At 44.6% G+C, this 66,106-nt stretch overlaps 1 protein-coding gene across 1 annotated transcript; it reads right to left on the bottom strand.

Moving 5' to 3' along the window:
- Positions 1 to 5,400: 5,400 nt before the first annotated feature.
- On the bottom strand, positions 5,401 to 9,999 carry LOC146333551 (extracellular calcium-sensing receptor-like). Its single transcript, XM_084825652.1, has 4 exons — positions 9,838 to 9,999; positions 7,415 to 8,272; positions 6,556 to 6,785; positions 5,401 to 5,458 (listed from the first exon to the last, which is right to left on the bottom strand). The coding sequence occupies exons 1-4, from the start codon at positions 9,997 to 9,999 to the stop codon at positions 5,401 to 5,403; spliced, it is 1,308 nt and encodes a 435-aa protein (XP_084681778.1).
- Positions 10,000 to 66,106: the final 56,107 nt, after the last annotated feature.

The raw sequence follows: 66,106 nt of genomic DNA, 5'->3' as shown, positions 1-66,106 counted from the left end.
AAACCCCACAGGTGGGATTGTTTTTCCCAACAGATAGTAGATCTAACAAATTCTTCAGCCGTCTGAAGTTTATGACTGATTTTTAGCTCCTAAAGACTGTCAAACTTTGCGCAGGAACAAATGACAAAATGGCCCTGTCTGGCTTTTAAACTTTGATGCATAATTCCCCCTTTTCTTCCTTTAGATACATTTGAGGGGAGTTGTCACTGACTGGTTGAGTGAGCGATCAACTGATTAGTTCGGTTCCGTGATTCTTTTCCTTATGAGATTATCTCTGCTGTTGAGCTGGGGCCTCAAAAGAATAACATAACATTTGGGGGCAAAGATGCCACCCAGAAGGCCAGCACCAGAGGCCAAGATGGAGAAGACCTCGACGGCCACCATGGACTTTGCCTTGGTGCTTAGGTAGGTTGGGACAAAGGAGACCCAAATACTGCAAAAGACCAGCATGCTGAAGGTGATGAACTTGGCTTCGTTAAAGCTGTCAGGCAATTTCCTTGCTAGGAAAGCCACCGTGAAGCTGATGAACACCAGGAGACCCATGTAGCCCAAGACAGTGTAAAACATGGTGGCTGAGCCTTCATTACATTCCATGACGATCTCTCCAGCCAGGGAATGGAAGTCCAGGTTTGGGAATGGGGGGGAGGTCAGCAGCCAGGCAGCACAGATAACAGCTTGGACGAGGGGACAGGCCAGGACAACGGAGTTTGCCAGTTGTCTTTCCAACAGTTTTCTTGCCATGTTTCCTGGCTTGGTGGCCATGAAGGCCAGAACCACCGTGACAGTTTTTGCCAAGATGGAAGAAATGGCAACGGAGAAGACGATGCCAAAAGCAACTTGTCGGAGAAGACAGGTGAGCTTCCTGGGCTGACCGATGAAGAGGAAGGAGCAGAGGAAGCAGAGCAGGAGCGAGACAAGGAGGACGTAGGTGAGGAATCTGTTGTTGGCTCTGACGATTGGCGTATCACGGTATTTAATGAAGGTTGCAAGTATTAGAGAGGTGATAAGCGAGAGGAAAAGAGCAATAGATACTAAAATAAACCCTAAAATGCCTTGATAGGAAAGGAAGTTGATGATCTTGGGGATACACCGGTTGCGGTTCTTGTTTGGTTGTTGATCCTCTGGGCATGGGGCACAGCGAGCTGCATCTGGAATGAACAACCACAGTTTATGTATCCGACACATGGCAGAAAGCTTCCTCTGAGGTGGTCAGTTCATCTCACTCCCAAGGAGATGGAATGATCCATTCTCCACATGCACTCTACATCTTGTTTGTGATCGGAGGACTTGGCATTGCTGGGAGGAGTTCGACATGACAGGCAGTTTGACAGAAAGTAAGCTTTGGGAGAGATGTGTTTTAGGAGCTGAATGTCATGTCCCTGCCAGGGGATTCCTCCTCAGAGCAGGACCCAGAGCCCACAGGAATCGCTGAGCCTCTACCTGGCCCATGCAGGCAAGACTCAACAAGATGTTCCTGTTTAGATCAGCCCATTATTTGGTACCATGAGGGCCTGGATACATACTTCGTTGTTAGGAGAAGGTCCATCGCTGAGTGACAGTGCACATGGTTTGCATGCAGGCAGTCCCAGTTTGATCCCTGCATCTTCCAGGCAGGGCTGGGAGAGAGCTGTGCCGGAAAATCTGGAGATAAGTGGTCTGAAATCCTGAAGAGCTGCTACCAGTCAGTGTAAGTAATATGCAGATGAATGAACCATTGTCTATTTTGGTATATAAGGTAGCTTCCTAGGTGCCAAAAGCTTTACAGGGTTTTTGCTCGTAATTGTTGTTGTTCAGTCGTGTCCCAATCTTCGTGACCCCATGGACCAGAGCACGCCAGGCCTTCCTGTCCTGCGCTCTCTCCCGGAGCGTGCTCAAGTTCATATTCATTGCATCGGTGATGCTATCTAGCCATCTCATCCTCTGCCACCCCCTTCTCCTTTTGCCTTCAGTCTTTCCCAGCATCAGGGTCTTTTCCAGAGAGCTTTCTCTTCGCATTAGGTGGCCAAAATATTTGAGCTTCAGCTTCAGTCTTTGTCCTTCCAATGAGCACTCAGGGTTGATTTCCTTTAGGATGGACTGATTTGACCTCCTTGCAGTCCAGGGGACTCGTAAGAGTCTTCTCCAGCACCACAGTTCGAAAGCATCAATTCTTCGGCGCTCAGCCTTCCTTATAGTCCAGCTCTCACAGCTATACATTACTACTGGGAAAACCATAGCTTTGATTAGATGGACCTTTGTGGGCAAGGTGATGTCTCTGCTTCTTACTATGCTGTCTAGGTTTGCCATAGCTTTCCTCCCAAGGAGCAAGCGTCTTTTAATTTCAGGGCTACAGTCACCGTCTGCGGTGATCTTGGAGCCCAAGAAAGTAAAATCTGTCACTGCTTCCATTTCTTCCCCTTCTATATGCCAGGAAGTGATGGGGCCAGATGCCATGATCTTCGTTTTTTTGATGTTGAGTTTCAAACCAGCTTTTGCACTCTCCTCTTTCACCCTCAACAAGAGGCTCTTTATATCCTCTTCTCTTTCTGCCATTAGGGTGGTATCGTCTGCATATCGGAGGTTGTTGATAATTCTCCTGGCAATCTTAATTCCGACCTGTGATTCATCCAACCTGGCGTTTCTCATGATGTTCTCTGCATATAAGTTAAATAAGCAGGGTGACAATATGCTGCCTTGTCGTACTCCTTTCCCAATTTTGAACCAATCGGTTGTTCCATGTCCAGTTCTTACTGTTGCTTCTTGACCCTCGTACAGGTTTCTCAGGAGACAAGTAAGGTGGTCTGGTACTCCCATCACTTTAAGAATTTGCCACAGTTTGTTGTGATCCACACAATCAAAGGCTTTAGCATAGTCAATGAAGCAGAAATAGACATTTTTCTGGAATTCTCTTGCTTTCTCCATGATCCAGCGAACGTTGGCGATTTGATCTCTAGTTCCTCTGCCTCTTCGAAACCCAGCTTGTACTTCCGGTAGTTCTCGGTTCGCATACTGCTGAAGCCTAGCTTGTAGGATGTTGAGCATCACCTTGCTGGCATGTGAAAGGAGCGCAATTGTGTGGTAGCTTGAACACTCTTTGGCGTTGCCCTTCTTTGCAATTGGAATGTAAACTGACCTTTTCCAGTCTTGTGGCCACTGTTGAGTGTTCCAGATTTGTTGGCATATTGAGTGCAGCACTTTAACAGCATCATCTTTTAGGATTTTAAAGAGCTCGGCTGGAATACTGTCATCTCCGCTAGCTTTGTTGTTACTAATGCTTCCTAAGGCCCACTTGACTTCACCCTCGAGGATGTTCGGCTCAAGTTCAGTGACCACACTATCATGGCTATCAGGGACATTCAGATCTTTCCTGTATAGTTCTTCTGTGTATTCTTTCCACCTCTTCTTAGTCTCATCTGCTTCTGTTAGGTCCCTGCCTTCTTTGTCCTTTATCATGCCCGTCTTTGCACAAAACGTTCCCTTGAGATCTCCAATTTTCTTGAAGAGATCTCTAGTCTTTCCCATTCTGTTGTTTTCCTCGATTTCTTTGCATTGTTCATTTAAGAAGGCCTTCTTGTCTCTCCTTGCTATTCTCTGGAACTCTGCATTCAGTTGGATATATCTTCCCCTTTCTCCCTTGCTTTTCACTTCCTTTCTTTCCTCAGCTACTTGTAAAGCCTCCTCAGACAGCCACTTGGCTTTCTTGCATTTCTTTTTCTTTGGGATGGATTGAGTTGCTGCCTCCTGAACAATGTTACGGACCACTGTCCATAGTTCCTCAGGCACTCTGTCTATCAGGTCTAATCCCTGAAATCTATTCCTCACCTCCACTGTATATTCATAAGGGATATGATTTAGGTCATACCTGAATGGTTTAGTGGTTTTCCCTACGTTCTTCAATTTAAGCTGAAATTTTGCAACAAGAAGCTCATGATCTGAGCCACAGTCAGCTCCAGGTCTTGTTTTGACTGACTGTATAGAACTTCTCCATCTTTGACTGCAAAGGACATAATCAATCTGATGTCGATATTGACCATCTGGTGATGTCCATGTGTAGAGTCGTCTCTTGTGCTGTTGGAAAAGAGTGTTTGCTATGATCAGTGTGTTCTCTTGGCAAAACTCTATTAGCTTTTGTCCTGCTTTATTTTGTACACCCAGGCCATGCCTGCCTGTTATCCCAGTGATTTCTTGATTTCCTACTTTAGCATTCCAATCCCCTATGATGAAGAGGACATCTTTTTTTGGTGTTAGTTCTAGAAGGTGTTGTAGGTCTTCATAGATCCGATCAACCTCAGCTTCTTCGGCCTCAGTGGTTGGGGCATAGACTTGAAATACTGTGATGTTGAATGGTTTGCCTTGGATTCGTACTGAGATCATTCTATCGTTTTTAAGATTGTACCCCAGTACTGCTTTTCCCACCCTTTTTTTGACTATGAGTGCTACTCCATTTCTTCTCAGGGATTCTTGCCCACAGTAGTAGATATGATGGTCACCTGACTTAAATTCGCCCATGCCTGTCCATTTTAGTTCACTCATTCCCAAGATGTCAATGTTCAATCTTGCCATCTCATGTTTGACCACCTCCAGCTTACCTTGATTCATTGATCTGACATTCCAGGTTCCTAAACAATATTGTTCTTTACACCATCGGATTTTCTTTTCACCACCAGACACATCCACAGCTGAGTGTCCTTTCGGCTTTGGCCCAGCCGTTTCACTCTTTCTGGCGCTAATTTGAAATCCCCTCTGCTCTTCCCCAGTAGTATATTGGACACCTTCCGACCTGAGGGGCTCATCTTCCGGCGTCATATCTTTTAGCCTTGTGATACGTTCCATGGGGTTTTCTTGGCAAGAATACTGGAGTGGGTTGCCATTTCCTTCTCCGGTGGACCACATTTTGTCAGAACTCTCTGCCATGACCTGTCCGTCTTGGGTGGCCCTGCACGGCATAGCTTATGGCTTCACTGAGTTACGCAAGCCCCTTCGCCACAACAAGGCAGTGATCCATGAAGGGGTTGCTCATAATTATTGATCATTATTTGCTCCATGTTATTGTTGTTGGTTAAAGAGAACCAGAAAACACCTACACATTTGGCCAGCAAAGAAACTTAAAAGACTAGCAAAGCAGATTATAGATATATCTGTTTTATCTTCCCATCACCACCACAAATACACTCCCTGCCCCCCAACATCCACCCACAGCGACCCTGCCTTGCATACTTTGACAAGTTTCAGGGTTCTTGTGCAGCATCTTGCCTGTCTGGTTAGAAATGGTCCCTTCTGGACAAGAAATACAGTCATAGCAGCAAGTGTCCTTCCCCTCTGGAACTTTTCTACTGTGCCCTGGCAGGCAACGCTCCACACACCGAGAAAAAGGCAGCTTCTGAAATGGAATAGAAATGGATAGGGAGAAATATTGGAGGTTTAGTGCTTGACGGGAATGTCCATTGCGCAGACGTGAGCACTGATTGGCAGGGATTCCCTACAGGGTTTGGTTAGAGAGAGTTCGTAAGGGAACAGATTTCCAGAGCTACTGTTCTGAGTGCTACTGATCAAAAGTCATTGGGCACCTGTTCCGTCTTTGCCTCCTTCATGGATATTTTAGGTGCTCCTAGGCAAGGCTTTTATTGTGCAATGGCCCTGCCTCAGGCTGGGAAATTTAGCGGGGTGCTCCCAAATATTGTTGTATTCCATTTGCTTCCTTCCTTGGTTTCCTTGCCACTCCTTCCATTTTTTTCCTAAGAACATAAGAAGTGGATCAGAAGAAGCTGGATCAGACCAAGGGTCAATCTAGTCCAGCATTCTTTTCACACAACGGCCAACCAGCTGCCTAATGGAAACCCACAAGCAGGACAGGAGTGCAAGAGCACCCTCCCATCCACGTTCCTCAGCAACTGGTGTATGTGATACTGGAGATAGCACAGAGCCGTCAAGACTAATAGCCATTGATAGCCTTCACCTCCAGGAATTTCATCACCTTTTGAAGTCATCCAAATTGGTGGCCATCACGTCTTGTGGTAGCAAATTCCATTGTGTAAATATACTCGGTGTGAAGAAGGATTTCCTTTTATCTGTCCTGAATCTCCTATCAATCATCTTCATGGGATGACCCCACTGACAGACCCGAAATGTCTCCCTATCTATATTCTCCACACCAAGCATAATTCTGTAGTCCTCTCTTGTCTCCACTTAGTCGCCTTTTTTCGAAGCTAAACAATCCCAGACATTGTAACCTTTCCTCATGGGCGAGTTGCTCCAGCCCCTTGACCAGAACTGCACACAGTATTTTAAGCGAGGTCACGCTTTTTCTGGCCACCAAACAATCTGTAAAGGAGGGGAAAATGGAACAGCTACCTGATGTCTCTTGATTACTAGCACTAAAAAAAAAACCTGTCTAGAAGCACCCTTTGTACCAGGGAGACAGAAGAAGCAGTGGGGAAACACAGGAATGTTACAAATGGAAGATGTCATGGTAACATCCCCCCTAAAATTGCATGAACGAGGCAGGGTGATTGCACAGAAATGACCTTGCCTGGAAACACCCTTTGTCGCATTCAGCCATAACCCTGGAATCTATACCTCGTCCACACCTTGTTAGCCCACACGATGGCATCAGGATTAATGCTGAAATCTTCACCTCCAGGCGCTTCTGCATCCATCCACCCAACTTTCCTTTGAGCCACTGAATTATTTGAGAAGATGACCCAGTTAAGGATGTCAAATTTGGCAGATTTCATCCCATTCTCTAAAAAAGAGAGTTCATCCCCAGCGCTGTTATTGAAGCGGATGTTCCTCAAGGAGGCAAGGACCTGAAATAAAAGGATGTGAAAAAAGAGATGAGTGGAACTTAAAATATAACCAACCAATGGAAACTATAATCCTTCTGTACGTCAGAGATGGAGAGAAGGGAGGGACAGGTACATTAAGTTCTAAGGTTTGACAACTAGAGATGCTTCCAGACGAAAATTTATCCTGCAGTCCTGCAATTGTAACTATACTGGGGGTAGAGATGTCCTTGTCTTTCATTGGTAACCTTCCCCTGGTTTCCCTCTGTCTCTCCATCATTTTTCTTATCACAGAAAATCCATTAAAGAGGGAGTTGCTTCACTAGGAACTATCCCACTGAAGCCTCTGAAAAGGAGCAAAGCAATACCTAGTTGCCAACAACTGTGCATTCCAGGACTTCTAATACACACAAGCAATTCTCTTGCATTAATAAATGGAGAAGCAAATCTCTTCTTTTTTAAGATGAGCTACCTGTTTCTAGGAAAGGGGGAACTAGTGCAAAGATTGGCTGGATGGTGATAGAAGAAGCCACTGGAAAATAAATATCCGCTCTTGAATTCTAATATTGCCCAAAGCAAAAAAGAAAGAAAGTGACATTTGAATGGCTGAATAATGTGTCAGAGAGAGAGGTGGATCTGGGGTTGGACGTTACCTGCCAGGGCTTCACCTTCAGATGTACTGGGCTCTTTCTGTCCCACATGACGACACGTTTTGATACCAGTGTGTACATGGCATGTAATGCGTGTGCCACAGAATAGACAGCATTGTAGACGCTGTAGCTGTTGCCAGTTAATCTTGCCTCAACGACCGAGGCCGGCAGGATCTCTAGCTTCTCCTCCCCAGTACAGACTCTCCTGCCATCCAAGGAGGTGAGACCTGGTTTCAAAACCTCACAGTCAAACAAAACTTCCCACCAATCTGGGAGAAAGATATCTCCCTTGGGCTGATATGGATCTAAAGCCCAAATATAATCTTTGAATCCTGGCACTTCACTTGTGTGCACTGTGAAGGACAAAGCGCCATGGAAAGATGATAGTTTCCACCAGTCGTAGCTGTATCCAATGGCAGCAAATTCCCACTGAGTAGTCAGGATCCAAACTTTCCCCGATGAAGTGTTCGTTTGCTTTTCATACAAGGAGAATGGCAGTACTAAGTCTTGCATGGCTTTGGAGTCCCCAGAGACAATAACCACCTGGGCGTCACTCTCCAAAACAATCAAAATGAAATCTATTTCTTCCCTTACAAGCTCATTGAATAGTGAGATGTAAGATGTGATCATTTTTGCAAAATGCACACAGATGTCATTCTGGGCAAGGACTGCTTTCAGACTCAGTATGAAATTTTCACTGCCCTTGTTCGCCAGAGCAATGATCCCAATCCAGTTCCACTGGAAATGCTGGAGCAGCCTGACTAAGCCCATGTTTTGTGTGTGATACCTCGGATCAATCTGGTAGAAGGCAGGAAAAAGGGTTGTATCACTCAGAATGGAGTCGAAGGACTGGTAACCTAGCTGAAAGAGCAGAGGTGGATTTAGAGGCTAGATAGATAGATTTTATTTTCATCAGCCAAAGGTGGATGGAGTTTTAAGAACAAATGGAAGTGAAAAATAGTTGACTACCAGCAGTCTTATATCTTATCCATACATAAAGCATGGCCTGTAACCGTACTGCATCTATATGTATACTGTAATCTATATTCAAACATTCCATCTTTTCCGCACAGTGCATCAGGTTTCCTGATCCTCCCAGCATGCACGCTCAGGCAATCTGACACTGGACATGCAAATCAGTGCAATTTCTTTATTGCAGGGAATCCCATGGCAAAAGCTTAATGGTTACACTCTTCAGAAGTCATATAGCTGATGGTCAGTAGCTGTAGGCTCTATGTAATTCCAGAACAATCCAAAGCTAAACACTACTACCGTGACTGAGATCCTCAAAATTGTTTCTCCGTTGCCATCTCCACGGTTCTGAACACGAGGGGAGGGACTCAGGATCCCCAGACAATCCTTTCACGCGACTCCAACCCAGGACATGGAAATGGAATGATTCTTGGAATGAACCCATCAGGGAATCTGGGGATAACTTCTTCAAAGGCCTAACAACCCACACCCATATAGAATCCAACTTTGAATCTTCTGTTGATAACTCTAGGCTTCATGGTCAAGGCCCATCAAGATCAAGGGATGGGCTTACCCACATACACAAGGAGTTCCAGGCCACCGCTTTCGCATTGGCAACTCCACACTGCATGAGTCCTGGCAGAGGAAAGTCCAAAAGTCTTAGATTAAACCCAGTCTGCCGTACACTGAGCTGACTACAAACCAGACAAAGAATCCACAGCAACGGGAGTTCAAGTCTTTGAAAAGCCTCACAATACTTTTCATGGCAAGTCCTTAGCAATCCAACGTTCCAGTCCATGGGCAGAGTGCCCCCAAAAGCCCAGATGATGATGGATACAAACAGAGAAGGCTTTGGGCAATGAAGATGAGATGTTTCTAGCAAAGGTTCTTTGCCTTTGCATTAGCTTACAAGGGCAGGCGTGACTGTAGGACACCCCCTCCAGATCCCTGGACAGACAAGGGCCTTTAGCCTTTCAGCAAAGCCCCTGTCTAAACAGGGCGGCCCTGCTCAGCCCTCCAGCAGTGAGGCTTCAACCTGGGCGACCCTTCTGCAAACCCTGCCTCACTTCGGTCTGGTTCTCACAGACAACTTCCAGCCGCCCTGCCTGCCAAGGCCAGACCAGCAGGTGGACAGGGAGTTGGGTGACTCCCCCTGGCTCTGCCCTGGGAACACTGAGAGAGATCAGCTCACACAGACTCTGACATTCCGGAAACTGAATAGGCCCAAGCCCTTCCAGGCTCCTTCTAATCAAATCCTGGCTATAACCTACAAGGCTCACTGCAGTACTGAAGCTGGGCCCTGACACAGTGATGCAGAAAGAGAAGTGAATGAAGCTGTGACTGAAAAATTTGTAAGCAAGAGAAAGCAAAAGACCACCCATCCTTAGCTTTACAGCAAACTAGAGTGCGTTCTTGCAGATTTTTCATCTTCCCCCAATACATATCCATCCTACCTGGGGAATCTTGAAGTTGCCCAGGAGAGATGCCATCTGGTTTGAGATTCTGGAGTCGAGACCCCCAACTATAGCTAGCAGGGTCTCCTGCTTGTCACATTTATAGTTAGGAAACATTCTCCCCCGCGTGGAGAGCAGAGACAGGCTGACATCTTGGGCCATACTTGCATAGCTGCTGTCTTCATAGATGCGGAAGCCCAGCGTGACGTTGGGAAGAAGCTCTGGATCCTTGTTGAGCTCCGTGATGGCGAACGCCAAGGCCAGGATATGCTGGTAGTTCTTGGGAATGGGTCTGCAATGAGAGATTCAAGTTTTGGGCAAGATCCTAAAGGAATGGCAGAATTGTGGCTTGTGATGATGTCTGTTTTATTCAACACCCTCCTGCCCCCTTTCACACAGCCCAAATGGAGATGACTGAATCTGCCACATTTCAGACATGGCTCAGTAGTATTTGTGCTAGGCACTGGTAAAATTTGCTTTTTTCAAGGACATCTCTCAAAGCAAAGAGTTATACTTTTCAGCACTTCCACAAAGGGGTATGAATAGTTGGGCACCTGGCAGCCCCTGTGGAGGTGACGGAACCTGCCAAATTTCAGACAGTTTGGTCCAGTAGATTTCGTGCTAGCAGTGCATAACTTTTCCTTTTTGCAGAAACTAGAAGAAATGGTAAAAAAAAAAACCTGTCAGCCACACAGTGGATTAGAGATCCTAATCAGAAGGTGTTTCAGGTGACAATTAGGAGGTCACTATCCCTAATCTCTGGTGTAGGTTTTCTTTTTGAAGAGCAAAGTACTTTCCTGAACCTGCCACTGACCTGAGGCTCTCATTAAGGGAAGAAGGAAAAGTTAAACATCTCTTTGGCTGCAAATGGCAAGACACATTACCTGGGAAAGTCACACTGCTGAACCCAGTGGGGCTTATTTATTAACTGCACTGCTGCACTTTCTCTACTCCATATAATTTGGTAAACCTCCTCCCTTATTTGCCTTTCTTGTCAATTAAATAGCCCAAACACTGGCGCCTTTCATAGAGGAGCTGTTCCAGCTCCGTCATCATTTTGGCAGCTCTTTTCCTCAGGAAGGGTAAGATGAAGCAAACCTCTAAAAATGCACATAGCCTAGCCTGATCATATTCTTCTTATGGCCATTTGATGTACACAAGAGAAACCCAGCGACAGGCAAAGTGTCTTGGGAAATCAGCGAAAGTGATGATGCTTCATATTATGTGCCTTGCCCTACAGTACATATTGGACGGTGTATTAGTGTATGGCTTTGGCAACACACTGCTTGCTTGTGCACAATAATGGGTTTGGTGCACTCTCAGCACACACACACACACACACACACAACCAAAAGAAAAGCAGATACAGAAAGAAAGAAAAAACTACCTACAAGCTAGGGGGTGGGGGAAGGGAAATAACACTAAAGCCTAACAGAAGAGAAAAGAGGTTCAGTTTGTTCTTGTGTTTTTTGTATTCTTTGTGTTTTTAATAAGAATATAGAGTTAAAAAATGCAAGGAGAAGGAACAGTAATTGAGAAGGGCGGGGAGCCAAAGAACAAAGAGTACAAAGCAAAGAATCTGGCTGCTGGGTTAAAAGTTCGGCCTTCTGAGCCCCTAGAGATGTCACTTTCCAAGGCTCAGTTCCCCCCCTCCCTACTCCCCCTCCCCTCACAAGTTGTCACATTTGCTCAAACAGGCTGTCTGAGCTTCAGAATTGTCTGAAGCAATCTGAAGTGCTATGGATCTCTCCAGCCTTCTTTGGACCATTCTGGACCGGCTTCGGATTCGGACCAAAGCGGTCTGAATCACCCCAATTTGCTTCAGAATTCTGGATTTGGGCTGAAGCAGTGCACAGCCCTAACTTAAATCCATAAGCCATTGAATTCATTAATCAAAGCAACAGTTTAAAGTGCAATGCTATATCTTGTGAATTCAGACATAAGGTCCTTTAACTTGCATTCTACTTCATCTTCACAAATTCAAGGTGTCAGGTGAAACAAATACAAATGAGTGACATTGTGTGTGTGTGTGTGTGTGTGTGCCATATAGTTGACATGTCTCTCACACACACATGCATAAACAAAGCAGAGGTGGAAAGCGATTTTGCACAGAAAAAAATCAACACTTATAAATCAAGAGCATCAGAGATCCAAACTGGTGGTCCTGGGACGACACTTCAAGTCAGCGTTAGAAAAGGGGAGGGCATGATCCAAGCAAAGGTATACACTTTACACCCTGTAATTTAAACACAGAGATTTAATAGGGTGTTGTGGTTGGAGCAGGAGAGAGGGAAGCTGTGAGCCTCAAGATATTGTGAGACCTCATCTCTCGTTGTCCCTCATCATTGGCCATTCCTCGGACTGATGGGAGTTGGACTCCAACAAGATCTGGAGGGTGCCATGTTTGGGAAGGAAGGCTGTGGTAGATTCTTCAAAGTCACCCTGCCGCTCTCTGGGAAACATGTCAACACTGAAGCTCAGCTAGCCAAGATTGGTTGGAGATCTTATGGTCAAACCAAAGACCTTCTTCCCACAGTGCAGAGTGAAAATGCAGAATCTGCAACTAGAACATATAGAATCTTACAGATCGAAGGGACCATGGAGGTCATTTAGACCGCCACAATGCTCAGCGCAAGAATCTTGCAACCACAGCATCTCTGACCAACAGCTCTCTACCCTCTGAAAGACCTCCAGTGAAGGAGAGTCCACCACCACTTGCTGTGGCGGTTAAACCATCAAACAGCTCTTATCATTAGGACATTTCTCCTAATGTGGAAAGCGGCTTCCTTGCAATTTCCGCCCACCTCTTTGAGTCCCTGCCCTCTGAAGCAACAGAGAACTAGTCTCTTCCAACTTCTGCATGACAGCCCTTCGTGCAGCAATGATAGCCACACAAATATAGACAGCTTTAAATGGGGATTAGATTAGACAGATTCATGGAGGATAAGGCTATGAATGGTTACGCTCTCTCTCTCTCTCTCTCTCTCTCTCACACACACACACACACACACAGAGTTATATGGTTATATAGTACTTCCAGTATCAGAGGCAGTATACTGGGGAACATGAGCAGGAGGATGGTATTGTCCATTTTGTGGGCTTCCCATTGGGGCATCAGGCTGGCCACTGTTGGAACAGGATGCTTGACTAGAGAAGCGTTTCCTCCGATCCAGCAGGGCTGCTCTTACATCTCTATTCTACTCCAAGGTAGTCCCCTGAAACAAAACCAGCAAGAAACACTCACTGAGAAATAGAGTCCCATTCGATGGGGGATTCTTTTAAGGGAAGGGATATGAACAAGGCAAAGGAGAGAGGCAGGTTCCCACCAAACATGAGGTCTCCCGGCTGGTAATATTCGTCCTGGACTCGGAAAGGTCTGGTCATGATGCAGTTGGGCCTCAGCGCCAACTGCAGGGACTGAGGCAGAAGCCCAAGGAACACCAGCAGCCTAATCATCGGCAATGCAAGGGGGCCTTTCTTCGTAGACCACCAACCAAACAGAGCTTGGCATGAGACCCTGTCCAGCCTAGTGCACAGCTTCTATCTGTGGGGTTATGTCTGAAGCATAAGCATTCAGACAGTATCTTAACCCAACTCTGAAGGGACCAGGATGTATTTACCGCATCTGGCATACATGTTTTTGTCCTGAATTTCTTTGTTATTGTCTTCAGGGTTGGCCTCGGAAATCCACAGGGGTACCGCAAGGATTACTGTTCTTTTTCTTTTGAAAGGAATAATTATTCCAGGGGAAATAAATAATCCCATCCCTTCAGTGCTGGACTCTCTTGGCAGGAGGAAAACACATTTGCAAGGAAGCACCTGGGTCATTCTTGGCTTGGCTGTTGAGCAGGTGGGGTCAAAGAATTTCAGAGTATGAACAAGATACCTTGGAGGTCATCTAGTCCACCCCTCTGCTCCCTGCAGGACAAATTGCAACTACCGCAATCCTGGCAGATGGCTGTCCAGCCCCTCCTTGAGGAGCTCTGGTGACAGAGATCCCCACCCCACCCCTCTTGGTCTTTGCTCCCACTGTCCAGCTGCTCTTCTCATGAAGATATCTCTCTTCAGGTTCAGCTCAAACCTCCCCTCCTGGAATGCAGGCCCTCTAGTCCTTTGCCCTCTAGGGCAGCCGAGACCATGCCTTCGCCCTCTACTTGACAAACCTCCCAGGATTTGCAGAAGTCCAACGGGTGTTCCTCCCTCCCCTTAGTTTCTCTTCTGCACATTCAGTATCCCAGGGTCCCTCAACCTTTCCTCCTATGACTTGTTTTTCACACCTCTGACGATCTTCACTGCCCTCCTCTGCAGCGTGAAGAGCCCACCAAGAGAATGAACACCCACTCACCCGAGAGTTAACGCGATTGGACTCAGCGGGGCCTACTTCTGAATAGGGATGCTGTGGATCACACTGCATGACACCTACGATGGAAGGAATGGTGTTTGGGGGTTTCTGAAGCTATGATACAGGTGTACCAAGGAGCACAGAACCACGCTGCAGTTTCTTGCAATTAAAAATTGCTAAGTGGCAGAAGAGAAAACAATAAAACCGGAACAAATACAAACAAAACAGAACCAACTGGAAACCTCAAACAAGGCCAGAAAGGAATACAGCAAATGACAGGAATAATTTTTTTATTTTAGTCCAACATGTTTTGGGTTGAAAATGTGTTGAACTACAACCAAAATAATTCCTCTCATTGGCGCCATTGCTATTCGGAGTCCCCCCCCCCCCCATTTTCCTGAGTTGGGAATAGCTATCAAACCACTATATTGTTTGAGAAGCAGTCAAATTCCCAATTTTTATTTGGAAACAAAATAGGCATACATTCCAATTCTTACCTTCACAAGGAAAAAAGGAGAACCAGAAGAACATTTCAAAGTTATTTATTTATTTATTTATTTATTTATTTATTTCATTTGTATACTGCCCAACCAGGCCTGAAGCCCAATTGAAATGGATCTAGATAATCCATTTCATTCAAGAGCGCCTGGAGCTGTCCTGCAACCGCCCACTCAACCGTCTTGCCCAGGAAGGGGATGTTGGCCACTGGCCTATACTTGTTAACGTCCTCCGGGACCGGGTTAGGCTTTTTCAGGAGTGGCCTGATTACCGCCTCTTTTAAAGAGGCCGGCACCACTCCCTCTCTCAAGGAGGAGTGTACAACCTCCTGGACCCAGCCGGACATCCCCTCCTGGTTTGACGTAACAAGCCATGAAGGGCAAGGGTCGAGCACACAGGTGCTCAACCGGTCTTGGCCAAGCACCTCGTCCGCATCCTCGGGCCTCAATAACTGAAACTCGTCCAATAAAACTGGGCCAGATGGTGCTCTGGACGCCTCTACCAATGGAACTGCATTAATCGTGGTGTCCCATTCCTGACGAATCTGAGCAACTTTATCTTCCAAATGCCATGCAAACTCGTCACTGTGTGCTACTGAGGGTTTCACAGTCTCCCTCCCTGGCCCAGAATGGAACAGGCTGGACGACACTGAGAAGATGCACCCCTCCCCTGACCCCCTGAGTTACTCAGTGGACTTCCCAGCACATATTAAAAATGTCAAAATATACAAGAGAGAGCAACAGCTAAGAAGGAGCAAGTGAAGATCTGCATTTGCCCCTTCTTCTTGTCCTGTGGAGCTGCTGCCCTCGGCTGCTGCTGTTTGCTGCTATTAGCTGTTTGCACGTATCTCTGGGAAGGCGGCAGGGCGGGTCTTGCACGTGGTCCTCAGCGCGTCCCCAAGTGCGATGCTAAGTGTGCACATAGCGCCGCACTTTGAGCAATGCCGAGGCACGTGCAGAAGCGCTTACTGTGGCAGCCCCAGCTCTTAAATAGCTGCAGTGTGGAAAAGTGGCTGGTCAGATGACGCCAGTAGCCGGTGGGAGACGCCTCAGCAAGCTGGCTTTGATAGGGGCCCCCACCCCAAACGTACTGGATTTCACAGGATTTATTTCCCTAATTTCAGCCTTTCCATTGGTAAGCTGGAGTTCTGAGGTGTTTTTAAAAACCTCCCAGCTGTCTTGTATTATTATTCTTTATTATTTGTGTTAAAGAAATATTTCTAAACCACCCTTCATCTGAATCACGTAATATCTTGACCTGGTGCCGAAAAGATTGTAATGGTGGCAGATGGGATTCTTTGGGGAGGTTATTCCAAAGTCATGGCGCACCAGAGAAAAGACCCTCACCCTAGCAGAAAGGTAACTCTTAGCAGATACACAAAAATGTATCAACCCCTTTTCCTTGCAAAAGGAAAAGTCACAGTGCTTAGCCTCAAAAATGTCTGTGATATGGAATAATGATGGTAGTTGGGAAGCACCTTGGCAAAATGTCGATTAAATTTGGCTGAAACAAATTAGAGTGAAGAAAATGTGTGTGGGGGTTTTAACCACCCATTCCCTCTGCCCGCTCCTACCCTACCTACCTCCAGTTTTCTCTTACCTTCTGATAAATCGAACTGTTACTCTGCGTAAGGGGAGAGGGTTTGTTTCTAGCTAGAGGAGAAGACATTGGGTGAAAGCAGGCATCTGTATGGTCACTGCATCTGCCTCATGTTCTGTTTTTGATTGCCATAGCATAAATTGGTGTTCAACATAAAGTGGAATGGAAGATGTGTTCAACTGTGGAACAAGATTGTTTGAATGGCCTTCCAATGCTTAACGTTACCTGTGACATTGCAAGAAAACTAATTTTCCCCAGAATAATTGGTGAATTTGCACAGCAAAACGCATAAAAATGAACATGTGTTACAAATTATTGCATGGTATAGTCCCCTGGACTGCAAGGAGGTCAAATCAGTCAGTCCTGAAGGAAACCAACCCTGACTGCTCATTGGAAGGACAGAGACTGAAGCTGAAGCTCAAATATTTTGACCACCTGATGCGAAGAGAAAAGTCACTGGAAAAGACCCTGATGCTGGGAAAGACTGAAGGCAAAAGGAGAAGGGGGCGGCAGAGGATGAGAGGGCTAGATAGCATCACCGATGCAATGAATATGGACTTGAGCACGCTCCGGGAGAGAGCGCAGGTCAGGAAGGCCTGGCGTGCCATGGTCCATGGGGTCACGAAGAGTCGGACACGACTGAACAACAACAATTTTTTCTGTTAAATGTGTTAATTTTTTCACTAACATTTAAAAATGTACCACAACTTTGTAATCCGGTTTTGGCATTTCCTCATTTTTTAATAACCTGGGAGCATTAAAAAAAATTGACATCACCCAGGCTTCTCTCGCCTTCTGAAATCGCCTCTTAGAGGTGCTAAACGGGAAAGCTAGCCAGCCTGAGAGAACACTTCTGGAGGGAGAGCTGGAAGCCAGAGCTGGTGGCTGTGGAGAGCAGGAGGCCGGGCTGTGAGGGGCTGATACCTCAGGCAGGCTGCAGAACCCAGGACTAGGGGATTCAGTCAGAGATCTGACCAGAAGGTGCTTCAGCAAGTGTCCTCATCCCAGAAGCCAGAGGCAACATCTGAAGGCCCAGGAAGACAGTTGCCCATTCCTGGTTGCGAGAGATTGGCTGGGGTGCAGTTGAGGGAAACTGTATCTGGGGTTGGGGGAGCTATTGAGAGCTTATTAGCAGGGAAGACTCATTCATTAGGATAACCAACGACTGACTATATTTAAGCATTTGCATCCTATTATTTGAACAACATCCTATTCCCTTCTGTACAAAACATCCCTTAATAAACTACATAGTTTAATAGTGCAAACTATCTCTAGTGCCGGTGCCCATCTCATGCCTAAGCCTCCTATACCTAGCTACAGGGAGGCTTTAAAATGTTCCAAGAGAATTGGTGGCAGCCCAAAAGGGTCTACTTGGGGAACTCTGACATCTTGTGTCAAGGAGTTCCTTAGTTCTTGAAATATAAACATTGCTAAACGTCAGAAACCCCACAGGTGGGATTGTTTCCCCCAACGAATTCTTCAATAGTCTAAAATTTATGACAGAGTTTTGCCTCCTAATTTCTGTCAAAATCTACACAAGAACAGATGGCAAAATGGCCCTGACTGGCTTTTAAACTTTGCTGCAAAATTCCCCCTTTTCTTCCTTTAGATACATTTGAGGGGAGTTGTCACTGACTGGTTGAGTGAGCGATCAACTGATTAGTTTGGTTCCGTGATTCTTTTCCTTATGAGATTATCTCTGCTGTTGAGCTGGGGCCTCAAAAGAATAACATAACATTTGGGGGCAAAGATGCCACCCAGAAGGCCAGCACCAGAGGCCAAGATGGAGAAGACCTCGACGGCCACCATGGACTTTGCCTTGGTGCTTAGGTAGGTTGGGACAAAGGAGACCCAAATACTGCAAAAGACCAGCATGCTGAAGGTGATGAACTTGGCTTCGTTAAAGCTGTCAGGCAATTTCCTTGCTAGGAAAGCCACCGTGAAGCTGATGAACACCAGGAGACCCATGTAGCCCAAGACAGTGTAAAACATGGTGGCTGAGCCTTCATTACATTCCACTATGATCTCTCCAGCCAGGGAATGGAAGTCCAGGTTTGGGAATGGGGGGGAGGTCAGCAGCCAGGCAGCACAGATAACAGCTTGGATGAGGGGACAGGCCAGGACAAGAGAGTTTGCCAGTTGTCTTTCCAACAGTTTTCTTGCCATGTTTCCTGGCTTGGTGGCCATGAAGGCCAGAACCACCGTGACAGTTTTTGCCAAGATGGAAGAAATGGCAACAGAGAAGACGATGCCAAAAGCAACTTGTCGGAGAAGACAGGTGAGCTTCCTGGGCTGACCGATGAAGAGGAAGGAGCAGAGGAAGCAGAGCAGGAGCGAGACAAGGAGGACGTAGGTGAGGAATCTGTTGTTGGCTCTGACGATTGGCGTATGGCGGTGTTTAATGAAGGTTGCCAGTACCAGAGATGTGATCAGAGAGAGGAAAAGGGCAAGAGATACTAAAATAAACCCTAAAACATCTTGATAGGAAAGGAAGTTGATGTTCTTGGGGATACACTGGTCGTGGTTCTTGTTTGGTCGTTGATCCCCTGGGCACGGAGCACAGCGAGCTGCATCTGGAATGAACAACCACAGTTTATGTATCCATATGGCAGAAACCTTTCTTTGAGGTGGCCAGTTCATTTCACTCCCAAGGAGATGGAATGATCCATTCTCCACATGCACTTACCATCTTCTTTGTGATCTGAGGACTTGGCATTACTGGAAGGAATTCTACATGAGAGTCAGTTTGATAGAAAGTAAGCTTTGGGGGAGATTTGCTTTAGAAGCTGAATGTCATGCCAGTGGATTCCTCCTCAGAGCAGGAACTGAATCCCCCAGGAACTGGTGAGCCACTACCTGGCCCATGCAGGAAGACTGAGCATGATGCTCTGGTTTAGATCAGCCCATTATTTGGTACCATGAGGACTAGATACATACATACTTCATGGTGAGGGGAAGGTGCATCACTCAGTGGCAGAGCATAGGGTGTGCATATAGATATATCAATTCAGTCTTCCCATCACCACCACAAATACACCCCCCCCCCAACATCCACCCACAGCAACCCTGCCTTGCATACATTGACAAGTTTCAGGATTCTTGTGCAGCATCTTGCCTGTCTGGTTAGAAATGGTCCCTTCTGGACAAGAAATACAGTCATAGCAGCAAGTGTCCTTCCCCTCCGGAACTTTTCTACTGTGCCCTGGCAGGCAACGCTCCACACACCGAGAAAAAGGCAGCTTCTGAAATGGAATAGAAATGGATAGGGAGAAATATTGGAGGTTTAGTGCTTGACCGGAATGTCCATTGCGCAGACGTGAGCACTGATTGGCAGGGATTCCCTACAGGGTTTGGTTAGAGAGAGTTCGTAAGGGAACAGATTTCCAGAGCTACTGTTCTGAGTGCTACTGATCAAAAGTCATTGGGCAGCTGTTCCGTCTTTGCCTCCTTCATGGATATTTTAGGTGCTTCTAGGCAAGGCTTTTATTGTGCAATGGCCCTGCCTCAGGCTGGGAAATTTAGCGGCGTGTTCCCAGATATTGTTGTATTCCATTTGCTACCTTCCTTGGTTTCCTTGCCACTCCTTCCATTTTTTTCCTAAGAACATAAGAAGTGGATCAGAAGAAGCTGGATCAGACCAAGGGTCTATCTAGTCCAGCATTCTGTTAACACAGTGGCCAACCAGCTGGCCAAAGGAAACCTACAAGCAGAACAGGAGTGCAAGAGCACCCTCCCACCCACGTGCCTCAGCAACTGGTGTACATGATACTGGAGGTAGCACAGAGCCATCAGGACTAATAGCCATTGATAGTCTTCACCTCCAGGAATTTGTCTAACCACCTTTTGAAGTCATCCAAATTGGTGGTCATCACCACGTCTTGTGGTAGCGAATGTCTCCCTATCCACATTTTACACACCATGCATAATTCTGTAGTACTCTGCCTTGTTTCCCCTTACTTGCCTTTTTTCTAAGCTAAATAGTCCCAGACATCGTAACCTTTCTTCCATAGGGGAGTTACTCCATGCCTTGACCAGAACTGTGCATAGTATTTTGAATGTGGTCATGCTTTTTCTGACCACCAAAAATCTGTTAAGGAGGGAAAGATGGAATAGCTACCTGATGTCTCTTGATTGGTAGCACTAAGAACCTCCCGTCTAGAAGCACCCTTTGTGGTAAAAAGACTGAAGAAGCAGAGGGGAAACACAGGAAATGGAATGTTATAAATGGAAGATGTCATGATAACAACCCCCCTAAAATGACATGAAGGAGGCAGGACAATTGCACAGAAATCACCTCGTCTGGAAACACCCTTTGTTACGTTCAACCATAACCTTGGAATCTATACCTTGTCCACACCTTGTTAGTCCACATGATGGCATCAGGATTAATGTTGAAATCTTTGCCCCCAGGTGCTTCTGCATCAATCCATCCGACTTTCCTTTGAGCCACTGAACTATTTGAGAAGATGACCCAGTTAAGGATGTCAAATTTGGCAGTTTTCATTCCATTCTCTAAAAAAGAGATTTCCTCCCGAGCGCTGTTATTGAAGCGGATATTCCTCAAGGAGGCAAGGACCTGAAATAAAAGGATGTGAAAAAAGAGATGAGTAGAACTTAAAATATAACCAACCAAGGGAAACTATAATTCTTCCATGTTTTTGATATGGAGAGAAGGGAGGGACAGGCATGTTAAGTTCTAAGGTTTGACAACTAAAGATGCTTCCAGACGAAAATTTCTCCTACAGTCCTACAGTTGTAACTATACTGGGGGGTACAGATGTCATTGTCTTTCATTGGTGACTTTCCCCTGGTTTCCCTCTGTCTCTCCATCATTTTTCTGACCACAGAAGATCCGTTAAGGAGGGAACAGCTGCACTAGGAACTATCCACCTGAAGCCTCTGAATAGGAGCAAAGCAGTAGCTAGTTGCTGACAACCGAGTCCAGGACTCTAATACACACAAGCAATTATCTTCTGTTAATAAATGGAGAAGCAAATCTCTTCCCTTTTTTAAGATTAGCTAAATCGGAAAACTAGTGCAAAGATTGGCTGGATTGTGAGAGAAGGAGAAGCCATTGGAAAATATACATCCGCTCTTGTATTCTAATAGAGCCAGTGTGGCGTAGTGGCTAGAGTGTTGGACTGGGAGCCAGGAGATCCGGGTTCTAGTCCCCACTCGGCCATGGAAGCTCACTGGGTGACTTTGGGCCAGTCACACACTCTCAGCCCAACCCACCTCACAGGGTTGTTGTTGTGAGGATAAAAGGGAGAGGAGGAGGATAATGTAAGCTGCCTTGGGTTCCTTGCAAGAGGAAAAAAGGCAGGATATAAATGCAATAAATAAATAAATAAATATTCTAATATTGCTCAAAGCAAATAAAAATAAAGAACAAAAGTGAAATTTCAGTGGCTGAATAACATGTCAGAGGTAGATCTGGGGTTGGACGTTACCTGCCAGGGCTTCACCTTCAGATGTACTGGGCTCTTTCTGTCCCACATCATGACACTTTTTGATTCCAATGTGTACATGGCATGTAATGCATGTGCCACAGAATAGACGGCGTTGTAGATGCTGTAGCTGCTGCCAGTCATGCTTGCTTCAAACACCGAGGCCGGCAGGATCTCTAGCTTCTCCTCCCCGGTACAGAGTCTCCTGCCATCCGAGGAGGCGAGACCTGGTTTCAAAACCTCACAGTCAAACACAACTTCCCACCAGTCTGGGAGAAAGGTGTCTCCCCTGGGCTGGTATGGATCTAAAGCCCAAAGATAATCTTTGAACCCTGGCACATCACTTGTGTGAACTGTGAAAGACAAAGCACCATGGAAAGATGTTAGTTTCCACCAGTCATAGCGGTATCCGATTGCAGCAAATTCCCACTGAGTAGTCAGGATCCAAATCTTCCCTGAAGAAGTGTTGGTCTGCTTTTCATACAAGGAGAATGGCAGTATTAAGCCTTGCATAGCTTTGGAATCCCCAGAGACAATCACCACCTGGGCGTCACTCTCCAAAACAGTCAAAATAAAATCTATTTCTTCACTTAAAATCTCATTGAATAGTGAGATGTAAGACGTGATCATTTTTGCAAAATGCACACAGATGTCATTCTGGGCAAGAACTGCTTTCAGACTCTGGATGAAATTTTCACTGCCCTCATTCAACAGTCCAATGATCCCAATCCAGTTCCACTGGAAATGCAGGAGTAGCCGGACTAAGCCCATGTTTTGTGTGTGATGCTTCGGATCGATCTGGTAGAAGGCGGGAAAAAGGGTTGTGTCACTCAGAACAGAGTCGAAGGACTGGTAACCTAACTGAAAGAGCAGAGGTGGATTTAGAGGGATGATGGATAGATAGATAGATAGATAGATAGATAGATTTTCATCAACCAAAGGTGGATGGAGTTTTAAGAACAAATGGTGAAGAAAGGGAGCCCACTTCAAAAATGTTGTTATAGAGGCAATACAATTTGGGGGCTAAAAAAGTAGTAAATGTTTTATACCATTCAATTGGGAATCCATCCGGTCCGGGTGATTTCCCAGTATTTATTTTCACTATTGCATTTATAATTTCCTCTAAATGCAGAGGAGCTAAAAGGAGCTGTTGTTGTGAAGCATCTAAACACAGAAGATGAATCTGAGAAAAAAAAAAGTGTCCATATCTAGTACTGGTATCTTATTACCGGTACTATACAAATCAGAATAAAACTTTAAAAATTGTTAATTTTTGTCTGTAGGAGAGGTATATACTTTGCCACTCTCATCTTTAATAGCTGAAATAACATTTTGATGTTGGTGCTGTTTAAGACGATATGCAAGAATCCTACTAGGATGTTCACCATTTTCCCAATATTTTTGTCATAGACAAGTCAGAGCAAATTCTGCCTGTTGTGTATTCAACTCATAGTATTCTGTAGCTCTTGCTAAAGTTGTGCTGTGGGGGAAGTGGCAAAATGAGTTATGAGAGATTTCAGCTTCTTATTTAAGTGTGTCTGTTGAGTTTTTTAAAGCTTTTTTGGATAGGAAGCATAAGAGATAATTTGACCCCTTATAAAAGCTTTACTCCCATTCAATGGCGCATGAACCTGCTGTACCCTCATTAGTACTGGAATACTCTGCTAGTTCAGCTAACATCTGGGTTTTAAACTTCTCATCATTAAGAAGTGAAATATTAAAATGCCAAAGACCAGAGGCCCTGGGAGTATCAGGAAATTGCAGTTCCAAACATACTAGGGTATGATTTGACACTACCAATGTATCAATGTTGCAGTCTTTGATTTGACATACTAAAGTTGTAGAAATCAAAAAAATAGTCTAATCTAAAGGAATTATGGTGAACTGGTGAAATAAAAGTATGCACTCTGTCAGCAGGATGTAAAATTCTCCAAGGATCAATTATACCATATTCTGTCATATAACCCTGAAGTGCCAGTCTCACCGCAGATTGAGTCTTGGGAGAAGGTATACTCCTATCTAACAAAGGATCTAAGACCTCGTTAAAGTCCCCACCCACAATCAAATAATCTTAGGTGATATCAACCAGTTTAGCAAAATCATGAAACATAGCCGGAGAATCAATATTGGCCCATATACGTTGATCATAACAATTTAATTTGCCCATATACCTTCCTGCCAAGATCAAAAAACACCCCTCTATATCAAACATCACCTGTTGAACTGAGATAGAAAGTTGTTGTTAAGTGATGCTTATATTACTGTGATTCATAAGCCAGGCAAGGAATCTATTGTGCAAACTATTGACCTATGACATTAATTAATGTGGATATAAAAATATTAAAAGCAAACTTGGCCGATAGATTACAACAGGTCATGGCCATATTGGTTAGACCAGACCAGGTGGGATTTATTAAAAATAGACAGGGGTCTGATCATCTTAGATTAGTTGTTGCTGTGGTTGCTTTAAACTCTAAAAGAACTGATCAGGCGGCCATCATTTCCTTGGTTTCAGAAAAGGCCTCCGACAAAATTCATTGGAAATTAATTTTTTACTGCATTGACTAATGTTGGTTTTCCTATAGAATTTTTGAAATGGGTTAAAATTTTATACTCAGCTCCTCGAGCGAGAGTAATGACCAATGTTTTATTCTCAGCTTTTCTTTTCTTTTTACTAGGCCAGGGCACCAGACAAGGTTGCCCACTTTCCCCATTGATATTCAATTTATGTTTGGAACCCCTGGCATGTGCTATTAGACAAAATAATAGCATTCATGGATTTGTCCGTTTTGGATTAGAATTTAAAATTAGTCTTTATGCTGACGGTCTTTTGTTGTTTATCTCAAGACTCCAGTCATTGATTTGAGGTTTGATGAAATTGATTAATACCTTTGGTGAATTTTCTGGCTATTCAGTTAATTGGTCAAAGTTGGAAATAATGCAGATTGGACATAGGATATCCTCTAGTGTATTAGCCAATTGGCAATTTCAACGGTGCCCAGAGTTTATTACTTATTTGGGAATAATTATTCCTAGAGATATATATCAAGTGATTAGTTTAAATTTAAAGAAGTTGATTAATGATATTTCATGAGATATAGATAGATGGGCATCTTTAAAGCTGAGTTTATGGGATAAGGTGAATACACTTAAGATGAATACCATACCCCAAATTATTTCTGTTATACATGGGATCCCTATACTTATACCTGGCAAATATTTCCAAAAACTCAATGTTTTGTTTTGTAAATTCTTTTGGGGTTCCTCTCCACCAAGAATATCTTTAAAAAGGATGCAACTTCCAATTAATGAAGGCAGGTTCAGTTTTCCTGATCCATCTACGTACCATCAGGCCTATTTGCTGACTTCTACTAAATTTTGGTCTTTTCCACTCAGATTTTCCTCTGTGGTCAGTATTGGAATCTTCTTGTCTGGAGCCTCTCTTTAAATGGATGGCATTAGGTTCTTGGCATATTAAGGTAGACAGAGCTCCTCCCACAATTTTGGCAGTTAGGGAAGTTTGGCGTATAATGTCATGTTGGTTACAGTATAAACGATTCATGCTTATAAACATTTATTATCATTGAATAAATATGACACAAGTGGTTTACAGCAGGAATGGAACAGGGAATTGGAACGTTCTATTTTGCTTAATCAATGGACTGCCATTTGGCATCTGTATTGGACATTTCAATGGCTCTTTGGTTATGCCTTATTCAGCAAAAGCTTTTGTGTCGGGTCTATTGGATGCCACAACATCTTTTTAGTAATGGTTTGTCAAATTCAGCTAATTGTTGGAGGTGTAATGCAGTCAATGCTTCTTTTATTCAGATGTTGTGGAAATGCCCAGTGGCCACCTCCTTTTGGGAGGAAGTTATTGTACAGATAAATTCTGTATTGGAAAGCTCTCTAATAGTTACTGATGTAAATGTTCTTTTAAACTACTTACCTGTTTCTTGGAATGTAACACATGGTCAGTGTATGGATTTTTCGCGCCCTTTTGGTTGCTAAAAGACTGATATTACAATATTGGAAGGATAAAAGCTTACTGCCTATAACTCATTGGACTGAAGACTTAACAACTCTAGCAACATTTGAAAGAGTGGTATATAGGCGTAACTTGCAAATGGACTTATTATGCGGATATTTGTTCCGCTTTTACTGAAGTGTATGTGTCACCTATATTTCCCCCTCCCTTTTTTTTCCATGAATATTGTAATATTAGAAACTGAGGATTTTGGAACATGTTGTATTCTTATTTTTATTTTATTCTTTTTTTAGGTTTTGTAATGTTTTCAGTTTGCTTTGTTTTGTAAAAATTCACAATAAAAGATTAATTTTAGAAAAAGAACAAACAGAAATGAAAAATAGTTGACTAGAAGCAGTCTTATATCCTATCCATACATAAAGCATTGCCTGTAACATGACTGCATTGTATCTTTATTCAAACATTCCATCTTTTCTGCGCAGTGATGCAGAAAGAGCACTGAACAAAGCTCTGACTGAAAAATTTGTAAGCAAGAGAAAGCAAAAGACCATCCATCCTTAGTTTTACAGCAAACTAGAGTGCCTTCTTGCAGATTTTGCATCTTCCCCCAGTACATATCCATCCTACCTGGGGAATCTTGAAGTTGCCCAGGAGAGATGCCATCTGGTTTGAGATTCTGGAGTCGAGACCCCCAACCACAGCAAGCAGGGTCTCCCACCCATCACATTTATAGTTAGGAAACATTCTCCCCCGCGTGGAGAGCAGAGACAGGCTGACGTCTTGGGCTGTACTTGCGTAGCTGCTGTCTTCATAGATGCGGAAGCCCAGCGTGACGTTGGGAAGAAGCTCTGGATCCTTGTTGAGCTCTGTGACGGCGAACGCCAAGGCCAGGATATGCTGGTAGTTCTTGGGGATAGGTCTGCAAAGACAGATTCAAGTTTTGGGCAGGATCCTAAAGGAATGGCAGAATAGTGGCTTGTGATGATGTCTGTCTTATTCAACACCTTCCTGCCCCCTTTCACACAACCCAAATGGAGATGACTGAAACTGCCACATTTCAGACATTGTCTAGTAGTATTTGTGCTAGGAACAGGTAAAATTTGCTTTCTTCAAGGACATCTCTCAAAGCAAAGAGTTATGCTTTTCAGCACTTCCAAGTTCCACAAAAGGGTATGAATAATTGGGCACCTGGCAGCCCCTGTGGAGGTGACCGAACCCGCCAAATTTCAGACAGTTTGGTCTAGTAGTTTTTGTGCTATGCATAAAATTTTATTTTCGCAAAATCTAGAAGAAATGGTAAAAACCTGTCAGCCACACAGTGGATTAGAGATCCTAATCAGAAGGTGTTTCAGGTGACAATTAGGAGGTCACTATCCCTAATCTCTGGTGTAGGTTTTCTTTTTGAAGAGCAAAGTACTTTCCTGAATCTGCCACTGACCTGAGGCTCTCATTAAGGGAAGAAGGAAAAGTTAAACATCTCTTTGGCTGCAAATGGCAAGACGCATTACCTGGGAAAGTCACACTGCTGAACGCAGTGGGGCTTATTTATTAACTGCACTGCTGCACTTTCTCTACTCCATATAATTTTATAAACCTCCCCCCTTATTTGCCTTTCTTCTCAATTAAATAGCCCAAACACTGGAGTCTTTCATAGAGGAGCTGTTCCAGCTCCGTCATCATTTTGGCAGCTCTTTTCCTCAGGAAGGGTAAGATGAAGCAAACCTCTAAAAAATGCACATAGCCTAGCCTGATCATATTCTTCTTATGGCCATTTGATGTACACAAGAGAAATCCAGCGACAGGCAAAGTGTCTTGGGAAATCAGTGAAAGTGATGATGCTTCATATTATGTGCCTTGCCCTACAGTACATATTGGACAGTGTATTAGTGTATGGATTTGGCCACACACTGCTTGCTTGTGCACAATAATGTGTTTGGTGCACTCACAGCACACACACACAAACACACACACACACAACCAAAAGAAAAGCAGATGCAGAAAGAAAGAAAAAACTACCTACAACCTAGGGGGTGGGGGAAGGGAAATAACACTAAAGCCTAACAGAAACGTATTGGGGTTTTTTCTATATTCTTTGTGTTTTTAATAAGAATATAGAGTTGAAAAAATGCAAGGGGAAGGAATAGTAATTGAGAAGGGTGGGGAGCCAAAGAACAAAGAGTACAAAGAAAAGAAACCAACTGCTGGGTTAAAAGTTCGGCCCTCTGAGCCCCTAGAGATGTCACTTTCCAAGGCTCAGTTCCCCCCTCCCAAATCCTCCTACCTCCTTCTCTCACAAGTTGTTACATTTGTTCAGACAGGCTGTATGGGTTTCAGAATTGTCTAAGGCAATCCAAAGTGCTTTGGGCTCTCCATCTTTCTTCGGACTACTTTGGACGACTCTGGACCCACTTCGGATTCGGACCAAAGCAGTCTGAATCACCCTGATTGGCTTCAGAATTCAGGATTCGGACTGAAGCAGTGCACAGCCCTAATTTAAATCCATAAACCCTTGAATTCATTAATCAAAGCAACAGTTTAAAGTGCAATCCTGCATCTCATGAATTCAGACATAAGGTCCTTTAACTTGCATTCTACTTCATCTTCACAAATTCAAGGTGTCAGGTAAAACAAACACAAAAGAGTTGCATTACATATGTGTGTGTGCCATGTAGATGATGTCTCTCTCGCACATGAATGGATAAACATAGAATGTGTATAAGTAGAAGTGCAAATGGATTTTGCACAGAATAAAATCAACTCTGATAAATCAGGATCATCACAGAACAATGCTGTGTTCAATGCTCAATGTCCTGAGATGACACTTCAAGTAAAACTTAGAGAAGGAGTGGCCATGATCCAAGTAAAGATACACACTTTACACCCCATAATTTAAACACAGAGATTTAATGGGGTGTCATGGTTGGAGCATAACAGAGGGAAGCTGTGACTGTCAAGATGTTGCAGGACTATAACTCTCATCATCCCTTACCATTGGCGATTCCTCCTTGGACTGAGTTGGAGTTGGACTTCAACAAGATCTGGAGGGAGCCAGGTTGGGGAAGGAAGGCTGTGGTAGATTCTTCAAAGTCGCCCTGCCGCTCTTCAGGAAACATGTCAACACATGAGGCTCAGCTAGCCAAGATTGGTGGAAGATCTTATGGTCAAACCAAAGACCTCCTTCCCACAGTGCAGTGAAACTGCAGAATTTGCAATGACCAGATGTAGAATCATAGAGCTGGAAGGGACCATGGTGGTCATCCAGACACCACAATGCTCATGGAATTTGCAGCCACAGCATCTCTGACTGACAGCTCTCTACTCTTTGAAAAACCTCCAGCGAAGGAGAGTCCACCATCACTTGCTGAGGCGGTCAACCATCAAATAGCTCTTATCATTAGGACGTTTCTCCTGATGTTTAGCTGAAATCTGCTTTCCTGCAATTTCCACCCATTGCTTCTAGTCCCTGCCCTCTGGAGCAACAGAGAATTAGTCTGTTCCATCTTCTGCATGACAGCCCTTTGTGTAGCAATGACAGCCACACAAATTTAGGCAGCTTTAAATGGGGATTAGATTAGACAGATTCATGGAGGAGAAGGCTATGAATGGTTGCTCTCTCTCTCTCTCTCTCACACACACACACACACACACACACTCACACACACACACACACACACACAAAGTTATATGGTTATACAGTACTTCCAGTATCAGAGGCAGTATACTGGGGAACATGAGCAGGAGGTTGCTATTGTCCATTTTGTGGGCTTCCCATTGGGGCATCAGGCTGGCTGCTTTCGGAACAGGATGCTAGACTAGAGAAGCGTTTGCTCTGATCCAGCAGGGCTGCTCTTACATCTCTATTCTGCTCCAAGGTAGTCCCCTGAAACAAAACCAGCAAGAAACACTCACTGAGAAATAGAGTCCCATTCGATGGGGGATTCCTTTAAAGGAATTGATACGAACAAGGCAAAGGAGAGAGGCAAGTTCCCACCAAACATGAGGTCTCCCGGCCGGTAATATTCATCCTGGACTCGGAAAGGTCTGGTCATGATGCAGTTGGGCCTCAGCGCCATCTGCAGGGACTGAGGCAGAAGCCCAAGGAACACCAGCAGCCTAATCATCGGCAATGCAAGGGGGCCTTTCTTCGTAGACCACCAACCAAACAGAGTTTGGCATGAGACCCTGTCCAGCCTAGTGCACAGCTTCTATCTGTGGGGTTATGTCTGAAGCATAAGCATTCAGACAGTATCTTAACCCAACTCTGAAGGGACCAGGATGTATTTACCGCATCTGGCATACATGTTTTTGTCCTGAATTTCTTTGTTTTTGTCTTCAGGGATGGCCTTGGAAATCCACAGGGGTACCGCAAGAATTACTGTTCTTTTTCTTTTGAAAGGAATAATTGTTCCAGGGGAGATAAATAATCCCATCCCTTCAGTGCTGGACTGTCTTGGCAGGAGGAAAACATATTTGCAAGGAAGCACCTGGATCATTCTTAGCTTGGCTGTTGAGCACATGGGGTCAAAGAATTTCAGAGTTTGAACAAGTTACCTTTGAGGTCATCTAGTCCACCCCTCTGCTCCCTGCAGGACAAATTGCAACTACAGCATTCCTGGCAGATGGCTGTCCAGCCCCTCCTTGAGGAGCTCTGGTGAAAGAGATCCCCACCCCACCCCTCTTGGTCTTTGCTCCCCCTGTCCAGCTGCTCTTCTCATGAAGATATCTCTCTTCAGGTTCAGCTCAAACCTCCCCTCCTGGAATGCAGGCCCTCTAGTCCTTCGCCCTCTAGGGCAGCCGAGACCATGCCTTCGCCCTCTACTTGACAAACCTCCCAGGATTTGCAGAAGTCCAACGGGTGTTCCTCCCTCCCCTTAGTTTCTCTTCTGCACATTCAGTATCCCAGGGTCCCTCAACCTTTCCTCCTATGACTTGTTTTTCACACCTCTGACGATCTTCACTGCCCTCCTCTGCAGCGTGAAGAGCCCACCAAGAGAATGAACACCCACTCACCCGAGAGTTAACGCTACTGGACTCAGCGGGGCTTACTTCTGAATAGGGATGCTGTGGATCACACTGCATGACACCTACGATGGAAGGAATGGTGTTTGGGGGTTTCTGAAGCTATGATACAGGTGTACCAAGGAGCACAGAGCCATGCTGCAGTTTCTTGCAATTAAAAATTGCTAAGTGGCAGAAGAGAAAACAGTAAACAAAAGAGAAAACAAAACCAATTGGAAACCTCAAACAAGGCCAGAAAGGAATACAGCAAATTACAGGAATTATTTTTTATTTTAGTCCAACATGTTTTCGGTCCAAACTGTGTTGAAACACAATTTCAAAAATTCTCTTATTGACCCCATTGCTATTCGGAGTTCCCCACCCCCCGCCATTGTTCCTGGAGTGGGGGATAGCTGTCAAACCAGTTGGAAAACATAATAGAGATACATTCCATTTTTACCTTCACATGGAAAAAAAGTAGAACCAGAAGAATATTTCAAAGTATAGAATTTCACAATATTTATTTCCCTAATTTCAAACTCTACATTGGTAAACTGGAGTTTTGAGATTTTTTTAAGCCTTAAATGTCTTGCGAAGGTGATATATTATTTATTTTAAAGAAATATTTCTAAACCACCCTTCAACTGAATCACATCAAACCTTAACCTGGTGCCGAAATGATAGTAATTGTGGCAGTTGTCCTTCTTTGGGGAAGGTGTTCCAAAGCCACAGTGTACCATAGAAAAGACCCTCACCGTAGTAGAAAGATAACACTTACCAGATAAATAATGTACCAAAACCTTTCTCCATTCAAAATGAAAAGTTACCATACTTAGCCTTAAAAAATATCTGTTGTATGGAATGGTGATGGTATTATGGAAACATCTTGGAAATATGTCAGTTAAATTTGATTGAAACAAATTAGAGTGAAAAAAAATTGTTTTTTAATCCATTCCTTTTGCCCACCCTTATCCTACCTATCTCCATGTTTCTCTTGCTCTCTAATCAATTAAACTGCTACTCTGCATAAGGGGAAATGGTTTGGTTCCAAATAAAGGAGAAGATATTGAGTGAGACCAAGTATCTTTATCGTCACTGTATCTAGGTCATGATTTATTATTGTTTACCACAGCAATAATTGGCGTTCAACATAAAGTGAAATGGAAGACGTGTCCCACCCACAGGCTCAGATGCTGCGGCGCCATGACATTATCAGATATCACAGTTTACAGATACAGAAGTACCTCTTTGGTTATCTAAAATTTATGACAGAGTTTTGCCATGTAATTTCTTTCAAAATCTACACAAGAACAGGTGACAAAATGGCCCTGACTGGCTTTTAAACTTTGATGCATAATTCCCCCTTTTCTTCCTTTAGATACATTTGAGGGGAGTTGTCACTGACTGGTTGAGTGAGCGATCAACTGATTAGTTCGGTTCCGTGATTCTTTTCCTTATGAGATTATCTCTGCTGTTGAGCTGGGGCCTCAAAAGAATAACATAACATTTGGGGGCAAAGATGCCACCCAGAAGGCCAGCACCAGAGGCCAAGATGGAGAAGACCTCGACGGCCACCATGGACTTTGCCTTGGTGCTTAGGTAGGCTGGGACAAAGGAGACCCAAATACTGCAAAAGACCAGCATGCTGAAGGTGATGAACTTGGCTTCGTTAAAGCTGTCAGGCAATTTCCTTGCTAGGAAAGCCACCGTGAAGCTGATGAACACCAGGAGACCCATGTAGCCCAAGACAGTGTAAAACATGGTGGCTGAGCCTTCATTACATTCCACTATGATCTCTCCAGCCAGGGAATGGAAGTCCAGGTTTGGGAATGGGGGGGAGGTCAGCAGCCAGGCAGCACAGATAACAGCTTGGATGAGGGGACAGGCCAGGACAACGGAGTTTGCCAGTTGTCTTTCCAACAGTTTTCTTGCCATGTTTCCTGGCTTGGTGGCCATGAAGGCCAGAACCACCGTGACAGTTTTTGCCAAGATGGAAGAAATGGCAACAGAGAAGACGATGCCAAAAGCAACTTGTCGGAGAAGACAGGTGAGCTTCCTGGGCTGACCGATGAAGAGGAAGGAGCAGAGGAAGCAGAGCAGGAGCGAGACAAGGAGGACGTAGGTGAGGAATCTGTTGTTGGCTCTGACGATTGGCGTATGGCGGTGTTTAATGAAGGTTGCCAGTACCAGAGATGTGATCAGAGAGAAGAAAAGGGCAAGAGAAGTTAAAATAAACCCTAAAACATCTTGATAGGAAAGGAAGTTGATGATCTTGGGGATACACTGGTCATGGTTCTTATTTGGTCGTTGATCCTCTGGGCACGGGGCACAGCAAGCTGCATCTGGAATGAACAACCACAGTTTATGTATCCGACACATGGCAGAAACCTTCCTTTGAAGTGGTCAGTTCATCTCACTCCCAAGGAGATGGAATGATCCATTCTCCCCATGCACTCTACATCTTGTTTGTGATCTGAGGACTTGGCATTGTTGGGAGGAGTTCAGCATGAGAGTCAGCTTGACAGAAAGCAAGCTTTGGGAGAGATGTGTTTTAGGAGCTGAATGTCATGTCCCTGCCAGGGGGTTCCTCCTCAGAGCAGGACTCGGAGCCCCCAGGAACTGCTGAGCAACTACCTGGCCTGTGCAGGCAAGACTGAGCAAGATGCTCCTGTCTAGATTAACACATGATTTGGTACCATGAGGACTAGATACATACTTAATTGCTAGAGGAAGGTCCATTGCTCTGTGGCAGAACACATGGTTTGCATGCAGGCAGTCCCAGTTTGATCCCTGCATCTTCCAGGTAAGGCTGGGAGAGAGCCCAGCCTGAAAATCTGGAGAGAAGTGGCCTGAAATCCTGTAGAGCCACTACAAGTCAGTGTAAGTAATATGCAGTTCAATGGACCAGTGGTCTAGTTTGTTATATAAGGCAGTTTCCTTGATGCCAAAAGCTTTGAAGGATTTTTGCTCATAATTATTAATCATTATTTGCTTCATATTATTCTTCTTGGTTAACAAGAACCAGAAAATACCTATACGTTTTGGCAGCAAATAAATTTCAGAGACTAGCAAAGCAGAATATAGATATATCTGTTGAATCTTCCCATGACCACCACAAATATACTCCCCACCCCCATCCACCCACAACAACCCTACCTTGCATACGTTGACAGGTCTGGGATTCTTCTACAACAACTTGCCTGTTCGGTTAGAAATTGTCCCTTCTGGACAAGAAATACATTGGTAGCAGCAAGCATCCTTCCCCTCCACAACTTTTCTACTGTGCCCTGGGAGGCAACGCTTCACACACCGAGAAAAAGGCAGCATCTGAAATGAAATAGGTTTAGCCTTGAGACAAACATTGGAGGTTCACTGGTTGACTCGAATGTCTGCTGAGCAGACGTGAGCACTGATCAGCAGGGATTCCTTGTAGGGTTTGGTCAGAGAGGGTTTAGAGCAGACCTCCAGAGCTACTGTTCTGAGTGTACTGATCAGAAGTCAGTGGGCAGCTGTTCCATCTTTGCCTCCTTCAGGGATATTTTAGGTGCTTCCAGGCAAGGTTTTTATTGTGCAATGGCCCTGCCTCAGGAAGGAAAATTTAGCCAGGTGTTCCCAAACATTGTTTTCTTCCATTTGCTACCTTCCTCTGTTTCTCTGCCACTTCTTCCAATTTTTTCCTAAGAACATAAGAGCCCTGCTAGATCAGACCAAAGGTCCATCTAGTTCAGCATTCTGTTCACACAGTGGCCAACCAGCTTCCCAATGGAAACCCATAAGCAGGAGAGGACTGCGACAGCACCCGCCCATCCATATTCCTCAGCAACTGGTGTACATAGGCATTCTGCCTCTGATACTGGAGGTAGCATAGAACGATCAGGACTAATAGCCATTGATAGCCTTCTCCTCCTCCAGGAATTTGTCCAATCCCCTTTCAAGCCATCCAAAGTGGGGGCCATCACTACATCTTGTACTAGCGAATCCCATTGTTTAACTATACACTGTGTGAAGAATTTCCTTTTATCTGTCCTGAATCTCCCACCAATCAGCTTCAACAGATGACCCCACTGGGTTCTAGTATTATGAGAGAGAGAGAAAAAAATGTCTCCCTATACGCTTTCTCCAGTCCATCCATAATTCTGTAGTTCTCTGCGATTGCATGGAAATAGCCTCCTCTGGAAACACCCATTGTTTCATTCAACGTTAACCCTGGCATCTGTTCCTCATCCACACCTTGTTAGCCCACACAATGGCATCGGGATTAATCTGGAAATCTTTGCCTGCAGGAGCATCTCCATCCATCCACCCGACTTTCCTTTTAGCCATTGAGTTATTGGGGAAGATGACCCAGTTAAGGATGTCAAATTTGGCAGACTTCATCCCGTTCTCTACAAAAGAGATTTCATCCCTAGCGTTGTTATTGAAGTGGATATTCCTCAAAGAAGCATGGATCTGAAATAAAAGGATGTGGAAAAAGAGATGAGTGGTACTTAAAATTTCACCAACCAATGGAAACTATAAATTTTCTATATATCTGAGATGGAGCAAAGGACAGGAACATTAAGGGCTCCATGCATGGGGGATGAAATCCACAACAATCCTGGTGCTTCCCTCATCGTTTTCATTGTGAGATTGGGTCACGCTCTTTTATACAGGTATCTTGCCATGTTCCATTGTTTACCTTTTCACGGGGGGTGGGAAGCCACTCAGAAAGACCGCTTGTTTTCCACTATGATACATGTACTGGGGCCATAGAGAAAATTCCTCCCTGGTTCCTGCCCCGTCCCCAGTCTCTCCCATTGGACATTACTGGTTGTTGACTCATGAGTGACATGTGGAGAATCCCCTCTTTCCCCCCTCCCCACTGCACCAGTTTTCCAGAGAGTCATTAGATTCCTGTCATGTGCTCAAGATCTCTGCCATTTATTCCCTCCCCCTCACTCAAGCCTTCATTGGCTTCTTGAAAGCAAGGAGCTGTGACGGCTTGAACGGAGGCAGGAGTCGGTTGGTGGGTGACTCCTAACTCCGCTGCCTGACTCAAGGCTTCATGGGCTTCTCACAAGCCAGGAGCCCATGAAGGCTTGAATGGATTCAGGAGCCACCCTCCAACTGTGCTTCCAGCTCTCCTTGCAAGGAAGGGAGAGAGTGCCATTCGCAAGTGTTTCCTGCTCTCGCGCCTGTCATATCAGTAAGGAAGGAGGCCACACGGGCTTGACAGCTGGTGCTTCCCACCTGTTCTTCCCTCCTCGCCAAGAGGATCCCCACTCAGTATCTCTCAGGCACGACATGCCCCACAGCCACTGAGACACAGCAGTTTCTTCACGCTATTGGAGAATTTCATGGGGAGGTCATGGCGCTCTTGTTCTGTGGGCTGGAAAAAATACCACTTCTTTTGTATTTGGGAAAACATGGGATAGGCTGTGGGAAATGGCATGAGACACCCTGGAGGGTAACAATGTCATCAAAAGGGCTCTCAAACTTCTGTGAGTGAGCAATCTCAATAGCAGGATAAAAGCTCCATTTGAAGGAGCCCTAAGGTTTGACAACTAAAGGTGCTTCCAGATGAAGCATTTATCCTGCAGCCCTGCAGTTGCAATTATACCAGGGTTACAGGTGTCATTGTCTTCCATTGGTAACACTCCCCTGGTTTCCCTCTGTCTCTCCATCATTTTTCTTACCACAGAAGATCCATTAAGGAGGGAACAGATGCACTAGGAACTAATCCACCTGAAGTCTCTGAATAAGAGCGAAGCAATAGCTGGTTGACAACAACCGTGCAGTCCAGGACTTCTAATACACACAAGCAATTCTCTTGTATTAATAAATGGAGAAGCAAATCTCTCTTTTTTAAAGATTAGCTACCTGTATCTAGGAAATGGAGAACCAGTGCAAAGATTGAGTGGATGGTGAGAGAAGGAGAAGCCATTGGAAAACAAATATATGCTCGTGTATTCTATTACTGCCCAAAGCAGATAAAAATAATTAAAAAAGAAGTAAAATTTGAATGGCTGAATAACATCTCATAGAGAGAGGTGGATCTGGGGTTGGACATTACCTGCCAGGGCTTCACCTTCAGATGTACTGGGCTCTTTCTGTCCCACATCACGACACGTTTTGATAGCAATGTGTACATGGCATGTAATGCGTGTGCCACGGAATAGACGGCATTGTAGATGCTGTAGCTGTTGCCAGTCAATCTCGCTTCAAAGACTGAGGCTGGCAGGACCTCTAGCTTCTCCTCCCCAGTACAGACTCTCCTGCCATCCGAGGAGGTGAGACCTGGTTTCAAAACCTCACAGTCAAACACAACTTCCCACCAATCTTGGAGAAAGGTGTCTCCCCTGGGCTGATATGGATCTAAAGCCCAAAGATAATCTTTGAACCCTGGCATGTCACTTGTGTGCACTGTGAAGGACAAAGCGCCATGGAAAGATTTTAGTTTCCACCAGTCATAGCGGTATCCGATTGCAGCAAATTCCCACTGAGTAGTCAGGATCCAAACCTTCCCTGAAGAAGTGTTGGTCTGCTCTTCATACAAGGAGAATGGCACTAGTAAGTCTTGCATGGCTTTAGAATCCCCAGAGACAATTACCACGTGTGCGTCACTCTCCAATACAGTCAAAATTAAATCAACCTTATCACTTGAAAGCTCATTGAATATTGAGATGTAAAACATGATCATTTTTGCAAAATGCACACAGATGTCATTCTGGGCGAGGACTGCTTTCAGACTCTGGATGAAATTTTCACTGTCCTCATTCGCCAGAGCAATGATCCCAATCCAGTTCCACTGGAAATGCAGGAGTAGCTGGACTAAGCCCGTGTTTTGTGTGTGATACTTCGGATCAATCTGGTAGAAGGCAGGAAAAAGGGTTGTATCACTCAGAATGGAGTCGAAGGACTGGTAACCTAGCTGAAAGAGCAGAGGTGGATTTAGATAAATGGAAGATTAGTTAGATAGATGATACATAGATGGATGGATGGATGGATGGATGGATGGAGAGAGAGAGAGGATAGATTTTATTTGCATCAGACAAAGGTGGATCAAGTTTTAAGAACAAATGGAAGGAAAAAATAGTCGACTAGCAGCAGTACTATCTATACATAACGTATGGCCTGTAACTTTATGCATTGTATCTATATTCAAACATTCCATCTTTTCTACACATTTATGCAGAGAGAGGACTGAATGAAGCTGTGACTGAAAAATGTGTAAGCAAGAGAAAGCAAAGGACCAATTCATCTATCCCTAGCTATACAGCCTTCTTGGGGATTTTGCAACCTATCTTCCTGCAATACACATTCTTCCTACCTGGGGAATCTTGAAGTTGCCCAAGAGAGACGCCATCTGGCTTGAAATTCTGGAGTCGAGACCCCCAACCACAGCGAGCAGAATCTCCTGCCTGTCGCATTTATAGTTAGGAAACATTCTCTCCCGCGTGGAGAGCAGAGACAGGCTCACGTCTTGGACCATACTTGCGTAGATGCTGTCTTCATAGATGCGGAAGCCCAGCGTGACGTTGGGAAGGAGTTCTGGATCCTTGTTGAGCTCTGTGATGGCGAACGCCAAGGCCAGGATTTGCTGGTAGTTCTTGGGGATGGGTCTGCAATGAAAGATTCAAGTTCTGGACAAGATCTGAAAGGAATGGCAGAGGGGTGGATCGTGATGATGTCTGTCTTATTCAACACCCACCTGCCCCCTTTCACACAGACAAAACCCTCTAGGATTTAGATTAAAAAACCACTGAATACATTAATCAAAGAGCATTCAAAGTGCAATCCTGTATCTCATGAATTCAGACATAAGGTCCTTTAACTTTGTTGTTGTTGTTCAGTCGTTAAGTCATGTCAGAATCTTTGTGACCCCATGGACCATAGCACGCCAGGCCTTCCTGTCCTCCGCTCTCTCCCGGAGCGTGCTCAAGTCCATATTCATTGCATCGGTGATGCTATCCAGCCATCTCACCCTCTGCCGTCCCCTTCTCCTTTTGCCTTCAATCTTTCCTAGCATAAGGGTCTTTTCCAGAGAGTTTTCTTTTCACATTAGGTGGCCAAAATATTTGAACTTCAGCTTCAGTATCTGTCCTTCCAATGAGCACTCAGGATTTGATTTCCTTTAGGATGGACTGACTGGACCTCATTGCAGTCCAGGGCACTCGTAAGAGTCTTCTCCAGCACCACAGTTCGAAAGCATCAATTCTTCGGCGCTCAGCCTTCCTTATAGTCCAGCTCTCACAGCCATACTTTACTACTGGGAAAACCATAGCTTTGACTATACGGACCTTTGTCGGCAAGGTGATGTCTCTGCTTCTTACTATGCTGTCTAGGTTTGCCATAGCTTTCCTCCCAAGGAGCAAGCGTCTTTTAATTTCAGGGCTACAGTCACTGCCTGTGGTGATCTTGGAGCCCAAGAAAATAAAATCTGTCACTACATCCATTACTTCCCCTTCTATATGCCAGGAAGTGATGGGGCCAGATGCCATGATCTTCATTTTTTTAATATTGAGTTTCAAACCAGCTTTTGCACTCTCCACTTTCACACTCAACAAGAGGCTCTTTAGATCCTCTTCGCTTTCTGCCATTAGGGTGGCATCGTCTGCATATCGGAGGTTGTTGAGAATTCTCCCAGCAATCTTAATTCCAACCTGTGATTCATCCAACCCAGCGTTTCTCATGATGTACTCTGCATATAAGTTAAATAAGCAGGGCAACAATATACAGCCTTGTCATACTCCTTTCCCAATTTTGGCATATTCAATGAAGGCTTTAGCGTAGTCAATGAAGCAGAAATAGACGTTTTTCTGGAATTCTCTTGTTTTCTCCATGATCCAGCGAATGTTGGCGATTTCATCTCTAGTTCCTCTGCCTCTCTGAAACCCAGCTTGTACTTCCAGTAGTTCTTGGTTCACATACTGCTGAAGCCGAGCTTGCTTGTAGGATGTTGAGCATAACCTTGCTGGCATGTGAAATGAGCGCAACTGTACGGTAGTTTGAACACTCTTTGGCATTGCCCTTCTTTGGAATTGGAATGTAAAGTGACCTTTTCCAGTCTTGTGGCCACTGCTGAGTGTTCCAAATTTGTGGCATATTGAGTGCAGCACTTTAACAGCATCATCTTTTAGGATTTTAAAGAGCTCAGCTGGAATACTGTCATCTCCGCTAGCTTTGTTGTTAGTAATGCTTCCTAAGGCCCACTTGACTTCACTCTCTAGGATGTCCAGCTCAAGTTCAGTGACCGCACTATCATGGCTATCAGGGACATTCAGATCTTTCCTGTATAGTTCTTCTGTGTATTCTTTCCACCTCTTCTTAATCTCATCTGCTTCTGTTAGGTCCCTGCCTTCTTTGTCCTTTATCTTGCCCGTCTTTGCACAAAACATTCCCTTGAGATCTCCGATTTTCTTGAAGAGATCTCTAGTCTTTCCCATTCTATTGTTTTCCTCGATGTCTTTGCATTGTTCATTTAAGAAGGCCTTCTTGCCTCTCCTTGCTATTCTCTGGAACTCTGCATTCAGTTGGATATATCTTCCCTGTTCTCCCTTGCTTTTCGCTTCCCTTCTTTCTTCAGCTACTTGTAAAGCCTCATCAGACAGCCACTTGGCTTTCTTGCATTTCTTTTTCTTTGGGATGGATTTCGTTGCTGCCTCCTGAACAATGTTACGGACCGCCGTCCATAGTTCCTCAGGCACTCTGTCTATCAGGTCTAATCCCTGAAATCTATTCCTCACCTCCACTGTATATTCATAGGGATATGATTTAGGTCATACCTGAATGGTTTAGTGGTTTTCCCTACGTTCTTCAATTTAAGCTGAAATTTTGCAACGAGAAGCTCATGATCTGAGCCACAGTCAGCTCCAGGTCTTGTTTTGACTGACTGTATAGAGCTTCTCCATCTTTGGCTGCAAAGGACATAATCAATCTGATTTCGATATTGACCATCTGGTGATGTCCATCGTAGAGTCGCCTCTTGTGCTGTTGGAAAAGAGTGTTTGCTATGATCAGTGTGTTCTCTTGGCAAAACTCTATTAGCCTTTGTCCTGCTTCATTTTGTACACCAAGGCCATGCTTGCCTGTTATCCCGGTTATTTCTGGACTTCCTACTTTAGCATTCCAATCCCCTATGATGAAAAGGACATCTTCTTTTGGTGTTAGTTCTAGAAGGTATTGTAGGTCTTCATAGAACTGATCAACCTCAGCTTCTTCGGCCTCAGTGGTTGGGGCATAGACTTGAATTACTTTGATGTTGAATGGTTTGCCTTGGATTCGTACTGAGATCACTCTATCGTTTTTGAGATTGTACCCCAGTACTGCTTTTCCCACCCTTTTTTTGACTATGACTGCTACTCCATTTCTTCTAAGGGATTCTTGCCCACAGTAGTAGATATAAGGGTCACCTGAATTAAATTCACCAATGCTTGTCCATTTTAGTTCGCTGATTCCCAAGATGTCGATGTTCAATCTTGCCATCTCATGTTTGACCACCTCCAGCTTACCTTGATTCATTGATCTGACATTCCAGGTTCCTAAACAATATTGTTCTTTATAGCATCGGACTTCCTTTTTACCACCAGACACATCCACAGCTGAGTGTCCTTTCGGCTTCGGCCCAGCCGCTTCACTCTTTCTAGCGCTACTTGGAAATACCCTCTGCTCTTCCCCAGTAGCATATTGGACACCTTCCGACCTGAGGGGCTCATCTTCCGGCGTCATATCTTGTAGCCTTCTGATACGTTCCATGGGGTTTTCTTGGCAAGAATACTGGAGTGGGTTGCCATTTCCTTCTCCAGTGGACCACATTTTGTCAGGACTCTCAGCCATGACCTATCCGTCTTGGGTGGCCCTGCACGGCATAGCTTATGGCTTCACTGCGTTATGCAAGCCCCTTTGCCACAACAAGGCAGTGACCCATGAAGGGTCCTTTAACTTGCATGCTACTTAATCTTAGCAAATTCAAGGTGTCATGTGAAACAAATACAAAGAGTTACATTGTGTGTGTGTGTGTGTGTGTGGGCCATGTAGATGACATCTCTCTCACAAACACACACATAAACACACAACTATTTTGAATGAGTAGAAGTGGAAACTGATTTTGCATAGAATAGAATCAGCAGTGATAAATGGGGATTAAATTAGACAAATTCGTCAAGGATAAGACTATGAATGGCTGTTCTCTCCCCCCTGCCCCCCCCCACAGTTATATGGTCATATATTACTTCCAGTATCAGAGGCAGTATACTAGGGAACATGAGCAGGAGGTTGCTATTATCGATTGAGGCATCAGGCTGGCTGCTGTGGGAACAGTATGCTAGACTAGAGAAGCCCTTGCTCAGATCCAGCAGGACTGCTCTTACATCTCTATTCTACTCCAGGGCAGTCCCCTGAAATGGAACAACCAAGAAACACTCACTGAGAAAAAGAGTCCCAGTCGATGGGGGATTCCTTTAAAGGAAGGGATATGACCAAGGAAAAGGTGAGAGGCAAATTCCCACCGAGAATGAGATCTCCTGGCTTGTAATAATCTTCCTGGACCCGGAAAGGTCTCGTCATGATGCAATTGGGCCTCATCTGGAGGGACTGAGGCAGAAGCCCAAGCAACACCAGCAGCCCAATCATCAGCAATGCAAGGAGACCTTTCTTTGTAGACCACCAAATTGAGCAGGGAGAAGGAGATTGGCTTGAAATCCAGTCCAATTTAGTGCACAATTTCCATCTTGAACATTAGCTCTGAAGGGTAATTTCAAACCTCATTTTAGGCCAACTCTGAAGGGACCAGGATGTATTTATAGCATCTGACATACATGTTTTTGTCCTGAATTTCTTTGTTATTGACTTCAGGGTTGGCCTTTGGTAATCCACAGGGGTTTAGCAAGGATTACTGTCCTTTTAAAAAGGAATAATTATGCCAGGGGATATATTATTCCCATCCCTTCAGCTCTGGACTCCCTCTTAGCATCTCGGCAGGAGGAAAACATATTTGTGAGGAAGTAACTGGGTCATGGCTTGGCTGTTGAACATGTGGTGTCAAAGAATTTCAGAGTTTGAACAAGATACCTTGGAGGTCATCTAGTCCACCCGTCTGCTCCGTGCAGGAAATGTTGCAACTACAGCATTCCTAACAGATGGCTGCCCAGCCCCTACTTGAGGAGCTCCAATGACAGAGAGCCCTACCCCACCCCTCTAGGTCTTTGGTCCTATTGTTCAGCTACTCTTATCATGAAGATATTTCTCCTGAAGTTCAGCCCAAATCTCCCCTCCTGGAGTTTAAGCCATCTAGTCCTTTGCCCTTTATGGCAGCAGCGAGCATGCCTTCACTGTCTTCTACTTGACAAACCTTCTAGGATTTGAAGAAGTCCAGCATGTGTTCCTCCATCCCCTTAGTTTCTCTTCTGCATATTCAATATCCCACGTTCCTTCAACCTTTCCTCATGGGACTTGTGCTTATTGCCCTTGTCTGGAGCATGATAAGTCTTCTAAGAGTACGAACACACACTTACCTAGCAGGACGTTTTTTTCAATTAAATGTTGCTAAGTGGTGGAAAAGAACAACAAACAAACAGGGAACAAATCCTTTGGGGAGAGGGTTCCAAAGTCACAGTGCACTGCTGAAAATGCCCGCTACTTAGTAGATAGATAACATCCTAGTATATTCATAAAATCTAACAAAACTTTTTTCCATGTAAAGGAAAAGTCACCCTGCTTAGGTTCAGAAAAAATGAACCTCATTTTTTTTTTCCAGTGGCAACTCAGAATGTCTTAATATGAAATGGTGATGGTAGCAAGGAAACGGCTTGGAAGAATGTCAAATTTGATTCAAATTAGAAATAGGAATATGTGTTTGTGGCCGAGTTCTCACATCCCCTGTTCATTTTGGCCCCCTTGTCTTTATTTCCCATTTTATATTGCCCCCCCAATACATCCAGCTGTTACTCTGCATATGGCAAAAACGTTTGGTTATGGGATGGGAAGAAAACACTGCATGAAACCAGGTACCTTTATTGCACCATATGTTGGTGTTCAGGATAGGTCTAAAAAATTATTGTTTTTATAAAAATCGGGCAGCTTCTATAAATTTTTCAAATTATAAGGTTAACGTGGTCCTCCATACTCATGTGGGTCATGTTGGAAAGAAGTTTTGGGATGAATGGAAGAGCTTAATTAATATGGGTAACAATTTAAAGACAGTGAGTTTTAACTCTAGTACACATATCTGAACCACTAAGCAATTGTACAATGTCATTGATTGTATGTATGTTTATGTATAATGAATGAATACGTAGTTTATCAATTTTGTAAAATACTGAATAAAAAATATTTAACCCCTCTCCATCAGATCAAATGGATGTCCTACCCACAGACTCAGAAGCTGCAAAACCATAATATTACAAGATACTACAATTTAATGGATAGACAACTAACTCTCCAAATATCTAAAATTTATGACTGAGTTTTACCTGCTAAAGACTGTAAAAATGTACCCAACAACAGATGTCAACATGGCCCTGTCTGGCTTTTAATCTTTGCTGTGTATTCCTCACTTTCTTACTTTAGATTAATTTGATAGAGAATTGTGATTGCTTGATTGACTAACTGATTAAATAATTTGTTAGTTTCCATGATTATTTTTCCTTATGAGATTATCTCTGCTGTTGAGTAGGGCTTCAGAAGAATAATGTAGCATTTATGAATGAAGATGCAAACTAAGAGGCCAGCACCAGAGGCCAAAATAGAGAAGACCTCCACGGCCACCATGGACTTCCCTTTGCTGCTTAGGTAGGTTGGTACAAAGGAGGCCTGGGGATGTCTGTCCTTTGAAAATCTAGCCCTTTTGGAGCCCGATGGATCCCTGCTGCCCACTCACCTCAGCTTGCATTTGTGAGCTGAGCTGCTGGCTTTCCCTGAAATCTGGGAACTTTTTGTGAGTCCCCCCCCCCCCGTCAATACAAAACATTGTATTGCACAATTCCTGGAATTTGCGCAAATTCCAGCCATAATTTGCACAATATCAACTCCCAGAAGCCCCTGTCAGCATGGCTGACGATCAGGGATGCTGGGAGTTGAAATCCAAAATGTCTGGAGATCTACATTCTGCCTATTGCTGCTCTCGGTCATTAGCCCCTATCAAGCTGCTCTTGCCATAAATATGTTTCTCCTGATGTTTAACTGAAATCTCCTCTCCTTTAACATAAGACCCTGAGATGTAGTCCAGGGCCATTGGACCTCTTTCAGCCCAAGGGCCTAATTCAGATGCAGAGAAGCAATCAGGGTCTGCATTCCAGTGGTGAAGGTAAAAAAGGACATGCAAAGAGTGAGGCCAAAATACCTGGAATACCAGGATATTTTAGCTTAAAGCTGATGGTGACTAAGACTGAGGGGAGGCATTTCAACCAATAAGAATGTGGGGACAGGGACTCACAAGTTCTTACTGCCAGCAACTAAAATTAAGGAAAGGCATTTCGACCCCTTAGAATGGGGAGGGGGGGATGTGCAAAAGCCAGATTAGGACCACCAGGCTACAATATTTTCTCCTTCTCATTTACCCCATTACTTTCCCCCCATTTTTCTTTGAATATGGAAAAGCTATCAAACTACTATTCAGTTTAACAAGCAGATGAATTCTCAGTTTTTATTCAAAAACCGCTCTATTTTGCGTATAAGTCTATGGGCACATATGAATATGAACTTGAGCACGCTCCGGGAGAGAGCGCAGGACAGGGAGGCCTGGCGTGCTGTGGTCCATGGGGTCACGAAGAGTCGGACACGACTGAACGACTGAACAACAACAACAACAACTATGGGCACATACGATCAGGAGGATGTGCCCATAGACTTATATGCAAAATTGAGCGGTGAATCTTGCATATAAACCTATGGACACATAGACCTATATGCAAGATTCATGACTCTATTTGTGTATAAGTCTTTGGGCACATCCTCCTGATGGCCTTTTTTTTTTTAAGACTTTTTTTTACAGGCAATCGGCGGGGACAGGGAGGGGGCAAACGGCTCTGGTTGGCAAGAGGGAAGATAAGTGCCCCCAAGCCAGTCCCCTCCCCCGGAATCCGAGTGGAGTGGAACCGCTCTGGAGGATTCCGGGCAGGAGGAACGGATCACTTCCCCACCCCCAGATTCCCCACCAGAACAGACGGTGGGGAATCCATACACCCCTAATTAATCCATCCATCCCTGTTACTGAGGTTATCACTGTGGTGCTTCCAAATTAGGCAATTAATGTAGGTTTGTTGTTTTTTTAAAATTAATTTAAATAAAATTGCTACTCTTTGTTCATTCCTTCTTTTTTATTGGGCATTTTCATAATGTCATCATCAATTTATTGCCATCCTGTTTTCTCTGTGCTCTTGTCTTTTTCAGACTGCAGATATCTGACTCCCCCCCCCCCCCGAACAGGAATGCAGTGAAAACTCTGTAGGAGTTGCTCAGCGCGACTCTTGGTTTTGGTGTGTGCAGTGACATATCAGGAAGAAGGTCCTGGGTTCAGTCCCTGGCAATTCCAGGTCAGATGGGGAAAGACTCCTGCCTGAAACCCTGGTGAACCACCACCAATCAGAACATTTAAATTATGCTGATCATTCGATACCATGAGGACTAGATGCTTACTTTATTCTTAGGGGAAAGGCCATTGCTCAGTGGCAGAGCACATGAATTGCATGCAGAGAGTCCCAGTTTCATCCCTGCATCTTCCAGGTAAGGCTTGGAAGGAGCCCTGCCTGAAACTCTGGAGATAAGTGGCCTGAAATCCTGAAAAGCCACTGCCAGTCAGTGTAGACAATAATCTGCTATATGGACCATTTGTCTGACTTGGTATATACGGCAGCTTCCTTGGTTCCTAAAGCTCCTCATTATCAATCAGTGTTTGCTTCATATTATTGTTGTTGTTTAAAGAGAACCAGAGAACTCTTACTCATTTTGCAGTAAAATTAAAGAGGCTCATAAAGCAGAATGCAGAGAAATCTGGGCAATTCCCCTCTACCCCCATACACAGACAAATACGCTAGGGACCTGCTACAACCTGCCTTACATTCTAATATCTGTTCAAGGATTCAGCTAGAACAGCTTGCCTGTTTCATTAGAAATTGTCCCTTCTGGACAAGGAATGCATTCGTAGCAGCGAACTTCCTTCCCCTCCGGAACTTTTCTACCGTGCCCTAGGAGGAAACGCTCCACACACCGGGAAAAGGGCAGCGTCTGAAACAGAAGAGCTTTAGCCCTGAGAGAAATACTGGAAGCTCTGTGCTTCACTGGAATGTCTTTTGAGCTGGCATCAACTTTGCACAGAGAGGATGCCCTCCTCTACATTTTGGCTAGAGAGAATCCTTAAGCGAAAAGATTGCATCTTTGCGTGCTTCCAGACCAATGACTCCTAGTGCTACCGATCAAAAAGCATGCTGTGGCTATTCCATCTTTTCCTCCTTAATGGATTTTTCAGTGCTTCTAGACAAGGCTTTTCTTGGGCAACAGCACTGTTGCACTCACAGAATTTTAGGGCAGGGGTTTTTCCCAGACACTGCTGCCTTCCATTTATTGCCCTCCATGTTTTCCAACTACTTCTTCCATATTTTTTCTTACCACAGAAAAATCCATTAAAGATGGAATAGTTGCCCAGTGTCTCTTTATTGGTACTACTAAGAGCCATCCATCCATTTATTTATTTATTTAAAACATTTGTATCCTGCACTATATCATTAAGATCTCAGGGCAGGGTACAGATAAAATCAATTTAAATTGTGTAAAACAATACAAAATCTAAACAGCTAAAAACATATTAAACCATTAAACAAGCTAATACCAATTTAAATCTAAAACAATAAAACAGTTAAAACAGCGTGCTACTTTAGGGGATGCATTTAGCCCTCAAAGACTTTGGTAAAAAGCCACGTTTTTACTTGGCGTCAAAACGAAACCAATGTAAGTGCCAATTGGGCCTCAAAGGGGTAGGGAAGGCCTTCCACAACCGGGGTGCCACAGCAGAGAAGGCCCTCTCCCACGTCCCACCACAATGTATGTCTCGCATCCATCTGAAAGTACTCTTTGTCGTAAGAAGACGGAAGAGGCAAGTGGGAGAAATGGGAACATTACCAGTGGAAGATGTCATGATAACAACCCCCATAAAATTCCACAAAGGAGGCAGGGGATTTCACAGTAAAAGCCTTGTCTTGAAGCACTCATGCCTGTTCGCATGACTACGGTTTATGCCAGTGGTCATTTTGAATATTCAGGCCACAACCGCAGCTTGTCATGTCATCCGAACCCAGTGAGCAGGTTTGTGTCAGAATTAAACAACCCTTACAGAACCCACAGGCTGTTTGGGGGTTACTAGAAGTTACAATCCACAGATGTGTGTGTGTGAAAGCACCCTTTGTGATAAGGAGACTGAAGAAATGGTGGGTTATCCCGGGAGTGTTACAAATGAAAGATGTCATGGTCTGGACCCCACTAACATTCCATGATGGAGGCAGGGGCAATTCCAGAGAAAAAGCTTTTGTCTCATTCAGCCTTAACCCTGGGATCTGTGACTCATCCCCACCTGGTTAGCCCACACAATGGCATCAGGGTTTATCTTGAAATCTTCCCCTGCAGGAGTTTCTGATTCCATCCACCCGACTTTCCTTCGAGCCACTGAGTTATTTGGGAAGATGACCCAGTTAAGGATGTCAAATCCAGTGGATTTTATCCTTTTCTCTAAAAAAGAGATTTCATCCCCAGCGCTGTTATTAAAGTGGATATTCCTCAAAGAGTCATGGATCTGCAATGAAAGGATATGGGGAAAGAAATTAGGGGAACTTAAAATATCACCAGCCAATGGAAAATTGGCTGTCTGTCTCAAAGATGGAGCAAAGATTTGTAGAAAATGGAGAATTAGTGCAAAAATTCCCTGGATTATGGGAGAAGGAGAAGCTACTGGAGAACATACACTGGCTCATGGATTTTAATATTGCTGAAAGCAGATAGAAGTCAAAAACAAAATTGTTAAATTGACATTTAGAGAGAGGTGTATTTGAGGGTAGGCGTTACCTGACAGGGTTTCACCCTCAGATGAAATGGCCTCTTTCTGTCCGACGTCACTGCACGTTTCAATCCAGATGTGTACATGGCACGTAATGCATGTGCCACAGAATAGGCAGTGTTGTAGACACTGTAGCTGTAGCCTGTCATGCTTTCTTCAAAGACAGAAGCCGGCAGGGTCTCTAGCTTCTCCTCCCCTGTACAGACTCTCCTTCCATCTGATGACGCGAGACTTTGTTTCAAAACCTCACAGTCAAACACAACTTCCCACCAGTCTGGGAGAAAGATGTCTCCCTGTGGCTGGTATGGATCTAAAGCCTGAAGATATCGTTTGAATCCCGGCACATCACTTGTGTGGACGGTGAAGGACAAAGCGCCATGGAAAGATTTTAGTTTTCACCAATCATAGTGGTATCCAGTAGCAGCAAATTCCCACTGAGTGGTCAGGATCCAAACCTTCCCAGATGAAGTATTGGTCTGCTCTTCATACAAAGAGAATGAGATATTAAATTTTGCATGGCTCTGGAGTCCCCAGAGACAATCACCACATGAGCGTTGCTCTCCAATACGGTCAAAACGAGATCTAACTGATCACTTGTAAGGTCATAAAACATCGAGATTTTGGGCAAGATGATTTTTGCAAAATGTACACAGATGTTGTTCTGGCCCAGGATTGCTTTCAGAGTCTGCATGACATTTTCACCATTTTCATTCGCCAGAGCAACAATCCCGATCCAGTTCCGCTGGAAATGCAGGAGTAGCTGGACTAACCCCACGTTCTGCATGTGATATTTCAGATTGATCTGGTAGAAGGCAGGGAAATGGGTTGTGCCACAAAGAACAGAGTCAAAGGACTGGTAACCTAGCTGAAAGAACACAGGTGGATGGAGATGGATTGCTCAGTTTTATCAGCCAAAGGTTGATAGAGTTTTCAGAATGAATGGAGGTCACTCAGCATTGTATTCTATCCATACATAAAGCATGGGTGCTATCCTTATTGCATTATATCTATATTCTAATCTCTCTTGTGATGTCTGTCCAGGCACTGCAAGTATATTGTCCTCTTAGCTCTTAGTAGGGATAAGACAGAATTTTGTGTGGTTCGCATAGAACTGACCACATTCGCACTTCCAGAATCATTTTGGGAACTGGAAAGCAGTTATCCTTTGGTTTTTGTACTTCTGATAATTTTTCAGATGCCATTCTCCATTTAAGAAATGCATACATTAAGGAGAATTGCATACATGTATACATTAGGGAAAATGGTGCTACAATGCACATATTAGGAGTCGTTGCTTGCTTAAAGTGTGTATATTAGGGGAAACTGTGAACAAAACTGCATATATTAATAGAAATATTTCTGACAATGTTGTGTATTTAAGAACATAAGAAAGGCCCTGCTGGATCAGACTAAGGGTCCATCTAGTCCAGCATTCTGTTCACACAGTGGCCAACCAGCTGTTGACCAGGAACCCACAAGTGGGATGCAACAGAAACAGCACCCTCCCACCCATGTGTATGCCCCGGCCATGGGCTGCTAAGGTTTGGAGGTGCCGAGATAGTGATAAGCCAGATCCAGGTTTGCTTACAAGGAGGCTTTATTGAGTACTTACTGCACACAGGCGTACCCAATGGTTGGATCAGACAGCTTCTCTGAACCCAGAGCCATGGGGTAAGATGGGTCTTATACCATACATGGCAGCAATGAGGCAGCATGGCAGCAAGCATTAATTTGCCTTCATCTGCAACTTTCCCGGCATAGACTAACAATACTTGGTCAGAAGAGAAACAATCAGAACTTTCCCAGCACAGCCACCTGTAACTCAACATAAACAGAGCCTCACTTCTCAGGCATATCCTAGGCCCTGATAAGACACTAGCCTTTGTTAGCGTGGAATGTGCTGAAGCGCTATCAACCTTTGACTCATCTCACATGCTCAGAGGCCCACTAGCAAGGGAATTGCACCAATAATGAACCTAAGCCAAGCATTATGGATCTCTAGGCCCCTCTAAAACTACAGGTGACTTGGTTACAGGCCTGGCGCCATTACACCATGTTCCCTAGCAACTGGTGAACATAGGCTCACTGCCTCTGATACTGGAGGTAGCACATAGCCATCAGGACTAGTAGCCATTGATAGACTTCTCCTCCAGGAATTTGTCTAACCCCCTTTTCAAAATATCTAAATCAGCAGCCATCACTACAACTTGTGGTAGCGAATTCCATAGTTTAACTATGCACTGTGTGAAGAAGTCCTTTTTATCTGTCCTGAATCTCCCACCAGTCAGCTTCATGGGATGACCCTGGGTTCTAGTATTATGAGCGAGGGAGAAAAGGGCCTCTCTATCCACATTCTCCACACCATGCATAATTTTGTACCCCTCTATCATGTCTCCCCTCACTCACCTTTTTTCTAAGCTAATCAGTCCTGGACGTTGTAACCTTTCCTCATAGGGGACTTGAACCAGCCCCTTGATCATTTTAGTTGCCCTTTTCTGCCCTCTTCCAGCTCTACAATATCTCTTTTTAGGTGTGGTGACCAGAACCGTACACAGTATTCCAAGTGTAGTCACACCATAAATTTGTATAAAGGCAGTATGATGTTGGCAGTTTTATTCTCAATTCCTTTTCTAATTATGCCTAACATGGAGTTTGCCTTTTTTTTTTTTTTTTTTTACAGCAGCCGCACACTGGGTTGACGTTTTCATCAACCTGTCCACCATAACCCTGAGATCTTTTTCCTGGTTGATTACTGCTAGCTCAGATCCCATCAGGTTATACTTGAAGTTGGGATTTTTTGCCCCAGTATGCATCACTTTACACTTGTTTACATTGAACTTCATTTGCCATTTGGCTGCCCATTCTCCCAGTTTGGAGAGATCCTTTTGGAGCTCCTTACAATCCAATTTTTTTTAACCATCCTAAATAGTTTGGTGTCATCAGAAAACTTGGCCACTTCGCTGCTCACTCCTAATTCCAGATCATTTATGAACAGGTTGAAAAGCATTGGTCCCAGTACAGATCCCTGTGGGACCCCACTATTCCCTCCATTAGGAGAATTTACCATTTATTCCTACTCTCTGTTTTCTTCTCTTTAACCATTTTCTGATCCATAAGCGAACCTCTTATTCCATGACTGCTAAGTTTGCTCAGGAGTCTTTGGTGAGGGACTTTGTCAAAAGCCTTTTGGAAGTCCAGGTAAACAGTGTCTACCGGGTCACCCTTGCCCACATGTTTATTGACACTCTCAATGAAGTCTAAAAAATTAGTGAGACAGGACTTACCCTATTGGAAGCTGTGTTGATTTTTTTTCAGGAGGGCTTGTCCTTCTATATGCTTACTTATTTTATTTTTAATAATGCCTTCAACCAATTTACCCAGAACAGATGTTAAGCTAACCAGCCTGTAATTTCCCAGATCCCCCTGGATCCCTTTTTGAAAATTGGAGTTACATTGGCCATCGTCCAGTCCTCTGGTATAGAGGCTGATGTTAGGGACGTGTTGCATATTTTGGTTAGAAGATCAGCAATTTCATATTTGAATTCTTTGAGGACTCTAGGATGTATACCATCTGGGCCTGATGATTTATTTGCTTTCAGTTTATGAATAAGGTTGAGAATTTCATCTTTTGTCACCACTATTTGACTCAGTTCCTCAGGCTCCTTTCCTGAAAACATCAGTTCAGGCACAGGATCTGTCTTATATTTTCTGCAGAGAAGACAGATGAAAAGAATTCATTCAGCTTCTCTGCAATCTCCTTATCCTGTTTTAGTACTCATTTAATTCCACTGTTATCCACCAGTGCAACTGCCTACATAGCTGGCTGATTTGTGGCTATTTGTAACTATAGCTGGCTATTTGTTACTGATAATAATCATTTTTAAAAGTTTGTAATTTGATCCAGAAACAGGATGCAACAAACATGGGATTGAAAAGATGTGTAACCAAGCAAAAGCAAAACAGGCTGGTCCATCCATTCAGGGCAAACTAGAGTGCCGACTTGAGAGTTCTGCAACCCACCATCCCCATACATGTCTGTCCTACCTGGGGAATCTTGAAGTTGCCCAGGAGAGACACCATCTGGTTTGATACCTTGGAGCCAAGACCCACGATCACAGCTAACAGGGTCTCCCATCCAACACATTTATAGTTAGGAAACATCCCATGATCCCATGGGTCATCCCATGAAGCTGATTGGTGGGAGATTCAGGATAAATCAAAGGAAGGTCTTCTTGACACAGTGCAGAGTTAAACTATGGAACTCGCTACCACAGGATGTAGGGATGGCCACCAATTTGGATGGCTTTAAAAGGGGGTTGGACAAATTTATGGAGGAGAAGGCTATCGATGGCTACTAGTCCTGATGGCTCTGTGCTACCTCCAGTGCCAGAGGCAGAGAGCCTATGTACACCAGTTGCTGGGGAACATGGGCGGGAAGATGCTGTTGCACTCATGTCCTGCTTGTGGGTTCCTGGTCGACAGCTGGATGGCCAGCATGTGAAGAGAATGCTGGACTGGACGGACACTCGGTCTGATCCAGCAGGGCTCTTCTGATGTTGTAAGAAGGGGGCAGGCTGGGCAGACAACAGAGGACACTGTGGTGGGTGGGATGTCAGGGAATTCAGTAAGCACTGACTACTCGGCTATAATGGAAATGCAAGAATTACACAAATTCAAGGCTTCAGATCTGAAACAAATGCAGAATAATTATTTACTTAAGTATGTACATTTTATATGTGTACCATGTGGATGACATCTCTCTCTCTCTCTCTCACACACACACACACACACACACACACAGTTGTTTTATGTAGAAGTAGAAACTGATTTTCAGCACTGAAATAAACACTGCTAAATCAGGATTGGTACAGATCTTGTTTGGATGGGGATGAAGTGTCTTGTAGCCCAGCATATCTGGGGGGTGCGAGGTGAAGGAAGATTTGTTAAGGGTCCTGCCTCTCCCCAGCAAATATATTTACATTCATGCCAAGCAGCGAGGAGTGGTGGGAGATTTGGGATAGACAAATGGAAGTTCTTCTTCACACAGCACAGAGTTAAAGTGTGGAATTTGCAGCCACTAGGTGCAGAATCATAAATTTGGAAGGGACCATGGAGGTAATTGAGACCAATGCCCAAGATCCAGTGCTGGAATCTTGCAAGGACAGCATTGCTGACAGATGGCCATCCAGCCGCTGCTTGGAAAGCCTCAGGAAAAGAAAGTCCACAACCGCCCTGGAGGTGGTCTCTTCCACTGTTCTTACCATGTTTCTCCTAAAGTTAATCTGAAATCTGCTTTGCTGCAATTTCTACCCACCACTTCTAGTCCCTGCCCTCTGGAGCAATGCAGAACAAGTCCTTCTTCACTGGGCAGCCCTTCTATGCAATCGTGATGACCACACCAACTTAGATGGCTTTAAATGGGGATTAGACAAATTCATGGAGGCTTGAAATGGATAGTAGTCACAATGGCTATATATTGCTTCCAGTACCAGAGGCAGTATACTGGGGAAGATGAGCAGGAGGTTGCCATTGCATTTTTGTCCTTTTTGTGGACTTCCCATTGGTGCATTTCATTGGACACCATAGGAACAGGATTCTGGACTAGAGAGGGTTTGCTATGATCCCTCTGATCCAGCGGAGCGCTCTTACATCCCTATTCTACTCCAGGGCAGTCCCCTGAAACAGAACAACCAAGAAATTCTCACTGAGAAAATGTGTCCCAGTCGATGGGGGATTCCTTTAAAAGGGACAATGCATATACAGTAATGGAGAGAGGCAAATTCCCGCCAACAATGAGATCTCCTGGCTTGTAATAATCTTCCTGGACTGGGAAAGGTCTGGCCAGGAGGCAATTGGGGCTCAGCGGCAACTGGAGGGATTGAAGCAGAGGCCAAAACGATGCAAGCAGCCAAATCATCAGCGGTACAAGGAGACCTTTCTTTGTAGGCCGCCTACCAAATAGAGCAGTCAGAAGGAGCTTGGCTTGAGACCCAGTCCAGCCTAGTGCACAGTTTCCATCCGGGACGTTAGCTCTGAAGCATACGCTTTCAGACCTCATCTTAGCTCAACTGTGAAGGGACTAATGTTTATTTACAGCATCTGACATACATGTTTTGGTCCTGCATTTCTTTGTTATTGACTTCAGAAGTGGCCATTGGAAATCCACAGGGGTTCAGTGAGAATTACTGTCCTTTAAAAATTTAACAGTAATTCCAGGGGAGATAAATAATCCCACCCCATCAACACTGAGCTCTCTCTTGGGGGAAAACGTGTTTGGCTTGGCTGCTGAACACATGAGGTCAACAAATTTCAGAGTTTGAATGAAGGAATCTTGGAGGTCATCTAGTCCACCTCCCTGCTCACTGTGGGAAGTCTTGCAACTACAGCATTCCTGACAGAGAGCTGTTTAGCCTCTCCTTGAGGAGCTTCAGTAACAGGGAGTCACACCCCACACTTCTAGGCTGGGAGCGGGCCTGAGATGGCTGGGACATTACCTCCCGGTAGCGCCTGCCAGTGTAACCAAAGGTCAGGAATGCTGGGAGTTGAACTCCAAAACATCTGGAGATCTATGTTCTGCCCACCCCTGCTCTAGGTCATTGATCCCATTGTCAAACTGCCCTTGCCGTAAGTCATTTTCTCCTGGTCATTAACTGGAACCTCCTGTCTTGTAACATACGCCCCTTAAATCTCGTCCAGGACCACTGGACCTCTTTTAGTCCAAGGGCCTCATTCAGTAGCAGAGAAGATCTCGGGGGCTGCATGCCAGTGGTAAAGGTAGAACAGGGCGTGGCAAAAGGGTGGGGGCAAACTAACGATCATATTTTAGCTTATGATCTTTAGCTTTGCCAGCAGTCTGGGCAAGAACTTCACGGCCAGGCTGGCTTCACAGGGGTGCCCCTCCCTTAGGGTGGCTCCCTCCTACGTAAGCATCCACGAGTGGCCAACCTGGTGGAGCATCTGAGCCCTACCCCTAACTTTTCCCGCTTTGCTCTGCAATGGACTCTTGCATCCCCCAAGTCACGCCCTTGCCCCCGCTCTCCTCCTCCTGGAGGAACGGGGGAGCCGTTCAGCCTGTGCCATCTGTGTGTCAAGGTCCTGGGAAGAAAGTCCCTCTGTATCTAGGTGCACTGGAGAGGTTGCTTCCCCCTCTTCTAGCTGTTCCCATTCTGAATCTGAGCTGCCAGGCATCCCCACATACTCAGATTCGTTCCTGACACCCCCGTCTCAGTCTTCTCTTCTCCTAGCTAAATGTTTCCAAGTCCTTTCCACCATTCCCTCACAAGACTTGTTTTTCCAACCTATGGTGGGCAAGGCTGAAGGTAAAACAGGGTGGGCAAAACTGTGGGGCGAACAGTACAAAAATACCCCCAAATCCCAGCTTATTTTACTTTAAAAGTCTTACTATCGGTAACTATGCCTTGGGAGAGGCATTTCAGACTTATAGAGAGGGGGGACACTTTGCAAAAGCCAGGAAACCACTGAACGATCAGTAGTTGGGGGAAAGGGGTTGAAAGAACCCCAGAGGGCCACTTTATGACCTCAGGAGGGTGAGATTTGGCCCCTGGGCTTGAAGTTACCAACCCTTTACCCCCCACACCCTTTACCCAATTTTTGAATGGGAATAGGGATACATTTAATTTTTACCTTCACAAGGGAAAACAGAGTACACAGGGCCGGTCCTACCATTAGGCAGGGTGAGGCAGTTGCCTCAGGTTGCAGATGCTGGGAAGCATCAGCAAGGTGTTCAAGGAGAGAGCTGTGTGCCGTGCAGACTGCTCTGTGCCCCTTAAGTTAGCCTGCTGCGTTCAAATTCAGTGGAGAATGTTGTTGAAGACAGTGTTGAAGACAGATTCATCTGCCAATCCAGTCAGCTTTTGTACTTGGAATGGGAGCAGTTGCCATCTTGTCCTTTGCCTCAGGCAGCCAAATGTCCGGCCCTGAAAGTACATTTCGATGCATTGCATTTCACAAGATTTGTTTCCCTAACTCCAACTTTTCCATTGCTAAGGCCATGTTCTCCTGTATATTCTGGAAGATTCCAAGACATTTGGGTTAGCCACTCCCAGTGGTCAACAGGGAGGGTCCAATCCAAACACCCCTCTCCCTGCCTCCTCAGACAGGTCCTGCCTAGCGTCCGTTAACCAGGGTGCTTGCTGAGCTCTGAGAGCTCAGCACCTTCGGTCCTTTTATTTTTTGGATTACTTTGTCAGTTTTTTCCTCTTCTGCTTTCCTCAGCCATCTCCGTTCCTCTCTTCTCCCCTCCCTCGATCTTTTCAGTTAGGGACTTAGGTTTAGCCTCGAGAAGAGAAGGCTGAGGGGAGATAGGATAGCGCTCTTCAAGTACTTGAAAGGCTGTCCCAGAGAGGAAGGCCAGGATCTCTTCCCCATCATCCCAGAGCGCAGGACACAGAATAACAGGCTCAAGTTACAGGAAGCCAGATTCCAGCTGAACATCAGGAAAAACATCAGGACTCTTAGAGCAATACAACAATGGAACCAATTACCTAGGGAAGCGGTGGGCTCTCCCACACTGGAGGCATTCAGGACGAGGCTGGACAGCCATCTGTCAGGAATACTCAGACTTGGATTCCTGCATTGAGCAGGGGGTTGGACTCGATGGCCTTGTAGGCCCCTTCCAACCCTACTATTCTATGATTCTGTGATCTGAACTTCACAAGAGGGAGCAGGCTCAGCTGCTGCAGTGATTTTTTTGTGAGGAAGGGCAGGGCCGGCTCTACCATGAGACAGAGTGAGGCAGTCACCTCAGGCAGCACATTTTGGGTGTCATAGAAGGGCAGCAAAGGGTTAGTTATTTGCCTTGTCATTAACTTTGGATACTTATGCACCTTGACTCAGGTGGTGGGCACCATTTGCCACTGCCTCAGGTGCCAAAATGTCTTGGGCAAGCCCTGAGGAAGCGCATTCCCTGGCCCAGCACGTGCTGGCTGAGGCCTCCACCAGAGTAGATGCTGGGAGCTATCCTGCCACACTCATGCAGGGCGGCCCGAAGCCCAAAGCGTTGCAAGAGCCAAGCAGGCCGTAAGCTGTCCCTCCTTGGGATGCAGATGGCCTTCAGGCTTCACCATCTCCTTTGGTGCAAACTGTGCCTGGAGGCCTGCAGTCCTACCCTTGCTCTCCCTAACTAGGCCGATGGGCCTTCTCTCCATTTTGGCACAAAGAGCACTTGGACTGTTCACATCCTGCCCTCGCTTCCCTACCGGAATGAAGCTGTGCTATTGGGCCCAGACGTTTCTGTTCTTGGTGCAAACAACACCGCAAGGAGCAACACCCTGCCCCTACCAGTCAGGGACCGGAGTCACAAGTTTAACTCCATTTCTGCCACCCACACACACACACGCTACTGTGTTAGCTTCCAGCCTGCCCCTATCCGGTACCCAAGTGTGGCTGGTTTGTTCCTGATCAGCTGTCCATGCAGTTGGAGCAACAGAAGCCACAGGGAAGTGAGAGGAGGTGGCAGCACTGATGAGGGATGCTTTCCCACAGTGATCAGCAAGCCCTGAAGGGCCTGGCAGATAGGATCAACTCCATGTACAGATTGTGGGCTCCTTCACATGGAGCTTTTATCCTGCAATGGAGATAGCTCCTTCATGGAAGTTTGTGGGCTCTTTACATGATGCCGTGACCCTGCTGTGACCCTCCAGAGCGTCTCCTGCACTAAATGCCCTTTGTTGCGTTTTTAAATTGATCACAGATCATGGGCTATCAAATTACCCCGTTGTGTTCCGCTGGAGCTCCCTCTGTGACAAGAGGAAAAGCAGCAAGAAGTGGAGCGAGATCAATGAAAGATAATGGAAGACTCGGATACAGGGATACAGATGGGGGAAGGGGAGCGGGGGAAGGAGGTGCGTGTAAAGGGAGTCAGTGGTGATCCTGCATCTAAAGCAGAAGCAGAAAGCCCCGTTTTAAATGCAGGATTTTAGGCTGGTGTAGAGATGCCCTGTAATATATGTATACTTCAAGTCCAAGACTGATTTTTTTTTTACTCTTTTTTTGGCAGATTTGTAGACTCTTTGATGATGTTGTAATCGAACGAAGGACAAGAAGCGTCTTCTTATTCTGTTCCCTACATAAGAGCAAGCCCTTTACTAGTTCCATAGAAGCTGAGGCATTGTAGGAACTTTGTAGTTTTCTAACAGGATGATAATATCCTGTCACTTTGGAGAAAGGCTCAAAAGTTTCACCTAGCTAGAGAGGTTTTTTTCACAGACAGTTGGGTGGTTTTAAGTTAAGAAGGTTATTATCTAAAATTAACTGCGGGTTGATATGTGGAACTCTTTCACTGACGTGTAGGCTGAAGACAAAATGATTTAGGTTCTCTGAAGAACTCAACATTCAGGTTTATGGATCATCCGCTGGTGTAGCTCAGTTGGGAAGACAGCTGCAGAGCCATGTGTTCTTTTCACATAGGTCCCTTGGCAGGAGACTTACATATCCAGCCCTCCTTGGATCATGGGTTAAAGACCCACTGAAGTCTTCAGCCCATGATCATAGAATAGTAGGGTTGGAAGGGGCCTATAAGACCATTGAGTCCAAGCCCCTGCTCAATGCAGGAATCCAACTCAAAGCATCCCTGACAAGCAGCTGTCCAGCTTCATCTTGAATGCCTCCAGTGTGGGAGAGCCCACCACCTCCCTAGGTAGTTGGTTCCATTGTCATATTGTTCTAACAGTCAGGAAGTTTTTCCTGATCTGGCTTCCTGTAACCTGAGCCTGTTATTCCATGTCCTGCTCTCTGGGATGATGGAGAAGAGGTTGTCTCTGTGACAACCTTTCAAGTACTCCAATAGCATTATCCTATCTTCCCTCAGTCTTGAGTTTGTGGAATAAGGTAAATACATTCAGGATGAATACTTCACCTCAGATTGTTTATGTCATACATGTGATTCCTTTATCTACCCCTGGCAAATATTTTCAAAAATGTAATGCTTTGTTTCATACATGGGGGGGGGGGGTCCTTTCCACCAATATCCTTGAAATGGATGCAACTTCCAATTAAATATGGTGGGTTTGGCTTTCCAGATCTTGCTTCATATTATCCAGCCTGTTTGTTGACCTGTACTAAATTTTGGCCTTTTCCACATAGATCAGATTTTCAACCTTGATTAGTTATGGAATCTTCTTGTCTGGATTCTTTCTCTAAATTGGTGGTTTTAGGTTCTCGGCATATTAAAACAGATAGGGTTCCTTGTCAGTAATGGCTGCCTGTTAGAGATATGTGACATATAATGTCACATCAATGACATTTTGATTTCATTTGTCATGCTAAATTGACTTGATGGGGAAACCCAGATTTAAAAATTGGAAAGAAAATGTTTTTGTGGCAGACAATGGATACATTGATATTTATTTATTTGTTTGTTTATTTACCTTGGATCAACTACTGGGTGCTAGAGATGAGTTTTGGGGCTTCTTCACATGGAGCTTTTATCCTACTATTGAGATAGTTCACTCACAGAAGTTTGCAGTCCATTTAGATGGCATTGTTAACCTCCAGGGCATCTCCCGCACTAAATAACCTTTATTCCACTGTTAAATAGATTGGAGAGAATGAGCGATCAAATTACTGTTTGTGTTCCGCTTGAGTTCCCTCCATGAAAAAGGATAAGCCCCAGAAAGAGCAGCTAGATCAATGAAACATATGGAAGACTCAGATAAGGGGGAGGAGGGGGGAAAGGAAGCACGTGTAAAGGGGGTCCATTGTGATCCTGCATTAAAACGGAAGCAAAAAGCCCCATTTTAGATGCGGGATTTTAGGTTGGTGTAGAGATGTTCTTTGTCATTAGTGGCTTTATGTGCCAAATACAATTTGCCTGCTACAACTGAATGGCAGTGCTTGCAACTGCAACATTTGTTAGAATCTAGGTGTGTCCCTGCCGCTCGTACAGCTTCAGACTCTCTTTTGCTATTGGAAGCACTTATTGAAACTGATCAATTCTATCCGATCATGATCCGTGTTTATAAATACTTACTATTGGTAAATAAATATGATATACAGGGTCTTAAACAGGAATGGAATACGAACCTGGATTGTCCCATTTTGCCTGATTGATGGAGTGCCACTTTGGTGTCTGTAACTGAACCATCGATGGATCTGTGGCTAAGCCTTATTCAGCAAAAAGCCTTGTTCCATGTCTATTCGGCACCACAACACCTCTTCAATATGGGCTTGTCTAAGTCAGCTAATTGCTGTAACACAGCTAATGCTTCTTTTAACCATATGTTTTGGTAGTGCCCGATGGTTGCCTGTTTTGGGGAAGATGCTATTATACAGATAAACTTTGTATTGAAACACTGTTTATTATTTACTGATGTACATGTCCTTTAAATTATCCATCTGCTTCCTGGAAGTTAACCAACAGTCAGTGCAAATGGATTCTCTACGCCCTTTTGACAGCTAAAAGACTGATATTACAACATTGGAAGGAAAAAACACTCACTTCCTATAATGCAATGGATTGAAGACCTTACAATGCTTTCAACATTTGAATTGGTAGTATATAGACACCTTCTGCAAATGGATACTTATGTGGATATTTTGTCTGCTTTTGTTGAAGTTTATGTATAATTCTTAGAAAGCTGTACTTTCAGATACATTTCATATGCATGCATTGACATTGTTATATTCAAATTGATGTAAGTACATTTTTTCCTTTTCATCTTTTTTGTATTTTTTGTTTTGTTGAAATTTAATTAGAAAAAAACAAAACATCAATAACAATTAGAACCAACAAGGGGCAGAAAAAGCTATAAGACAAGAAAGTGGGCAGAGAAAATCTTACCCTTTAAAATGCCTTGGCATGTAATAAAGGCTTAACCTGGCACCAAAAAGGCTGTAATCTTGGTTGCAAATGTCCTTCATTAGGGAGAGTGTTCCCAAGTCAGGGCCTACCACAGAAAAGGCCCTCTCTTCAGTAGATAGATAATGCCTTAAGAGATACATAAACTCTTACCAAAACCCTTTTTCCATTCAAGAGGAAAAGTTATTCTACATAGGTTAAAAAGCAATTCATACCACTTTGAAATTATTATTGTTTTTAATGGCAACTCAAAATCTCTGTTGATGGTAGCAGGGAAACACTTAGGAAGAGTATCAGTTAAATTTGAATCAAACAAATTAGAGTAAACAAAATGTGTTTTCTAAACCACCGTTTCTTTTGGCCCCCTTCTCCTTTTATTTCCAGTTCTCCCTTACCCTCTGATAAATCTAGCTGTTACTCTGCATAAGGGGAGAGAGTTTGGTTACAGGTTGGAAAGAAGACATTGGGGGAAACCAGGTACCTTTATATCCACTGTATATACCTCACATTTTATTATTGATTACTGCAACATATATAGGTGTTCAACATAAAATAAAATCAAATGGAAGAGATCCTAGCCTCTGGCCCAGAAGCTGAAAGACCATGCTATTTTATTTATTATTTTATTATTAAATTTATTAATCGCCCATCTGGCTGGTCACCCAGCCACTCTGGGTGATGTACAGCGTACAATAAAACAGTTTAAACCAATAAAATTCTACAGTAAAAACATTTTCTAAAATACCCTAACCCACCCCAAATGCCTGCCTGAACAACCACGTTTTTAATGCACGACGGAAGCTCATTAAAGAGGGGGCATGGCGGAGTTCCCTAAGGAGGGAGTTCCACAGAGTGGGGGCCACCACAGAAAAGGCCCTCTCCCTTGTCCCCACCAGTCTAGCTGTCCTGGCTGATGGGACGGAGAGAAGGCCATCCGAGGCTGATCTTCTTAAGCGGCCTGTCTGGTGTTGCTGGAGGAGCTCCTTAAGATAGGCTGGGCTGGAACTTAAGATAGGCTGAACCGGAACTGGGCTGGATACCACAATTTAACAGATCAGTAACTATCTCTTCAAAAATCTGGAGTTTATGGCTGATTCTTACCTTCTAATTTATACAAGAACAGATGCCAAAATTGTCTTCTTAGGCTTTTCAGCTTTGATGTACATTTCCTCTACTTTCTTATGCATTCACTTTCGATACATTTAATAGGGAATTGTGATTGGTTGGTTTACTGAGTAATTAATCAACTGATTTGTTATATTCCCTGGTTCTTTTTCCTAATGAGATTATCACTGCTGTTGAGTTGGGGCTTCAAAAGAATAATGTATTCTTTTGGGGAGCATTTGGGGAGGAAGATGCAACCCAGGAGACCAGCCCCAGAAGCCAGGATGGAGAAGACCTCCACAGCCACCATGGACTTCCCTTTGGTGCTCAAGTAGGTTGGCACAAAGGAGACCCAAACACTGCAAAACACCAGCATGCTGAAGGTGATAAATTTGGCTTCATTAAAGCTATCAGGCAATTTCCTTGCTAGGAAAGCCACCGTGAAGCTGACAAGTGCCAGGAAACCCATGTAGACCAACACAGTGTAAAACATGGTGACCGATCCTTCATTACATTCTACTATCATCTGTCCAGCCAGGGAATGGAAGTCCAAGTTTGGGAATGGGGGAGAGACCACCAACCAGACAGCACAGAGAACAGCTTGGATGAGGGGACAGGCCAGGACAATGGAGTTTGCCAGTTGTCTAACATTTTTCTTGCCATGTTTCCTGGCTTGGTGACCATGAAGGCCAGGACAACTGTGACAGTTTTTGCCAAGATGGAAGAAACAGCAATGGAGAAGACAATGCCAAAAGCAATTTGTCAGAGAAGACAGGTGGCCTCCCTGGGTTGACCGATGAATAGGAAAGAGCAGAGGAAGCAGAGCAGGAGTGAGACAAGGAGGATGTAGGTGAGGTCTCGGTTGTTGGCTTTGATGATTGGTGTGTCTTTGTGTTTAATGAAGGTTGCCAGCACCAGAGATGTGATCAGAGAGAGGAAAAGAGCCAGAGAAGCAAAAATGAACCCTAGTGTCTCTTGATAGGAAAGGAAGTTGATGTTCTTGGGGATACACAGGTCGTGGTTCTTGTTTGGCCATTGATCCTCTGGGCACGGGGCACAGCGAGCTGCATCTGGAATGAACAACCACAGCTTCAGTATCTGACACATAGCAGAAAAAAACCTCTTTTTGAAGTGGCCAGTTCATCCCACTCCCAAGGAAATGGAATGATCCATATACACTGTTTGTGATCTGAAGACTGGGCATTGCTGAGGGGAGCTTAACAGGACAGTAACAACATGTAAGCTTTAAAGGAGATGCTTTTTAAGAGCGGAGGAGTATACGAAAGTTTACTGAGTGAAAAGAAGTTATTTGTGATTTCCATCAACAAATCATTGTCTTCCTATGGAAAAGATCCCAACTGAAACTCTGGTGAGCTGCTGCAAGTCACGGTAGACCATACTCAGCTAGATGGGCCAATCCACTTCCCATGTTCCTATTCAAATCAGCCCTTGATTTGGTACCATCAGGACTAGTTACGTATTTTATTGCTAGGGGAAGCGCCATTGCTGAGTGGCAGAGTACATGGTTTGCGTGCAGGCAGTCCCAGTTTGATCCCTGCATCTTCCAGGTAAGGCTGGGAAAGACCCCTGCCTGGAATCCTGAAGAGTGATTGCTTGTCAGTATAGACAATATTGAACTAATGGCTTTGACTCAGAATATATGGCAGCTTCCTAGGTTCCTAAAGCTCTGAAGGATTTTTCCTCATCAATGGTGCTCATGATTTCCTTCATATTATTATTATTTAAGAGAAAAAGAAAACTCCTACACAATTTGCCAGCAAGTAACATTTAAGAGACTAGCAAAGCAGAACGCAGAGAAATCAGTTCACTCTCCCCATCATGTCCACAAATACACTCTTCCCCTGCCCAGCTCCTCCCCGCCCAGCCCCCAGCCCCCACCCCAGTGATGCTGCCGTGCCTCGTAATATGTGTTTGAGGATTCTTCTGCAACAACTTGCCTGTTTCATTAGAAATGGTCCCTTCTGGACAAGAAATACATTCGTAGCAGCAAACTTCCTTCCTCTCCAGAACTTTTCTACTGTGCCCTGGGAGGCAACGCTCCACACACTGAGAAAAAGGCAGCATCTGAAATGGAAGAGGTTTAGTCTTGAGAGAAAAGTTGGAGGTTCTGTGCTTGACTGGAATGTCTCTCGAGCAGGCATCAACTTTGCTCAGAGGGGATTCCCTCTATGTTTTGTTTGGAAGTCTGAACGGAACAGATTGCAACTTTCCATGCTTCCAGACCAATGGTTCTAAGTGCTACCAATCAAAAGGCATAATCCACCTATTCCGTCTTTGCCTCATTTTTGGTTCTTTTAAACAAGACTTTTCTTGGGCAATGGCCCTGCCGCATTCACAGAATTTGGGAGTGGTGGTTCCCAGACATTGCTGTCTTCCAGTTATCACCCTCTCATGTTTTCCAATTAGTTCTTCCATATTTTTCTCACCATGGAAAAATCCATTTAGGAAAGATGGAATACCTTCCCAGTGTCTCTTGTCTGGTCTCTTGACTAAGAGCCAACAGTCTAGAAGGACCCTTTGCAGTAAGAAGACAGAAGAAGCAGTGGGGAAACATGGGAATGTTACAAATGGAAGATGTCACGATAGCGGCCCCCCTAAAATCCCATGAAGGAGGCAGGGTGATTGTGTGGAGAGCAGAGACAAGAGATGCTAATGATTAATCTTTGTTGATATGTTTTATGATATGAGTTGTTATCCACTTTTTTGGCTTTTTTTTTGTCTGTGGTTGTTACCATTGTGTTGCAAATAAAAACATTAAACGAAAAAATAACCCCCTCCCGTGTTCTGTGAAGGGAGGAGGGGCAATTCTACCACAAAAGCCTCATCTAGAAGCATCCTTTGTCTCATTCAACCTTAATCCTGGGAGTTCTGTTTCATTCCCACCTGGTTAGCCCACACAATGGCATCTGGGTTCATCCTGAATGCTTCCCCTGCAGGAGCCACTGGATCCATCCAGCCAACTTTCCTTGGAGCCACTGAGTTATTTGAGAAGGTGACCCAGTTTAGGATGTCAAATCCAGCAAATTTCATCCCATTCTCTACAAAAGAGATTTCATCCCCAGCGCTATTATTGAAATGGATGTTCCTCAAAGAGGCATGGATCTGAAAGGAAAGGAAAAGAAAGGAGTGGAACGTTAAATATCACCAGTCATTGGAAAAAGCAATTCTTCTGTATCTCTGTGATGGAGCCAAGGGAGGCAGGTTCTGTATGTTCTGAGGTTTGACAACTAAAGGTGCTTCCAGATAAGCTTTTACCATGAAATCACCCTGCACCAGTCATGCTCCAGATGTCAACATCTTCCATTGGTAACTTTCCCATGTTTTCCCACTGCTTCTTGCACCATTTTTCTTATAAGAGAAAATACTTTAAGGAGGGTTCAGAGGAGGGCAACAAGGATGATCAGGGGACTGGAAACAAAGCCCTATGAGGAGAGAC

The sequence above is a fragment of the Heloderma suspectum genome, chromosome Z, assembly GCF_057233095.1.
Source record: "Heloderma suspectum isolate Gila_16-S chromosome Z, 16-S_ref, whole genome shotgun sequence".
NCBI classification, from domain to species: domain Eukaryota; kingdom Metazoa; phylum Chordata; class Lepidosauria; order Squamata; family Helodermatidae; genus Heloderma; species Heloderma suspectum.
This window is presented reverse-complemented; position numbering and strand designations above follow the sequence as displayed.

Coding starts and splice junctions, on each gene's coding strand:
- LOC146333551 (XM_084825652.1), bottom strand. CDS start 9,999: ATGGCCCAAGATGTCAGCCTGTCTCTGCTCTCCACGCGGGGGAGAATG. Junction 8,273..9,837: donor GCAACTTCAAGATTCCCCAG/GTAGGATGGATA, acceptor CTGCTCTTTCAG/CTAGGTTACCAGTCCTTCGA. Junction 6,786..7,414: donor TGAAGGTGAAGCCCTGGCAG/GTAACGTCCAAC, acceptor CTTTTATTTCAG/GTCCTTGCCTCCTTGAGGAA.